Here is a 72,089-nt window from a genome sequence, read left to right as displayed (position 1 = left end):
TTTTGTTTTGTTTCTGTTAGTTAAACAGTAGTTTTGCAACAAGTTTTTATTTTAGTTTTATTTGTTTTCATGCAATCAATTCTAGTTCCTTAGTAACTTGCAATTGGTTTCCGCATTGTTTCAAATCCCGTTTGGAAATCCTTTCAAGTAGTTTTGTGAAAAATACTTTATTTTATCTTAGTTAAACTTATATCTTAGTTCCTTGTTATTTTTCTATTAGACAAAACTATTTAGTGTTTGACGTAGTAGAAGACTCCCTAGTCGTATTTGAAGTTTCTTTCGGATTCTTATTCGCTCTTTCTTTTGTTTTCATTGCTAGAATGATTGCTAGTATAAGTGCTGATGTGAATGATATGTTTGTTATATAGATTTCATCGGAGAGTGATGAATGGTCTATCAAGTTATTTCTCGAGAACGATAATTCTTCTTCATCAACATCACCAGGCAAGTCACTTTGATCATACTATCACCTATGTTTTATGCATAAAGGTTCTACCATCCTATGCCCAATTGCATGCTGCTTAGGTACTTGGAAATTTTAGTATAGATTGTAGTATCATGTGGTAGGCACACAACAACCCCGATACTTGGCTCCGGGACGACAAATTTCATATTGCTATGCTTGAGTAGACGGGATTTCGGTTGAGTGCATAACACGACTGATGCGAGGTTGATTAAATAATCAAGACCGTTTAAGACAAGATTTTCAAGACCTCGGACGCAATGCAACTCTGGGTGAAGGACGGTTGATCGGCTCCCTAGAGAACCCAGTGGATGCCCGGGATGCTGGGGACGGCCATGACATCCTGCGGAAAGCTTCACCCAGGCTCAAAGAGACGGACGGTTATTTTCAAGACCCAAGGCTTACCTGCACAGCCACAAGTCATTATGGGCTCTGGCTTGGTTGGACAACGCGGTGACTCTGGACAGGCGGTTCTAGCAGATGTAGACGAACGGTAGGAATGGATGGGCACCGACAGGGATTCAGAGGGACCCGTTGAAAGACCATGTTTTGATCATCCGGTCTTCAAACACCCTGAAGTGCGAGGACATACTCAGAGGCGATCAAATCTTGTGGGGAACGTGTGCAAAACTCTGCAGAGTACTCAAACCTAATCGATTAGCTGTGTCCACGGTCATGGACAACTTGAGCCAAAGGAACTGAAGTTATCTGGATTTCTCAACACCATTAAATATATTTGATGAGGGTAATTATTGACAACTCGGGTACGAGAATTGGTTGGCGGAACCATGTCGTTAACAACCAACAATGTAGTTACATTTTCTTTTAGCCCTCTCTTGATGTAGGAGAAAACTTGCTTTCCGCTAAAAACTTATAGCCCCATCTGCCATATGTGCATATAGTATAGATGATTACTTTTCACCCCTTATGTTGCAGATATTTTTCTTCGACGAGTAAGAGTACGATTCAGGGTTACGGTCTACACTCAACTGCCGTTGGTGTTTATTGGGACTCCACTCCCTTGACTGCTTCCGCTGAAATATTTAAGGTATGTATCAGTTTTACGCTATTTCCATGTGATTGCACTTTGATATATACATTGACGTACTATGTGTGCCAGCATACTGATCCAGGGATGGCACAAAAACACAGAGGCTTGACTCGTTTGGAGTCGGGTCGCTACAATAATTTTGAAGATACCTAAGGCATTGATTATGCATATAGGCATCACGTCCGTATCAAGTAGACCGCAACGATTCTGCATCAACTAATATTACTCCACACATCGACCGACTCCTGCCTGCATCTAGAGAATTAAGTTCATGAAGAATAGAGTAACACATTAAGTAAGATGCCATGATGTAGAGGGATAAACTAAAGCAATATGATGAAAACCCCATCTTTTTACCCTTGATGGCAACAATACAATACGTGCCTCGCTACCCTTACAGTCACTGGGTGAGGACGTCGTAAGATTGAACCCAAAACTAAGCACTTCTCCCATTGCAAGAACTACCAATCTAGTTGGCCAAACCAAACAAATATTTCGAAGAGACTTGCAAAGATATGAAATAATGCATATAAGAATCCAGAAGAGAATCAAATAATATTCATAGATAATCTGAACATAAACTCACAATTCATCGGATCTCGACAAACACACCGCGAATGAGTATTACATCGGATAGATCTCCCTGAAGATCATGAAGAACATGGTATTAAAGATGAAAGACAGAAAAGAAGCCATCTAACTACTAGCTATGGACCCGTAGATTTGTGGTGAACTACTCACATATCATCGGAGGGGCAATGGAGTTGATGTAGATGCCCTCCATGATCAATTCCCTCTCTGGAAGATTACCGGAAAAGGCTCCGAGATTGGATCTCTCGGGAAAAGAGGCTCCTGACAGCGAAAAATTATTTTTGTGGCTCTTTTTGGTGATACGGGAATATTTGGGAATTTTTAGGCCAAGAAATAGGGTTAGGAGACCTGGAGGGGCCCCACGAGCCAGGGGCACAGACACCCCCCAGGGCGCGCCCTACAGGCTTGTGGCCTCGCGGCAATTGCCTTGCCACCTACTCTATGTCTCCTGCATGTCTTTTGTTCCAAGAAAAATCTTTCCGGAGATTTTGTTCCTTTTGGACTCCGTTTAATATTCCTTATCTGCAATATTCAAAACCTTGGAAGAAACAAAAACTGGCACTAGGCTCTAGATTAATAGGTTAGTCCCAAAATTAATATAAAACAATATATTAATGCATATAAAACATCCAAAACAGATAATACAATAGCATGGAACAATCAAAAATTATAGATAAGTTGGAGACATATCAAGCATCCCCAAGCTTAATTCATGCTTGTCCTCGAGTAGGTAAATTGTAAAAACAGAATTTTTGAGGTGGAATGCTACCTAACATATTTATCCATGTAATATTCTCTAATGTGGCATGAATATTCAGATCTATAAGACTCAAAATAAAAGTCTAATATTGACACAACAACAATAATACTTCAAGCATACTAATAAGGTAATTGCTTCCTTTCAAAATAACATAGTCTTAGAAATTTATCCCTACAAAATCATATGGTCTGGCTATGCTCCATCTTCACCACACAAAGTATCTAAATCATGCACAACCCCGGTGAAAATCAAGCAATTGTTTCACACCTTTTATGTTCTCAAACCTTTTCAACTTTCAAGCAATACATGAGCGTGAACCATGGATATAACACTATAGGTGGAATAGAGTGTGGTGGAGGTTGCAAAAAGAAAGGAAGAAGATAGTCTCACATCAACTAGGCTTATCAATGGGCAATGGAGATGCCCATCAATAGATATTAATGTGAGTGAGTAGGGATTGCCATGAAACAAATGCACTAGATCTATAAGTGTATGAAAACTCAAAAAAGCAAACTAAGTGGTTGTGCAAAAGATGTAATACCACTAGTTATATGAAACGGACAAAATAAGAGACTCTCTATGAAGAACATGGTGCTACTTTGAAGCACAAGCGTGGAAGATATAGTAGCATTGTCCCTTCTCTCTTTCTCTCATTTTTTTCATTTTTTTCTTTTCCCCCTTTTTTGGATGGGCTTCTATGGCCTCTTTTATTTTAGTTATGGGCTTCGCTGGCCTCTTATAATCTTTGTAAAGTCCGGAGACTCATCCCAACTAGTGAGGGAATCATAGCATCCATCATCCTTTTTCTCACACGGGACAATGCTCTAATAATGCAAATCATCACACTTTTATTTACTTACAACTCAAAAGATTACAACTCGTTATCTAGAACAAGTATGACTCTATAAGCAGTATGGAAGTGATGGTGTGTGTCATGAAAAGAAGGCGGTGGTGTTGCATGGCAATATATCTCAGAATGGCAATGAAAATGCCATAATAGGTAGATATGGTGGCTGTTTTGAGGAAAATATATGGTGGTTGTTTTGAGGAAGGTGGATTTAATGTACCGGCGAAAGTTGTGCGGTACTAGGAAGGCTAGCAAAGGTGGAAAGGTGACAGTCCGTATAATCCATGAACTCAACATTAGTCATTAAGAACTCACATACTTATTGCAAAAGCCTATTATTTATCGAAGCAAAGTATTAGAGGCATGCTCCTAGGGGAAGGGTTGGTAGGAGTTAACCATCGCGCGATCCCGACCTCCACACAAAGGTTGACAATCATTAAACAAATCATGCTCCGACTTCATCAGATAACGGTTCACGTACGTGCATGCTATGGGAATCACAAGATTTAACACAATTATTTATTTTGATTCACAATTACTTACTAGAATGACTCTCATATTACCATATTCATATCTCAAAACTATATGCAAGGAATCAAACTTCTCATCATATTCAATGCACTTAATATGAAAGTTTTTATTATATCCCTCTTGGATGCCTATTATATTAAGACTAAATTCATAACCTAAACCAATTATCATGCAGTTTAAAGAACTCTCAAATAATATAAGTGATGTACGAGAGTTTAATAATTTCTATAAAAAAACATTGTCGTGCTCTAAAAGATATAAGTGAAGCACTAGAGCAACATTGCCTAGCTCAAAAGATATAAGTGAAGCACAAAGAGTATTCTAATAAATTCATGATTCAACATGTCTCTCTCTCAAAAGATGTGTGAAGCAAGTATGAATGTGGAAAACTAAAAAGTAAAGACTCATATCATACAGGACGCTCCAAGCAAAACACATATCATGTGGTGAATAAAAATATAGCCTCAAGTAAATTTACCGATGGATTGAAGACAAAAGAGGGGATGCCTTCCGGGGAATCCCCAAGATTAGGCTCTTTGGTATCCTTGAATATGTCTTGGGGTGCCTTGGGCATCACCAAGCTTAGGCTCTTTCCACTCCGTATTCCATAGTCCATAAAATCTTTACACAAAACTTGAAAACTTCACAACACAAAACTCAACAAAAAACTCATGAGTTCCGTTAGTATAAGAAAAATAAATCACCACTTAGGTATTGTTGTGAACTCATTCTTTATTTGTATTGATGTAATATTTACTGTATTCTAACTTCGCCATGGTTCATACCCCCGATACAACCCATATATTCATCAAAATAAGCAAACAACACAAAGAAAACATAATTTGTTAAAAATAGAATAGTTTGTAGCAATCTGTTTACTTCGAATACTTCTGTAAGTCCAAAAATTCTGAAACTTAGGACGACCTGGAAAATTTGTAAACCAATCTTGTGTAAAAGATTCAGATCAAAAGCACGGTCCAGTGAATTTATAAAATTCCTGTACTGAGGGCGAAAGTTTCTCTTTTTCAGTGAAATCAGCTTGCAAACACCATAGACCACCCCAAAGGTCTTACTTGGATCAAACACTAATTAAAACAAGAAAACACAATTATTACAGAGGTAATAATGTGTGCAACACTCAAAAACAGAAAAAAAACAAAATAAAAACAAATAAAATTGGGTTGCCTCCCAACAAGCTCTATTGTTTAATGCCCCTAGTTAGGCATAATGCAAGAGATCTGGGTATTGCCATGTTTGGTATGCAATCCATAGGTAGCTCTCATTATAGATACATCAGTTAATATTATTTTATTTCTAGGAAAGTTCTTCATGCCTTTCCTTAATGGAAATTGGAATCTAATATTACCTTGCTTCATAACAATAATTGCACCAATTGTTCTAAGGAAAGGTCTACCAAGAATAATAGGACATGTAGGATTGCAATATATATCAAGAACAATGAAATCTACGGGCACATAATTCCTATTTACAACAATAAGAACATCATTAATCCTTCCCGCGGGTTTCTTAATTGTAGAATCCGCTAGGTGAAAATTTAAAGAGCAATCATCAAATTCACGAAATCCTAGCACATCACACAAAGGTTTTGGAATCGTTGAAACGCTAGCACCTAAATCACACAAAGCACGGCATGCATAATCTTTAACTTTAACTTTAATAGTAGGTTACCACTCATCATAAAGCTTTCTAGGTACAGAAACTTCCAACTCAAGTTATTATTCAAAAGAATTCATCATGGCATTCACAATATGTTTAGTGAAAGCTTTATTTTGACTATAAGCATGCGGAGAATTCAACATGGATTCTAACAAGGAAACACAATCAATCGAAGAGCAATTATCATAATTAAAGTCCTTGAAATCCGAAAGAGTGGGATCATCACTATTTAAAGTTTTGACCTCTTGCATCCCACTTTTATCAATCTTATCATTAAGATATAAAAACTCAGAATCAATGGGGCACCTTTTAACTAAAGTTGACTCATCTCCAGTACCATATTTTTCAAGATTTATACTAGAAAACAAAGATTCAATAGGTGTCACACCAATCACTTTAAGATCTTCATCATTATTATCACGATAAAACACCTTTTCAAGCTATTCACGCTTAGCACGTATTCTAGCGGTTCTTTCCTTACACTCATCAATAGAAATTCTCATAGCTTTTAAAGACTCATTAATACAATGCTTGGGTTGAATAGATCTAATTTTTAAAGAATAAATCTCAAGATAAATTCTATCAATGTTCCTAGCCAAATCATCAATCTTAAGCATTTTTTCTTCATTCATAGCATTGAAACCTTTTTGAGAGCTAATGAATTCTTTAATATTATTCTAAAGATCAGAGGGAATCTTATTATAATTTCCATAAGAATTGTTGTAGGAATTACCATAACTATTAGAGGAATTACTAGGAAACGACCTAGCATCAAAATTACCTCTATACACGTTATTGCCAAAATTGTTCCTACCAACAAAGAAGACAAAGGCATATCATTGGGATCAATAGGAGCACTTTTACTAGCAAAAAATTTCATTAATTCATCCATCTTTCCACTCAAAGTATTTATTTCTTCCATAGCATGCACTTTTTTATTAGTAGGAGATCTTTTGGTATGCCATTCAGAGTAATTAGCCATAATATTATCTAGGAGTTTAGTAGCTTCTCCTAACATGATTTCCATAAAAGTAGCACCCGCGACGGAATCTAAAAGATTTCTAGAAGGAAAATTCAATCCCGCATAAAAAAATTATATAATCATCCATAAACTCAAACCATGCAAGGGGCAATTCCTAATCACAAGTTTCATCCTCTCCCAAGATTGTGCAACATGCTCATGATCAAGTTGCTTAAAATTCATTATATCGTTCCTAAGGGAGATAATCTTAGCGAGCGGAAAGTACTTGGAAATAAAAGAATCTTTACACTTATTCCATGAATCAATACTATTTTTAGGCAAAGATGAAACCAAGTTTTAGCACGAACTCGTAGTGAGAAAGGAAAAAGCTTCAATTTAACAATATCATTATTAACATCTTTCTTCTTTTGAATATCACACAACTCAATGAAAGTGTTTAGATGGGATGCGGCATATTCACTAGGAAGGCGAGAAAATTGTTCTTTCATAACAAGATTGAGCAAAGCGGCATTAATTTCACAAGATTTCGCACTAGTGGCGGGACCAATCGGAGTACTAATAAAATCATTATTGTTAGTAGTGTAAAATTAACATAACTTGATATTCTCTTGAGCCATTTTGACAAAGCAAGAAATCTAGCACACAAGCAAGCAAACAAAAAGACGAACAAAAAAAGCGAATAAAAAGGCAAATCTTTTTGGTATTTTCTGAAAATCTTTTTAGAAGCGCGGGAGAGAAAAATGGAAAATAAAGTAAATGCAAGAGATGAGTTTGTGATGGGTACTTGGTACGCGTGATCTTGTGATGTATCCTCCCCGACAACGGCGCCAGAAATCCGTCTTGCTACCTCTTGAGCTTGCGTTGGTTTTCCCTTGAAGAGGAAAGGGTGATGCAACGAAGTAGATAAGTATTTCCCTCAGTTTGTTGAGAACTGCTGCTGGCTACGCCTATAGGGATTTCCTTGTCAAGTATGCAAAGGATTCCCCCGCGGCCTTGGAGCCTTGCGTTGGTGTTCCCTTGAAGACGAAAGGGTGATGTAGCACAGCGGCGGTAAGTATTTCCCTCAGTTTGAGCACCAAGGTATCAATCCAGTAAGAGGATCGCGTCAAGTCACAAGTACCTGCACAAACACAAGGAGCTTGCACCAAACGCTATGAAAGGGTTGTCAATCCATTATAGATTGCTTGCAAAGTGAGAACTGAAAGCAAAAAGTAAACAAAGCAAAGTAAAAGTACAAGCGGAGATAATAATTGTGAGTAGACCCGGGGGCCGTAGTGTTCACTAGTGGCTTCTCTCATGAAAGCAAGTAGGCGGTGGGTGAACGAATTACTATCGAGCAATTGATAGAACCGCGCAAAGTCATGACGTTATCTATGGCAATGATCATATATATAGGCATCACGTCGAAAACAAGTAGACCGATACTTTCTACATCTACTACTATTACTCCACACGTCGACCGCTATCCAGCATGCATCTAGTGTATTGAGTTCATAAGAACAGAGTAACGCCTTAAGCAAGATGACATGATGTAGATGGACAATCTCAAATCTATGATGAAAGCCCATCTTGTTACCATTGATGGCAACAACAAGATGCGTGCCTTGCTGTCCCTTCTGTCACTTGGAAAGGTCACCGCACGGTATGAACCCAAAACCAAGCACTTCTCCCATTGCAAGAATCATAGATCTAGTTGGCCAAACAAAACCCAAGACTCGGAGATAGTTACAAGGATATCAAATCATGCATATAAGAAATCAACAAAGACTCAAATATAATTCATAGATAATTTGATCACAAATCCACAATTCATTGGATCTCGACAAACACACCGCCAAAGAGGATTACATCGGATAGATCTCCATGAAGATCATGGAGAACTTTGTATTGAAGATCCAAGAGAGACAAGAAGCCATCTAGCTACTAACTACGGACCCGTAGGTCTGAACTAGACTACTCACGAGTCATTGGAGCGGCAATGATGTTGATGTAGAAGCCCTCCAGCTCCAAAGTCTCCTCCGGTAGTGCACCGGGAAGGGTCTCCAGATGAGATCGCGCGGAAACGGAAGCTTGCGGTGGCTGAAAAGTGGTTTCGAGGACGCCCTTATTTTTTCTGGGATTTTATGGAATATATAGGTGAAAGAGCTAGGGCTGGGGAGCTCCAGGGGGGCCACAAGCCTGGTAGCCGCGCCCCCCTGGCCGCAGCTACAAGGCTTGTGGGCCCCCTGTGGGCCTCCTGCTTTGGCCCTCAAGTCCCCCGATCTTCTTCCTTTCTGGAAAAATTCATTTCGGGGATTTTATTCCGTTTGGACTCCGTTCCAAAATCAGACCTGAAAAGAGTCAAAAACACAGAAAAAACACGAACTGCCACTTGGCACTGAATTAATATGTTAGTCCCAAAAAAGATATAAAAGGTATATAAAACATCCAAAGTAGACAAGATAACATCATGAAACCATCAAAAATTATAGATACGTTTGAGACGTATCAAGAACCAAGGTATCAATCCGGTAGCAGGAACAAGGAAGTCCCCAATAGTAGTACCTACACAAATAATCAAACTCTTGCGCCCAACACTATAAAGGGGTTTTCAATCCCTTCAGAGTTATTTGCAAGGATGAGATCTGATACAGATAGATATAAAATATTGCGGAAATAAAAGTAAATAAATTGCAGCAAAGTATTTTTGGTATTTTTGGTTTACATATTTGAAAATATAATATGGAAAATAGACCCGGGGCCATAGGTTTCACTAGAGGCTTCTCTCATAAAGGAAAATAATACCATGGGTGAACAAATTACTATCGAGCAATTAATAGAAATGCAAATAATTATGAAGATATCTATGACAATGATTATGCATATAGGAATCACGTCCGTATCAAGTTAAGTATTCTTCATCTAATACTAGTACTCCACACATCGACGAACTCCTGCCTGCATCTATAGTATTAAGTTCATGAAGAACTTAAGCAATATGATGACATGATGTAGAGGGATAAACTCAAGCAATATGATGAAAACCCCATCTTTTCACCCTTGATTGCAACAATACAATACGTGCCTCACTACCCCTACTATCACTGGGTGAGCACACTTCAAGATTGAAACCAAAACTAAGCACTTCTCCCATTGCAAGAATTACCAATCTAGTTGGCCAAACCAAACCAATAATTCGAAGAGACTTGTAAAGATATGAAGTCATGCATATAAGAATTCACAAGAGACTCAAATAATATTCATAGATAATATGAATATAAACTCACAATTCATCGGATCTCAACAAACATACCGCAAAACAGTATTACATCGGCTAGATCTCCTTGAAGATCATGAAGAACATGGTATTGAAGATCAAAGAGAGAGAAGAAGCCATCTAGATACTAGCTATGGACCCGTAGGTCTATGGTGAACTACTCACACATCATCAGAGGGGTAATGGAGTTGATATAGATGCCCTCCGTGATCAATTCCCTCTTCGACAGGTTACCGGAAAAGGATCCCAGATTGGATCTCTCGGGATTAGAGGCTCCCGACGGTGTAAAAGTATTTTTGTGGCTCTTTTTGGCGATATGGGAATATTTGGGAATTTATAGGCCAAAAAATAGGGTTAGGAGACCTGCAGGGGGCCCACAAGCCAGGGGTGCGGCCACCCCCAAGGCGCGCATTGCAAGCTTGTGGCCTCCCGACAATTTCTTTGCCCCCTACTCCAAGTCTCTTGGGTGTCTCCTGGTCCAAGAAAAATCTTTTCAGAGATTTTGTTCCGTTTGGACTCCATTTAATATTCGTTATCTGCAATATACAAAAACGTGGAAAAAACAGAAACTAGCACTAGGCTCTAGAGTAATAGGTTAGTCCCAAAAATAATATAAAACAACATATTAATGCATATAAAACATCGAAAACATATTAGATAATAGCATGGCACAATCAAAAATTATAGATACGTTGGAGACATATCAAGCATCAAAGGCCTGCTAGCAGCCTTCAACCCTTGGCTATTCCCAAGGGGAAATGGGACAAGGTCTGTATGGATTTCATCACCGGCTTTTCAAAGACTAAGAAAGGGAATGATGCCATCTTCGTGGTCATCGATCGCCTTTCGAAAGTTGCTCATTTACTTCTAGTTCGAGAAAGTATAAGTGCTAGTCAGTTAGCACATCAATCTATTTCTCGAATAGTTTCTCTTCATGGTGTTCCTCTAGAAATCAATTCAGACCGTGGAAGTCTTTTCACCCCTCGATTTTGGGGAAGTTTCCAGAATGCTATGGGAACCCATCTCTCCTTTAGCACCGCTTATCACCCTCAGTCAAGTGGTCAAGTAGAAAGAGTCAATAAAATTCTCGAACATATGCTCAAATCCTGTGTTATCTCATTTGGAATGAATTGGGAGAAATGCCTTCCATTCGCCAAATTTGCTTATAACAACAGCTTCTAGTCTAGTCTCGGCAACGCTCCTTTCGAAATTCTGTATGGACGAAGATGTCGAACGCCATTAAACTAGTGAGAAAGCGATGAAAGACAATTCTTTGGACCGGACACGATCCAGGAGGCACAAGAGCAAGTTCGCATTATTCATGAAAATTTGAATACCGCCAAATCTCGTCAAAAGAGCCAATATGACCGTCGTCAAAAGGAAGTAAGTTATGAAGTAGACGAGAAGGCCTATATTCGGGTTTAACCTCTGTAGGGTACCCATCGTTTTGGTATCAAAGGAAAATTGGCTCCTCATTACATTGGTCCTTTCCACATTCTCACTAAATGGGGAGAGGTTGCCTACGAAATGGAACTACCGACCATACTTTCCGTAGTTCATGATGTGTTCCACGTTTCTCAACTCACGCGTTGCTTCAAGGACCCTATCTGTGAAGTGGACCACGAAACGCTTGATTTCCAAGATGACCTTTCATATTGAGAATATCATGTTCGTAATCTTGATAAAACCGAGCGCATTACTCGATGTTGGAACATCAAGTTTCTGAAGGTTCAGTGGTCTCATCACTCGATGTACCCAGCCCTCTTCCGACTACGCGTGAATCTCGAGACGACATTCTTCTTTAGTGGGGGTGAGTTGTCACAACCCTAGTTTTGATATTGGTTGTGAATGCATTCATGCATGCATTTTTATTTTCTTTTGAAATTGAAATGAGCAAGTGATCAAGCCTCAAGAACCAAATTTTGTCAAATAAGCAATATAAAAATGGCTTCAAAATGATCCAAAAATGTCTGTTGTTTTCTAGTAAAATATTGGCCTCATGAAAAAATGTCAATCAATATTTTGGAATCACAGAAACATTTATTTTGTACTTTTTAATTAATTAAAAAATTATTTGAAATGGAATTATATTTACTATATATATAATATAGTTCCATATATTCTAAAAATAATTGTGTGGCACAAGATAATTCCATTTACACCGCATATATATTTTCAGGATTTATTAAATAGTTTGATATATATTTTTCAAATCAAAACAAATGTCACAAAAAGAAAAGGAAACTAAAATAAATATAAGGGGCAGAAACTACCTTGCTTACCTGGCCCATGAGAGAATCCATCCCAGCCCACCAGGGGGCAGGGGGTCTTCTTCCTCCTCGTGCCACGAGGACACACAGGTGCGTGGCGAGCGCTGACGCTGCCTGATCAGCTCCTGCTTTTCCTGAGCCAAGTTGCCTCTCGGGATAGACCCCGCGGAGCCTTCCGCATCCTGTTGACCCTCCATTCCTCTCCCCTTCGCTCTGTGTTCTCTCTCTTGCGAGCAGCTGATGACGAGTTGATCTATATACTTCTCGCCCCTCGTTGGATACCCCAAGTGGAAGGTGGAGATGTAGTCAGCACCAAATTTCCCTTACACAGAAACTGTAAGGTTTATCGAACCAGGAGGACTCCTAGGCTCAACAAGTAGGTGTCTCCTGTCCTGGTCAGTAGAAGACGTGGACTTGCACACACAACAAATAACTTTGCTCCCAACGACTAGAGATAGGTTGTCATTCTCTCCGGCCATGTAGTTTGCAAAGGATCAAAACACAAGCGGGAAGGTAATAGTGATTGCAACAGAAAAGTAATTAAAACGGTAAATGATGGAGGTGGAAGAAATGATGGTGATATGGACCAGAGTGATCACATGATGTTCACTAGTGATGTCTCTCTCCCAAAAGATGATAAACAACTATGCTAGGGTAAAGAAATCATGGACAGGCAACTAACAGAATTATGACCACACCACAATGCTAATTATGCTTCTTGATAGTTAGAGGTTCAATAGTAATGAGTAGTACACCAAGACAAGTAGACCGTTTATTCATCAGCATCTACTTACTAATCATCCACCTTGAGATATCTATCCAGAACATCTCTCCGGTATTAAGTTGCGAGCCCCACCCAAAGTGTAAACTCAAAGCAACGGATGAGTGCATTATCGAACTATGCGTAAGGTAAACAATCCTTGTAACCTTGGTCACAAGCACCATTGTTTTCTCCCAGGTGGCAACAAGCACATCCCGTAGTCTCATGTTTCTGTCACTCAAGCTAGACATCGAGGGGTCCGAACCCACAATCATGCATAACTGTCCCGCTTGGAGTTAAGATCTACTACTTGGCCAAAGCAATAAAAAGCAACGGAGAACATGCATGAATCACCAAGGAACGGAATATAAAAGGATAATCAAATATATAACTCATAACAATCTGACCATAATCTCAAGATCCATCATATCCCAACAAACCGTGCATAGCAATAGCAATAGAATTACATAGATGACTTGATCATGTAGGGCAGCTCACAAGGACTAACCATTGAAGCACAAGATTGGAGAGAAGACATCACAAAGCTACTGGTCATGGACTCATGGTCCAAGGAGAAATACTCATGGCACGTCCGGGAAGCGTCCATGGCGGTGGAGAAGCTCCCGGAAGTCAATCCTCCCTCTGATAGGGTGCCAGGAAGAGGTCTCCTGACGCTCCCGATCTCGGAAGCGCTGCGGTGGCGGAACGATGGAGAATATCTCGATTCCAGAAAGTCTACGAGGGTTTCCTCTCGGTACTCTAAATATAGGCCAAAGGAGGGCACTGGAGGAGGTGGGACCAACCCAGGAGACCTCCTAGCGCGGCCTAGGGCCTGGCCGCGCGAGCAGGCTGTGTGGGAGGCCCCTGGCCCCCCTCTGGCCCCCCTTCGGTGATCCGGAAGCTTCTATTTCGCTGATTTTTTATATATTTTTCTGGATTATTTCGGGCTTCGGAAAATTGGGTGAAAGCCCGTGCAAAATAGACATCAATAGACAGAAACATGCACTGGGTGCACTGAGTTAGTAGGTTAGTCCAAATATCTGTAAAATGATATAAAAGTGTAGCAAAACATATAACATTGTCACTCAAAAGATCATGGAACAAGCAGAAATTATAGATACGTTTGGGACGTATCAGCAGCCGAGCACCTCCGAGAGCGGCCGCCATCGTAGTCGCTTCCACCGGCCACCGCACGCCGCCCCAAGCTGACCAGAGGCACCGCCGCAATGAGCTCGTCCTCCATGCCAAGGGAATGAAGGATGGAATCCGTCCAACGTCGCTGCTCCGGTCATCTTCAACCTTCGGATCCTCCGGACTCCATCGCCCGATTCGCCTTCTACCGGAGCTACCCAAGTTGGCTGTTGCCTCCACTGGATCCATGGTGAGCCGTAGCATCAATTTCCTCTCTCCCCATGGTCCTCCTATGCCTCCTAGCCGCATCTGCCACAAGCACCGAGCTCCGGCCGCCGCAAGGTTCGTCTTTGGTGCCAGCTCTGGCCACCCCAGTTCCTCTTGCTTCACCTGCTAGATGCAACACTTCGCCAGCTATCCAAAGCCGCAAACCGCACGCGAAACCATATCCTATGGCGTGATTCCGACGAACTCCGGCGAGCTCCGCCGCGGTTTCGGTCAACGCCAGGCACACTCCAGTGGGAGCTAACGTGGCCGGCCGTTTAGTGCTAATTGCCTCGCCATCGGCCACTCACAACATCGGGTTTTACCGGGTAGCCCGTCGGTCATTGACCAGTGGACCCCGCTGGTCAGGTTTGACCTGGGACTGGTGCCTTTGACCCGCTCATGCAGTGATGACATCAAGCTGACATAGTTATTGATTTTCTGGATTAAATCAATTCAAGAAATTCCAGAACATAACCTAAACTTCAAAAAATCATACGAATTAATCTCTAGCTCCAAATGAAATAATTTATATATGAAAATTATAAAAAAATCCAAGGAATCTGACGGTATCATTTTCATGCATGTTTGAACAACTTATAATCACTGTATAGGTCAATTTCATTAAAGGCATTGAAATGCTTATATATGGAGTTTAGAATTGATCTATATGCATCAAATAACTTCCATTTAATTTGTGTACACTTGCATTAGACAAAATTAGGAACATGTGAACATGCCATGCTCATGCATCGTTGTGAAGCATTTTTCGTGCTTAATCCGTACCTTGTTTGATCTTGTTGATTGATTTGCGAGATGTAGTTATCGACGACATCGAAGAACGGTTGAGTTCTTGTGCTCAACAGGCAATCAACCTCCCCCCCTTGAGCATTCTGATACAATACAACTCTCTCGCTATTGCTCCCATTTTAAAGCATTAGGACAAGATGATTCAACATCTCTCAAACCTGAATATTCAATCCAACATAACGATATCTTAAAGTGAAAGATTCAATTCACCACAATAATGACATGGGACAAACACCATGTGATCCAACTATATTAATAAAGCGCGTGATATATGAAGATCATGACATCTCAAGAACACAATATAGAGAGATTAAACACATAGGTACTGGTACAAATCCTCAGCCCCGAGGGTGGACTACTCCCTCCTTTTCATGGTGGCCGCCGGGACAATGAAGATGGCCACTCGAGATGATTTCCACTCTCCAACAGGGTAATGGAACATCTCCAGATTAGATTTTTTGTGCATACAGAGGCCATTCGGCAGGAGAACTTATCGTCTAGGGTTATTTCAAGAGGTTCCTATATTCATAGGAATTTTGGGTGTTGGAATCATGGCAAGATGGGCAACGAGCTGCCCACTAGATATCAGGCCACACTAGGGGGGTGGCGAGCCCTGGTGTCTAGTGGACACCAGGGCCCCCCCCTCTGGTTGTTCTTTGCTCCAGTATTTTTCTTTTACTCCAAAAAAATCATCAAAAAATTTCGTCCAGTTCCGAGAACTTTTATTTCTGCACACAAAAAACACCATGGTAGTTCTGCTGAAAACAAAATCAGTCCGGATTGGTTCTAAATAAATCATATAAAGTGCAGCAAAATCATATAAAAGTATTTTAAGCATAGGAAAACATGGCATGAATACTTCATAAATTATCGATATGTTGGAGACGTATCAGCATCCGCAAGCTTAATTCCTCCTCGTCCTCGTGTAGGTAAATGATAAAAGAAATAATTTATTAAGTGTGAATGCTAGCATAGTGCATAAGTTTGATCAATGAAAATTTCAATCACTTTTCCTAGCATCATAACAACAACTCTTTCTTATTAAACACATCATGATAAAGTAGAAAACATAATTTTTGATGTGGAATACTACCTATCATGTTCATCATATACTCTTTTCTTTATAGCATGGACATATGGACTTGTAGATGATCCAAAGCAATAGTCTATAATTTGACATGTAAACTTTAATGCTCAAGCATATCAACAACCAACCAAGTTTTTCAAAATATCAACGCTAAATAACGCTATCTCTAGCCCATCGTGCTCCAACATTTATCCATGCATGCAACACACCCAAATATTAGCTACATACAATGCTCAAGTATGATAATAGTGTTCCTTAGTTGGTGCTTTATAAGAGAAGATGGAGACTAAAATAAAAAAAACAAATTGCATAAGAGTAAATAGATAGGCCCTTCGCAGAGGGAAGCACAAATTTGTAGAGGTGCCAGATCTCAAAGCTTAAATTTAGAGATATAATTATTTCGAGTGGCATGTTTTCCCGTCAATGAAAATGATTAAGAGCTTCCAATATCTCCCATGCTAGACAAATCATAGGTGGTTCCCAAACTGAATATAAAGTCCATTCCTATTTACACCATTCTTTCACATTCCACGGTTAGCCGTATCCATGGGTACCGTCCATACCAACACTTCCCAAGGGATTTATTATTTGACAACATAAAATAATTTTTTTACATTTTCGGACTCGGCATCCATATTACCGCCATACTCTCGTGCAATTACAAGTGAATAAACACTCATCTTGGGAATAATCTATTTAACATGGAAGATAGTGGCCACCCCTGGCCGCTTCATGAGCAGTACGGGCACACAAAACAGAAGTTTATTTTGAACATTAGAGTTAGTACATACAAATTTACTTAGAACAACACTAAAATACCGCATATAGGCGGGTATTGTGGACTCTTTTGGAACAACTGTGGGTTTAGTATTTGGATGCACAAGCACCATTCTTGCTTAGTACAAGTGAGGGCTAGCAAATAGATTGAGAAGAACCCAACCAAGGAATGAAAACAATCATAAGCGAACGTTAAACATAACTAACACCGAATAATGCAACACAATTAGGATGTAATTTAATAGCAAAACTATTAACTTCATGTGCATGAATAGGGAATCACAAACCTTAAAACCAATATTCTTACTAAAGCATAATTACTCATCAACATAACCCATATATCACTATTTTCATATCGCAAAACTATTGTAAATAATCAAGTTTAACATCCAACGATATTCGTGAAAGTTTTTATTATATCTCCCCTGGATATCTATCACTTTGGAACTGATTTCCATTTAAAGCAAATTTCCATTACAAACAACAAGCTCTTAAACAAATATAAGTGAATAACGAGAGCACAAGTTTCTTTAAAATTTTCAACTATGAAAATAATGTAAGTGAAGATGAGTGAATACTGAAACAATTAAGTAGCTATGTGAGGACTCTCTATCACTTAATATTTTCGAATCTGATATTTTATTTCAAACAACAAATAAAACAAAATCCACTGCAAGAATAGCAAATATCTTGTGGACAAATAAAAATTTAGGCTCAACATAGGCTAACCGATAGTTGTTGATGAATAAAGGTGGGATGTGTAGCATCCCAAGCTTAGATTGTCACAACCCTAGTTTTAATAATGGCTGTGAATGCATTCATGCATGCATATTTATTTCTTTTGAAATTGAAATGAGGAAGTGATCAAGCCTCAGGAACCAAATTTTGTCAAATAAGCAATATAAAAATTTCTTCAAAATGATCCAAGAAAATGTCCCTCGTTTTCTAATAAAATATTGGCATGATGTAAAAATGTCAACCAATATTTTGGAATCACACAAACATTTATTTTGGAGTTTTGAACTAATTACACAATTATTTGAAATGCAATTATATTTACTATATATAATATAGTTCCATATATTCTGAAAATAAATGTGTGGCACTCGATAATTCCATTTCTACCACATATATATTTTCAGGATTTATGAAATGGTTTGATATATATTTTTCAAATCAAAACAAATGTCAGAAAAAGAAAAGGAAAGAAAAATAAAAAAATGAACAGAAAATACGTGGCTTACCTAGCCCAGGAGAGAAGCCAGCCCAACCCACTAGGGGCAGGGGTCTTCTTCCTCCTCGTGCGAGGTGGACACGCACGTACGTGGCGAGCGCCAACGCTGCCTCGCTACCTTCTGCTTGCTCGGAACCACGTCACCGCTGGGGATAGACCCCGCGAAGCTGTCCGCATCTTGCTGACCCTCCATTCCTCTCCCCTTCGTTCTCTGTTCACTCTCTCTCTCTCTCTCTCTCGTGCAACCGAGCACATCCGAGAGTGGTCGCCATCGTAGTCGTGGCCACCGGCCACCGCACGCCACCCCAAGCTGACTAGAGGCACCACCGCAACGAGCTCTTCCCTCACGCCAAGGGAATCAAGGCCGGAGGCCGTCCAACGTAACCGCTCTGGTCATCTTAAACCTTCGGACCCGTCGGGCTCCATCACCCGATTCGCCGGCTACTGGACCTCCTCGACTCCCTGTTGCCTCCACAGGATCCGTGGTGAGCCGTAGTGTTGATATCCCCTCTCCCCATGGTCCTCGGTGCCCCCTAGCCACATCTACCGCAAGCACCGAGCTCCGGCCGCTTCAACTGTTGTCGTTGAAGCCAACTCTGGCCACCCCAGCTCCTCATGCTGCCCCTGCTAGATGCGACACTTCACTAGCTATCCATAGTCGCAAATCGCACGCGAAACCGTGCCCTATGGCACGATTCTGACCAACTCCGACGAGCTCCATCACGGTTTTGGTCGCCGCGGGCCACACTCCGGTGGGAGCCGACTTGCCGCCCATTCGACGCTAATTCCCCTGCCTTCAGCCACTGACAGCGGGCCCCGTAGGTGGTCAAAGCACAGTCAGCGTCGGGTTTGACCAGGATTAGCCCCTGGGTCTCTCACCAGTGGACCCCATTGGTCAGGTTTGACTTAGGACCGATGCCTTTGACCTGCTGATGTAGTGATGACATCAGACCGATGAAGTTATTGATTTTCTAGATTAAATCAATTCAGGAGATTCCGGAAAATAATCTAAACTTAAAAAATCATAGAAATTAATCTAAAACTCCAAATGAAATAATTTATATATGAAAAATTATCAGAAAAATCCAAGGAATCTGATGGTATCATTTTAATGGATGTATGAACAACCTATAAACACTGTTTAGGTGAATTTCAAGAAAGGAATTTAAATGGTTATATATGGAGTTTAGAATTTATCTATATGGATCAAATAACTTCCATGAAATTTGTGGACACTTGCATTAGACAAAACCAGCAACATGTGAACATGTCATGCTCATGCATCATTGTGAATCATTTGTCGTGCTTAATTTGTACCTTGTTTGATCTTGTCGATACATTTGCGAGACGTCGTTATTGTCACATCCCTAAAACCTAAGCTAGATAGCATTGTGCTCATGTCTTCTTTGCATTTGCATCTAAGAAGTTTCAACAAAAACAACAAAGTGGCAAAGGAAAAACTAAAAACCCTAGCCACCATTTCAATTAAAGGAAATTTCAAACTAGTTCAAAATCAATGAACCCAAAATGGCCTCAAGAAATGTTCAAACTTTCTGATAAATCATGAAAGTAAATAAGCATTGGAGAAAACTATTTCCTTGGCACTTCAAGCATTTTAGATAAATGCAAAAGCCACTGGTTTCAAATTTAAAAATTTGAAAACAGAAGCTATAATTTTCCAAAAATGTTGAAAGTCTTGGAAATGAGTGGGGACATTATAACAAATATTTCAGGAGGTTTAAAATAGTTTTTACTTTTTGTTTTGGAGCTGAAATAATTAGCAAAGCAATAAATAGCAAAACAAAAAAACAAAAGCAGAAGAAAAAGGAAAAGACTTACCTGACGCCCACGCCAGGCCCAGCCCATCTCGCCGCTCGTCCCCTTCCCCGCGCTAGTAGGCAGCAGGAGGTGGCCGCCACCTCCTCCGGCGCAGCCACGCACCTGTGTGCCTGCCTGGCCGCCGGTTCGCGCTGGCGACGGCGGGGATAGGCTCCCCAGAGCCTCCCCTATCCATTCCCCGCCTCGGTTCTTTCCCTCCGCCTGGATCCCCTCCTTCTCCCTGCTGCCGCCATTAGAGCCGAGCTCGAGCTCTAGCTGGCCGTTGCCCTGGCCATAGGAACCCCTCCCCTAGCACGCCATTAGATCCGCCTCGTCACCCTGGTTGTCTCTGCAGAAGCCGAAGTCCCCTCGAGCCCTGCAACGCCCGCAACGCCGTCGTCTTCTTCCTCCGGCCGCCGGACCTCTCCCGTCGATTCGTCGCCCCCAGGCCTTCCCCGAGCCGTCTGAGCTCTTCTCTGCACTCCCTGTGAGCATGCGGTGGTTTTCCCTAAGCTTTCCCCGTCGATCCCCTCCTCTAGCCCTAGTTCCACCGGAGCCCGACGAGCACCGCCGCTGCCGCTCGTCGCCGGTAGCCCTCCGATGTCCAGCTCGTCCTCCCGTGAGCACCAGAAGCTCCAGGACGACGCGTAGATGCCGTAGCAGCTAAGATCTAAGCGTGGAACCCTCTGATTCAAGCCCCTCGACGACGCCCGAGCTTCGGCCGCCGCTCCGGCTCGTCGCCGACGCCTCTTCCGGCGACCCTAGCCTCCCCAGTTGGTCCTGCCAGATCGGCCGCTTCGCGAGCTTGCTGTAGCTGCCATCCGCGTGCGATTTGGTGCTGTGCAGCGCCGTCTAGGTCGCCTCCGGCGAGCCCTCTGTCGCGGGTTTGGTCGCCGGCGACCACCCTCCGGTGGCCGTCGACGTGGCCGGCCATTAGGGCCTAATCGCCCTCCCCTCAGTCGCTGCCAGAGGGCCCCACGCCTGGTCAAACCCCAATTAGGGGCTGGTCAGCGTGGGATTAGCCCAGAGAGGCTGACCAGTGGGGCCCCCGTGTCAGGTTTGACCTGCACAGGTCGGCTGACTTGCTGACGTCAGCCTGATGCAATAAATGGAATTTCCAGTATAGAAATAATTCAGGAAATTGCTAAAAATTGCAAAAATCATAGAAATTAATCTGTAACTCCAATGAAAATAATTTATATATGAAAAAGTATCAGAAAAATTCAAGGATTCTGATTATGCTATTTTCAACTATGTTTGAAAAAGTTACAGAACCCTAAATTGTGAAATAAGGAATAATTTAATTCTTTTAATCACTTTATAAATGGAATTTGCAAAAATATCCAAATTTCATTATAAATGCAATGATCACACACTGCCCTAGATGTAAATCAGTACCATAACATGACATTTCATGCATGTTAACAATAGGTTGATCTAAGCATCAGGTCGAATCAATTAAACCGGTATCCGAGAATACCCGTTTGAATTGCTATTCGAATGTGATTCAAATCAACTCTAAACCTAAAACATCTTGATTATACTAACTTATCACTTTGCATTCTCATGTCATGCTCATGCATCATTTTGATTGCATATGATTGTTATTGAATGTTGCCGTTCATTTCGGTAGGCTCCGCACCCCCGGATTCCACCGAATATCCGTCCAACGGATATCGTTCCTCCTCTGAGCAACAAGGCAAGCAACCTTTTGATCATCCCGATAACACCTATGTTCTTGCTCCTGCACCTATTTAATGCATTAGGATCAAATGCTTCAACTGATTTTGCCACGATAGTTGGACCCACTTCCTTTGCATGACTTAACCTTGTCACAGTAAATAGCCGAACCTTGCAACCTAGCATACCTGGTAGTTGCTTGAGCTATGATGTGCCTTATCTTGCTATGCATGCTATGCTTAGAGTTGTGTATGGTCTGTCATCTGGGAGATGAACAGAAATGTGGAATGTGTTCGGTGAGCAAAGGTCGTGTGTTGAACTTGATTTGGTAAAGGTACCGGTGAAAGGCGGTGTAGGAGTACATGGCGGGTTGTTTCATTGGAACCGTCCTTAGGAACTGAGTTCCGTGTATGTAATCCAAGACTAGATACTACCACATGCTGGGCCCTGAAATATGACCCCGCTCGGCCTATTAATCGCGTAGTACTCGGTCCAGGAGTTGCAAGTAGTTTCTGGTGTTTATAGTAATGCTGGAGGCCGTGCATGGTGCTGACCGGAGAGGTGGGCCGTGATGCGGTAGGCAGTGGCACGGTGTACCAAGTGGCACCCGGATGGTGGGCTTGGGAACCCTGCGCACATCGTTTGAGGCCGTGGCGGAAACCTCGGCCGGACTTCCGTACGGGTTACTCTCAGATAGGCGATAAACCTGGACTAGGTACTAGTGTGGTTAACGGTCGTGGCCGACTCCCTCGCTGGGCTTCCGCTTGAAGGATGCCGAGGTGCATGACGTGCACATGGCGATAAGTGGCGGGAGCGTGTGTGACGAAGTACACCCCTGCAGGGTTATGATCTATTCGAATAGCCGCGTCCGCGGATATGGACTACTTGGAGACATATGTTGTTCATAGATAACTTCAATGGCTACTCATAAAATTGTCAAGATAAGCGTGAGTGTCGTGGACGGCATTTCCGTATGGAGACGGAATGATTCCACGATAGTGTATTGTTGTGGTGTTAGTGGACTCGTGTGCGAGAAATCTAGTTGTCAAAACTAATTTCAAAAGCAAGTTGTCTAGCCACGAGTCAAATGCTGGCTTCCCGCATGAAACCCCACAATACCTTCTTGATACCTTGCATGAGTAGTTAGCCATCCTAAAGTCTTGCTGAGTACCTTCGTACTCATGTTTGCTTAATCATGTTGCAGAGGTTGCTAATGACCCTAATGGAGGGTTCTTCGTAGACATCGACGACGACGAGTAGCTGGTGTCCCAGCTACGATCTGGCCCTACGTCGGCTCTATAGTATAGTCAGGCCATGGGCCTCCTAGTTGCTCTGTCTGTACCCAGACAGCTTATAACTCTTCCGCTGGCTTGTATTGTGTGACTGATATTTTGGGTCGTGAGACCCTTAATGTGTAATAATATGTGTGTGGCTCTTCCGAGCCTCTTCAATAAAGCTTGTATGTTTATGGTTATGTTGTGATGCCATCGATGTATCTATACATATCGGTATGCCATGCGTACGTGTGTCTTACTTGATATGTATGGGGTTCGATTACCTAGTCGTGAACTTTAGTAGCACTCCTTACAAGGAAATGCCCCTTTGTTATCCAACGAGCCTTGGTAGTTCGCTACTGCTCCGGACGCATTGGTTGACCGGCATGTGTCCTTCTTAGCTGCTGTGTCTGTCCCCTTTGGGGAAATGTCACACGACGTAATGGAGTCCTTGTAGCTTGCTACGACTCGTCTACGTTCGTTGATGACCGACACCTGCTTTGTTGGGTCATGTATGCCTGTCCTTGTGCGGAACTGCCACTTTGGTTTATGACTAGACATGTCGATCCGGGTTCTTTGACATTGGAATGCTAGCGACACGATCGCATACGTGAGTCAAAAGACGCAAACGGTCCCGGCTAAGGTAAGGCTGCAGCCGTGGAGTTAACCGTGCGTGAGACCACAAAGAGATGCGATGTGTTACAGGCTGGATTCCAATGGCTTAGGATCGGGGTCCCGACAGCTATCGACGACATCAAAGAACGTTTGAGTTCTTGTGATCAACATGCAAGCAACCCCCCTTGAGCATTCCGATACAATATCACTCTCTCGCTATTGCTCCCATTTTAATGCATCAGGACAAGATGATTCAACTGCTACTTGTGTTACGGTAGATGAACCCGTTCCTTTGCATGGCCTGTCATTGTCAAAGTAAATAGCTAAACCAAGCAACCTAGCATACCTGGTAGATGCTTAAGCCATGTTGTGTCATTACTCTGTCATGCTTGCTATGCTTAGAGTTGAGTTGGTCTGACCATATGGATGACAAGTATAGGGGATCGCAACAGTTTTTGAGCGTAGAGTATTCAACCCAAATTTATTGATTCCACACAAGGGGAGCCAAAGAATATTCTTGAGTATTAGCAACTGAGTTTTCAATTCAACAACACCTGAAAAACATAATATCTGCAGAAAAGTATTTAGTAGCAAAGTAATATGGAAGTAACGGTAACGGTGGCAAACATGACAGTAGTAGTTTTGTAGTGATCATTACAATAGCAACAGAAAAGTAACTTAGCAAAGACCAATATGTGGAAAGATCATAGGCAATGGATTAGTGATGGATAATTATGTCGGATGGCATTCATCATGCAACGGTCATAACATAGGGTGATATAGAACTAGCCCCAATCCATCAATCTAATGTAGGCATGTATTCCATATATAGTCATACATGCTTATGGAAAAGAACTTGCATGACATCTTTTGTCCTACCCTCCTGTGGCAGTGGGGTCCTAATGGAAACCAAGGGATATTAAGGCCTCCTCTTAATAGAGAACCGGACTAAAGCATTAGCACTTAGTGAATACATGAACTCCTCAAACTTCAGTAATCATCGGAAAGAATCCAAGTTATTGTCACCCTGGGGGATGAGGATCATAACTCGTAATAGGTGTCTATAACTTGCAAGAGAGGATCAAGAACACATATATATTCATGAAAACATAATAGGTTCACATATGAAATCTTGGCACTTGGGCCCTAGTGACAAGCATTAACCATAGCAAAGTCATAGCAACATCAATCTCAGAGCATAATGGATACTAGGGATCAAACCCTAACAAAACTAACTCGATTCCATGATAAATCTCATCCAACCCATCACTGTCCAGCAAGCCTACGATGGAATTACTCACGAATGATGGAGAGCATCATGAAATTGGTGATGAAGGATGGTTGGTGATGACGACGGCGTCGATTTCCCCTCTCTGGAGCCCCACAAGCCAAAGGGCGCGGCCTAGGGGGCGCCTTACAGGCTTGTGGCCTGGGGGTGGCCCCACTCTGGTAGATTCTTTCGCCGATAGTTTTTATTAAATCCAAAATTAGTCGCCGTAAATATTTAGGTCAATCCGAGACCTTTCATTTCTGCACAAAAATAAGACCAAGGTAATTCTGCTGAAAACAGTATCAGTCCGGGTTAGTTCCATTCAAATCATGCAAATTAGAGTCCAAAACAAGGGCAAAAGAGTTTGGAAAAGTAGATACGCTGGATACGTATCAACTCCCCCAAGCTTAAACCTTTGCTTGTCCTCAAGAAATTCAGTTGATAAACTGAAAGTGATAATGAAAAACTTCTACAAACTCTGTTTGATCTTGTTGTTATATATATGTCTAAATTATGTTCATATTTTCAGCTCACATTATCGACTAACCACATTAACAATAACATTTAGGTCTCATGTTTACTTATATCAATGGCATAATCAACTAGCGAGCAATAATAATAAGTATTGAAAGGCAAAAAAATTATCAAAACAATCATAATGCAATATGATAAACTGGTATCTCGCTAGCCCTTTCTGAGACCGCAAAACATAAATGCACAGCTCCTCCAAAGAACAAGGATAGACTAGACATTGTAATTCATGGTAAAAGAGATCCAATCATACTCGTACTCAACATAAATTAATAGAAAAACATATAGATGATGGGGGTGCTCTCTAACTGGCGCCTTTTATAAGAAGAGGGTGACTCAGCACTAAAGTAAAATAGATAGGCCCTTCGCAGAGGAAAGCACTGATTTGCAAAGGTGCCAGAGCTCGAGCTTTTAAAACAGGGATGAATCAAAATTTTGGATAGTATGCTTTCATTGTCAATGTAACAACTAAGAGTTCACAATATCTTCCATCCTAAATATATTATAGGCAGTTCCCAAACAGAATAGTAAATTTTTTACTCCCCTCCACCAATCAATCACATTCCACGGCGGGCCGCATCCACGGGTACCGTCCACACAAACAACAATCCCGGGGGAGTCTTGTTTAATTAATTTTGATTTGACTTTTGAGCATGGAACTCGGAATCCCCATTACCAGCAACTTTCTCGTGAATGATAGTGAATCAACACATATCTTGAGAATAACCCACCTAGCATGGAAGATACTGATAGCCCCTAGTCACCACATGAGCGATTCGGGCATACAAAATAGGATATTTATTTGAAGGTTTAGATTATGGTATGATACGTCTCTATCGTATCTACTTTTCGAAACTCTTTTGCCATTGTTTTGGACTCTAATTTGCATGATTTGAATGGAACTAACCCGGACTAACGCTGTTTTCAGCAGAATTGCCATGGCGTTGTTTTTGCGCAGAAAAAAAAGTTCTCGGAATGACCTGGGAAATTTACAGATATTTTTTGTGGAATATATAAAAATACTGGCGCAAGAATCCACCGGAGGGGTCGAGCTGAGAGCCCACAAGCCCACCAGGCGCGGGGCCCCCGGCCACGCCTGGCAGGCTTGTGGGGCCCATGAAGCTCCACCGCCTCCAATCTGAGCTCTATTTAGTCCCTTTCATCCGGAAAAAAAATCAAGGAAAAGAGTTCATCGCGTTTTACGATACGGAGGCGCCGCCAACTTCTGTTCTTCCTCTGAAGGGCAGATCTGTAGTCCGTTCTGGGCTCCGGAGAGGGGAGATCGTCGCCATCGTCATCACCAACCTTCCTTCATCACCAATTCCATGATGCTCTTCACCGTTCGTGAGTAATCTCATCTTAGGATTCCTGGACGGTGATGGGTTGGATGAGATCTATCATGTAATCGAGTTAGTTTTGACGAGGATTGATCCCTAGTATCCACTATGTTCTGAGATTGATGTTGCTACTACTTTGCCATGCTTAATGCTTGTCAATAGGGCCCGAGTGCCATGATTTCAGATCTGAACATGTAAGATCCCAATTTTCCTAATTGTGAATGTTCTACAAATGTAGCTAAGCATCTATGCATTTCGTTTGCAATAAAGTTTTGCACTTGAATTCTTTACAATATTTGCTTTTATCATTCTATATTCCTCCCCGAGAAAATACCCTAAAGAAAATTCTTGCACGCAAGAAATAGCGGAGGAAAATGACCCTCCCAAGCCAGGGGTGTTTTTGAAATTATTTGAGCCAAAAAAACCCAAGTTTATGGGTATATTATTTTCCAAAAAGGAAATAAAGCTTGTAGGCGTTTTTCTAAAAAAACATTTTTTTTAGTTTTTATTTTTGTCTTGGAAAAATGTTAATCGAGCAGAGAATATTTTTCTGATCAATTTGGTATATAATACCCTATATTAATTATTTCATTTTGTTTCCTTTTTATTTTATTCCTTGCTGGTTTTGAAAAAAAACAATCGGGAAGGAAATTTTCTTTTAAAGGAAACCGCCCTGGGGCGTTTTTTTACCTAGGCCAGATACCCACCCACCGGGATCAAGATCCCCACCGCAGGGCTCCCCTTCTTTTTTTTTCTTTCTTCATTCTTTCTTCCTCCATCCTTTCTTCTCCCGTGCCCCCCTTTCCTTCCCAGCGACGTGCCCCTCCATGGCGCGAGCTCCTCCATCGCCGGGATCCGCTCGGATCCACGATCTCCCCCTTCCTTCCCTCGAGCCCCTCCCCCCTATTTAAGCTGCTGCCCCACGCCCCCCACCCTCGGCCCCTCCTCCCCATGCCGCCAGACTTCGCCCCTGCCCACGCTACCTCGCTGGAGCCCAAGCTCCAGAGAGAACCACGCCGCCACCCCCCGCGCCACCACGCCCCTCCCCGCCCCAACCGACGCCGCCACGAGATCCCCCTCGCCCCCCGCAACCCATTTTTGCCCCTAGCCCGAGCCCTCGCCGCCTCATCACCACCCCTCGCCACCTCGCCGGAGTTGGAGCCGGCCAAAGCTACTGGAGCCATCCCCGCCCCCTGCCGCATCACCGAACTACCCCTCCGCCGCCACCAATCGACAGAGGAGTTTCCTCGCAACGCCCCCGACCCCTCAGCCGCCGCCGGAGACCGCCGGAGGACCCTCCCCGTCGACCGCCATCTTCTCTGCCTCGCCGGAGAAGGAGCCCCAGCAGCATCCCACGGTGAGCACCCCTCATCTCTTCTCTAGCCATTAGGTCCTTAATCTACGGTGCAGATTAGAACCCCGGTACCCCTTCGGTTTTAGTTAAAAGACCGAGCCGGTTTTTACCCCACTTACTATTAGCCAGAGAGTTTTTATTAGAACTCGGCCGTGTGCTAGTAACCCTCGCAGCAAACACCCCGGCAACCAACCAGAGACTGCCACATGTACCCCTATCCGATAGAATTCAGATTTTAGTTTTCTGTTTTAATTCCAAAACAGAGAAAGTTTCAATCTTGTTTTGATCATAACTTTTGATCCAGAATTCCAATGGAGTTGAAACTTGTCCGAGTAGATCACAATTGTCCTGTAGTTTTGAAAAACATATAATTTGTCTATGTTTGATATTTTCAAATGTGAATTAGATCAGATTTAGTATAAACTTTGTTTTGCTTATTCCAGGAGTTTAAAAATAGATTTTTATTTGATTTTTTTGCTACTGCTTCCTAGTGATTATACCTTTCTGTAGTACAAGTTTAAAAAAAAAATATTTTTACTTGGGGTTTTAACAGAAACAATTTCTGCCTTAGTTAGGTGAAGTGAATTCCTTCACTATATGCCATAGCTACTTTGTGCTTGTGATGTTATTTTACTTGTTGATGATTGTAGAGCTTATGGTGTGTATTTGTTCGCATCGGTAGATCACCCGGAGTGCGAAGCTTGTGACTTAGAAGCGCTCGATCAAGACAACTATCGGCAAGGCAAGTCATTTTGATCATACTATTCGCCTATGTTTTCTATGCATGGTAGTTTCACCCTTCTTTGCCCAATTGCATGCTGAGTAGGTACTTGGAAATTATAGTTATAGGTTGTAGTATCATGTGGTAGGCACACAACAACCCCCATACCTAGCCCGGGATGACAAATTTCATATTGCTATGCTTGAGTAGACGGGATTCTGGTTGAGTGTATAACACGAGTGATGTGAGGATAATTAAATAACCAAGACCGGTTAAGTCAAGATTTTCAAGACCTCGTGAGGCAATGCAACTCTGGGTGAAGGACGGTTTGACGGGCTCCCTGGAGAAACCAGTGGACGACCCAGGGATGCTTGGAGACGTGCCATGTCATCTTGCGGAAAGTTTCACCCAGGCTCGAAGAGACAGACGGAGGCTTCAAGACCCAAGGCTTACATGCACAGCCAAAAGTCATTATGGACTCTGGCTTGGTTGGACAACGCGGCAACTCTGGACATGCGGTGCTAGCAGATGTAGAAGAACGGTAGGATTGGATGGGCACCGACACGGGATCAGAGGGACCCGTTGAAAGACCATGTTTTGATCATCCGGTCTTCAAACACCCTGAAGTGCGAGGACATAACCGGAGGCGATAAAATCTTGTGGGAACGTGTGCAAAACTCTGCAGAGTACCCAAACCTAATCGATTAGCCGTGTCCACGGTCATGGACAACTTGAGCCGAAGGCATTGAAATTTTCCTAAACTCTCAACACAATTTAATAATGATGTGGGAATTATCAACAACTCGGTTACGAGAATTGGTTGGCGGAACCATCTCGTTAACAACAAGCAATGTAGTAATATTTTTCTTTCAGCCCTCTCTTGTTGTAGGAGAAAATTTTCTTTATGCTAAAACTTATAGCCCCACCTGCCATATATGCATGTAGAAATAGTTGGTTATTATTTTCCCCCTCTCTTTGATGACTTGCCGGCATATTCCATATGCTGACCTACACGGCTGCGACGTATCATGTTGCAGAGTACTTTTCTGACCAGGTTTGAGGCTACGATCTACGCTCAGCGACATGCCCTGGAGTCGGATGGACTCGTCTACCTGATGCTTCCGCTAGTCTTCGTTAGATATCTCATGAGATGGCTTTCAGCCACTTTATTGTAATTCATTATTGTAATAAAGTACTCGATATGAGATTTCGATTAATAAAGTTGTGTGATTGAACTCTTGATATATACAATGATGTACTGAGTGTGTACGAGCATGATCTTGGGATGGTACGGAAACACCAGAGGCTTGACTCGTATTGAGTCGGGTCGCTACAGAAATGGTATTCAGAGCACACGCTGACCGTAGGACGTAACCTCTAGGAATAGAAAAGACTTAGGAAGAAAACTATTTTGTTATGTCTATAAATCCTCTATTTCCTCTTCTGGTCATTTCTGACTTCTCTCCGATTTTTCCAATGTTTTGGATGGCCACCTTCATCCCCGTTAAGTTCACGGAGTTTTGGCAGCCCGACGCCACTATGCCTTTCGGAAAGGAGCTGATACAGATCACCAAAGACTTGAGGATTGCTCTGCCGACTATGACAGGGAAGCCTACTTCGTCTTACCCGGAGGATTCACGCTACAGGATTGAGGTGCACGTTCCCGGAAGGACATTCGAGCCGCGCACTGAGCCTGTGGACTTCAAGTTCATCGCACCCAACTGGATTCTCGGAAGGGACATGGCGGTCCATTGTGCACTCAGACGTATCAAGGAAGTGTACAGAGGCTGCCCTATTTCATCGGACCTATTCACGGTATCACGGAGAGGAGAAGATGGAGAAATCATCTCAAGCAAGCCCAAGGAGGCTCTCCTGTCCAATGCCCAGACCTTGGAGAAGCACAGCGGGACTCTAGAGCATCGTGTGATCAAGGACGCCAGGAAGATCAAGCAACTGTCGCTCCGCGAACTCGAACTCGAAGAAGCAGCCCGGGAAGCCCACTATGAACATGAATTGGAGGTGAAGGACTTCCTGGAGAGGATCGAGAAGCTGAAGACTCGTGTCGCATACCTGGAGGAAGAACTGGACATGGGCGAGAACCTTCATCCCGAAGGAGACGTAGCCCCCTTGATCAGCAATGAGGAGGACTATGAAGAAAGCTCCACCGAAGGACCCACCACCATGCTTTTCTGAGGAGGACACTTAGACTAGTCCACCAAATTTATATTATCATTAAACGCTTAGGCCGATGTTTAGGTTATCGAAATTTGTATCCCCTTGTGTGAACCTTTTGTGATGGTATTGAATAAAATGTGTGGTGTGATACTTGTTTCTTGCATTTCATATGGGTAGTGTAATTACTCTTTAGACCATTGTTCTATGCTAATCTCACCCCTCTACAAACACCAGATGCCTCCGAGACATGACCCTGCTTCCAACTTCCCACTTGAGCTCACTCAGTTGATTCAGCAATAGAATACCCTGATGCAGCTGATCATCCAGAACCAGAACAATAACAACAACCATCATCCACCCCAGGCCGACAATCTCACCCGTTTCCTGAGGTTGAACCCTCCGACTTTCTCCAGCAGCATTGAGCCCATTGTGGCAGATGATTGGCTCCCCAAGATGGAGCGGGAACTAATCACTGCTGGTTGTACTGAAGCTGAGAAGGTGCACTTTGCTGCGCATCAACTTCAAGGCCCTGCAGCTGCATGGTGGGAGAACTACACCACCACATACCCCATTGCTGGAGTCACTTGGGAGCAGTTCAAGCAAGCCTTCCGCACCGCACATGTCTCAGCTGGTGCCATGAGTCTGAAGAAGCGTGAGTTCGCAACTTATGCCAGGGAAATCGCTCTGTGGGTCAGTATGTCGATGAATTCAGCATGCTCGCCCGTTATGCACCTGGAGATGTGGCCGATGATGCGGCCAAGCAGGAAAAGTTCTTGGAGGGACTGAATGATGAGTTGAGCATTCAGCTGACTGTAGCCAACTTCAAAAACTACCAGGAGCTGGTAGATAAGGCCCTCATCTTGGAGGGAAACATCAGCAGATGGAGAACCGCAAGCGGAAGTATGGCAATGGAAAGTTCAACTCTCGCACTCAGCAGAAGCCTCGCTACACCCCCTATTCAGGGAATACCGGGACTGGATCCGGTAAGTTTGGAGGACAAGTCCAGCATAACCACCCAGTGCACAACCATGGAGGCCACAACCATGGAGGAAATGGGAACCACCGCCACAACAGCAACTTCGAGAATGGAGGCACCGGCACTCAGCATCATTCAGCTCCAGCTCAGAAGGACCTGACTCATATCACCTGCTTCAAGTGTCAGAAGATGGGACACTATGCCACTAAATGTCCTCAGAACAAGAAGGAAATGGAAATGGCAACGACAACTCAACAACAAAGAAGGCCAATCCTTTTCCTCGAGCTCAGGTGAATCACATTGATGTTGAAGAGGTCTATGATCACCCCAATACTGTGGTTGGTAAGTTTTTGCTAAATTCACGTCCAGTATTGGTACTTTTTGATTCTGGTGCAACGCATTCATTCATATCAAGGGTAGTTGTGGAAAAGTATAGCTTGCCAACTAGAACCCTCAGCCAGCCTATTAAGGTCAGTTCCCCAGGAGGCATGATGACAGCCGGGATAGGATGCCATGCTTTGAGTTTCAACATCGGGAACCATAAGTTTCGCACCGACCTCATCGTATTAGAGTCTCAGGGATTGGATGTAATCCTAGGCATGGATTGGTTGGCCAAGTACGAAGGGAATACAGATTGTGCCCTTAAGACTATTTTCCTCACCACCCCCGAGCAAAAGCGGATTAAGTACGTATCCCAGCACCCGACACGGAGTAAACAGGTAAAATCCCTCACAGGAGTAGTCCAGGAGGAAGTACCAATTGTGCAAGAATACCCAGATGTATTCCTGGAAGAATTGCGGGGCATGCCACCGGATAGAGAGATTGAATTTCTAATTGAGCTATTACCCGAAACAGCCCCGATATCCAAGAGACCCTATCGGATGCCCGCAAATGACTTGGTAGAAATCAAGAAGCAAATTAAGGAGTTGTTGGACAAAGGGTATATTCGCCCAAGTTCTTCACCTTGGGGAGTCCAAGTGCTCTTGGTTGAAAAGAAGGATCAGTCCTTGAGAATGGTTGTCGATTATCGTGCATTGAACGAGGTGACCATCAAGACCAAGTATGCCTTGCCGATGATCAATGATCTGTTTGACCAGTTAGTTGGAGCCTGAGTGTTCTCCAAGATCGATCTTCGATCCGGGTATCATCAGCTGAGGATTCGTGAACAGGATATACCCAAGACAGCCTTCACCACTCGGTACGGCTTGTATGAGTACACGGTCATGTCATTTGGACTGACTAATGCTCTAGCATATTTTATGAATCTGATGAACAAGGTATTTATGGAATACTTGGACAAGTTTGTCGTGGTGTTCATCGATGACATACTGATATTCTCCAAGAACGAGGAGGAACATAAGGAACATTTGCGTCTAGTTCTGGAGAAACTTCGAGAGCATCAGCTGTATGCAAAGTTCAACAAATGTGAATTTTGGTTGAAGGAAGTTGGATTCCTCGGACACGTCATTTCAGGAGAAGGAATAGCAGTGGACCCTGCCAAGCTCGCAGCAGTCACCGAATGGGTAGCACCCACTTCAGTTAAGGAGATCCGCAGTTTCCTCGGACTTGCCGGATATTACCGGAGGTTCATTGAGAATTTCTCAAAGATCGCCAAGCCCATGACAGAGTTGTTGAAGAAGGAGTCCAAGTACGTTTGGACCGAGGAATGTGAAACCAGTTTTCAAGAGTTGAAGAAACGTCTCGTTACAGCCCCAGTGCTGATATTGCCGAACATTCGGAAGGATTTCCAGGTTTACTGTGACGCTTCTCGTCAAGGACTTGGAGGAGTGCTCATGCAAGAAGGCAAAGTTAAAGCCTATGCATCCAGACAGCTCAGACCCCATGAGTTGAATTACGCCATGCATGACTTGGAGCTAGCAGCAGTAGTGCACGCTCTCAAGACCTGGAGACATTTCCTGATCGGAAATAGTTGTGATGTTTACACTGATCACAAGAGCCTGAATTATATCTTCACGCAGAAGGAGTTGAACCTCAGACAGAGGCGATGGCTAGAGTTGATCAAGGACTATGACATGAGATTGCATTATCACCCAGGCAAGGCAAATGTTGTAGCCGATGCGTTGAGCCGCAAGAGTTATGTGAACACGCTCACAGCGGGAGGATTACCCCAGGAGTTATTCGATGATCTCCGAGAGCTCAAGTTGGAGATAGTTCCAAGAGGATTTGTTGCCACTCTGGAAATTCAGTCTACTTTGACGGAAAAGATCCGTGAAGCACAGAAATTAGACAAGGAGATAGCTGAGATTAAGCAAAAAATGGAAGACGGGAAGGCTAAAGGTTTTCGTGAGGATGAACACGGGACTTTATGGTTTGAGGATCGCATTTATGTGCCCAATGATCCCGAACTCAGGAAGTTGATACTTCAGGAGGCCCATGATTCCCCGTACTCGATACACCCCGGCAACACCAAGATGTATCTAGATCTGAAAGAAAGTTTCTGGTGGACAGGAATGAAGAAAGACATTGCCGAGTTTGTAGCAATATGCGATGTTTGTCAGCGAGTAAAAGTCCAACATCATAAGCCAGCAGGTTTGCTTCAACCTCTGCCGATACCCGAGTGGAAATGGGAAAAGCTTGGTATGGACTTCATCACAGGATTACCCAGGACCCGTTCTGGCTATGATTCTATTTGGGTTGTGGTCGACCGTTTGACCAAGGTAGCTCACTTCATTCCCGTGAAGACTACTTACACGAGTGCCAAGCTGGCCAAGATATATATGACCAGGATCGTATGTCTGCATGGAGTGCCGAAGAGTATTGTGTCAGATAGAGGGACTCAGTTCACATCAAAATTTTGGCACCAACTGCATGAAACCTTGGGAACGAGATTGGAGTTCAGTACAACTTTTCACCCACAGACAGATGGACTAAACGAGAGAGTCAATCAGATTCTAGAGGACATGTTGAGAGCTTGTGCACCAGACTATGGGTCTAGCTGGGATGAAAATTTGCCTTATGCCGAGTTCTCACGTAACAACAGCTATCAGACCAGTCTGAAGATGGCCCCTTTCGAAGCTCTATACGGAAGGAGGTGCAGAACACTGTTGATGTTGGATGGAGTTGGAGACCGACAACTTTTTGGTCCCGACCTTATCCGCGATTCTGAAGAGAAGGTCAAGCTAATTCGTGACCGACTCAAGATAGCTCAGTCCAAGCAGAAAAGTTATGCTGAGAGCAAACTCAAGGAAGTAACATACGAAGTGGGAGACCGAGCATCTCTTCGGGTGTCTCCACTTCGAGGAATAAAGAGATTTGGTGTGAAAGGAAAGTTAGCATCCCGATTCATTGGCCCCTACAAAATTCTTGAACGTAGAGGCAAAGTTGCATATAAACTGGATCTGCCAGAAGGATTGTCCGTAGTTCATGATGTCTTCCATGTTTCCCAGTTCAAGAAATGCCACGCTGAGATGGCTGATGTTCCGTTGAGAGATACAGTGCCCCTAGAGGCCATACAACTTGACAGTGATCTGACGTATGAGGAGAAACCCGTCAGGATTCTCGAGACTGCCAACAGAGTTACCCGCAGCAAGATCATCAAGTTCTGCAAGGTGTTGTGGAGCCACCACACCGAGGAAGAAGCCACCTGGGAACAAGAAGAAAATCTTCGTCGAGATCACCCACACCTATTTTCTAGCCAACCCGAATCTCGAGGGCGAGATTCATCTTAAGGTGGGTAGATTTGTAACATCCCAATTTTCCTAATTGGGAATGTTCTATAAATATAGCTAAGCATCTATGCATTTTGTTTGCAATAAATTTTTGCACTTGAATTCTTTCGAATATTTGCTTTTATCATTCTATTTTCCTCCCCAATAAAATACCCCAAAGAAAATTCTTGCACGCAAGAAAGAGCACAGGAAAATGACCCTCCCAAGCCAGGGGTGTTTTTGAAATTATTTGAGCCAAAAAAACCCAAGATTATGGGGAAATTATTTGCCAAAAAGGAAATAAAGCTTTTAGTGGTTTTTCTGAAAAAACATTTTTTTAGTTTTTATTTTTGTCTTGGAAAAATGTTAATCGAGTAGACAATATTTTTCTAATCAATTTGGTATATAATACCCTATATTAATTATTTTATTTTGTTTCCTTTTTATTTTATTCCTTTCTGTTTTTGAAAAAAAACAATCGGGAAGGAAATTTTCTTTTAAAGGAAACCGCCCTCGCGCGTTTTTTGTACGTGGGCCAGATCCCCACCCACCGGGATACAGATCCCCACCGCAGCGCTCCCCTTCTTTTTTTTCTTTCTTCTTTCTTTCTTCCTCCTTCCTTTCTTCTCCCGTGCCCCCTTTCCTTCACAGCGAGGAGCCCCTCCATGGCGCGAGCTCCTGCATCGCCAGGATCCGCTCGGATCCCCGATCTCCCCCTTCCTTCCCTCGAGCCCCTCCCCCCTATTTAAGCCGCCGCCCCAGCCCCCCCCCCCCTCGGCCCCTCCTCCGCATGCCGCCAGACTTCGCCCCTGCCCTCGCTACCTCGCTGGAGCCCAAGCTCCAGAGAGAACCACGCCACCACCCCCCGCGCCACCACTCGCCTCCCCGCCCCAACCGACGCCGCCACGAGATCCCCCTCGTCCCCCGCAACCCATTTTTGCCCCTAGCCCAAGCCCTCGCCGCCTCACCACCACCCCTCGCCACCTCGCTGGAGTTGGAGCCGGCCAAAGCTACTGGATCCAGCCCCGCCCCCTGCCGCATCACCGAACTACCCCTCCGCCGCCACCAATCGACGGAGGAGTTTCCCCACAACGCCCCCGACCCCTCAGCCGCCGCCGGAGACCGCCGGAGGACCCTCCCCGTCGACCGCCATCTTCTCTGCCTCGCCGGAGAAGGAGCCCCAGCAGCATCCCACGGTGAGAACCCCTCATCTCTTCTCTAGCCATTAGATCCTTAATCTACGGTGCAGATTAGAACCCCGGTACCCCTTCGGTTTTAGTTAAAAGACCGAGCCGGTTTTTACCCCACTTACTATTAGCCAGAGAGTTTTTATTAGAACTCGGCCGTGTGCTAGTAACCCTCGCAGCAAACACCCCCGCAACCAACCAGAGACTACCACATGTACCCCTGTCCGATAGAATTCAGATTTTAGTTTTCTGTTTTAATTCCAAAACAGAGAAAGTTTCAATCTTGTTCTGATCATAACTTTTGATCCAGAAGTCCAATAGAGTTGAAACTTGTTCCAGTAGATCACAATTCTCCTGTAGTTTTCAAAAAAAATATAATTTGTCAATGTTTGAAATTTTAAAATTTGAATTAGATCAGATTTAGTTTAAACCTTGTTTTGCTTATTCCAGGAGTTTAAAAATAGATTTTTATTTGATTCTTTTTGCTACTGCTTCCTAGTGATTATATCTTCTGTAGTATAAGTTTCAAATTGTTTTAAATATTTTCACTTGGGGTTTTAACAGAAACAATTTCTGCCTTAGTTAGGTGAAGTGAATTCCTTCACTATATGCCATAGCTACTTTGTGCTTGTGATGTTATTTTACTTGTTGATGATTGTAGTGCTTATGGTGTGTATTTGTTTGCATCGGTAGATCACCCGGAGTGCGAAGATTGTTACTTAGAAGCGCTCGATCAAGACAACTATCAGCAAGGCAAGTCATTTTGATCATACTATTCGCTTATGTTTTCTATGCATGATAGTTTCACCCTTCTTTGCCCAATTGCATGCTGAGTAGGTACTTGGAAATTATAGTTATAGGTTGTAGTATCATGTGGTAGGCACACAACAACCCCGATACCTGGCCCGGGACGACAAATTTCATATTGCTATGCTTGAGTAGACGGGATTCTGGTTGAGTGCATAACACGAGTGATGCAAGGATAATTAAATAACCAAGACCGGTTAAGTCAAGATTTTCAAGACCTCGTGAGGCAATGCAACTCTGGGTGACGGACGGTTTGACGGGCTGCCTGGAGAAACCAGTGAACGACCCCGGGATGCTTGGAGACGTGCCATGTCATCTTGCGGAAAGCTTCACCCAGGCTCGAAGAGACGGACGGAGGCTTCAAGACCCAAGGCTTACCTGCACAGCCACAAGTCATTATGGGCTCTGGCTTGGTTGGACAACGCGGCGACTCTGGACAGGCGGTGCTAGCAGATGTAGAAGAACGGTAGGATTGGATGGGCACCGACAGGGGATCAGAGGGACCCGTTGAAAGACCATGTTTTGATCATCCGGTCTTCAAACACCCTGAAGTGCGAGGAAATACCCGGAGGCGATCAAATCTTGTGGGGAACGTGTGCAAAACTCTGCAGAGTACCCAAACCTAATTGATTAGCCGTGTCCATGGTCATGGACAACTTGAGCCGAAGGCATTGAAATTTTCCTGAACTCTCAACACAGTTTAATAATGATGTGGGAATTATCAACAACTCGGGTAGGAGAATTGGTTGGCGGAACAATGTAGTAATATTTTGCTTTCAGCCCTCTCTTGTTGTAGGAGAAAATTTGCTTTATGCTAAAACTTATAGCCCCACCTGCCATATATGCATGTAGAAATAGTTGGTTATTATTTTCCCCCTCTCTTTGATGACTTGCCAGCATATTCCATATGCTGACCTACACGGCTGCAACGTATCATGTTGCAGAGTACTTTTCCGACCAGGAGTGAGGCTACGATCTACGCTCAACGACATGCCCTAGAGTCGGATGGACTCGTCTACCTGATGCTTCCGCTAGTCTTCGTTAGATATCTCATGAGATGGCCTTCAGCCACTTTATTGTAATTCATTATTGTAATAAAGTACTCGATATAAGATTTCGATTAATAAAGCTGTGTGATTGAACTCTTGAGATATACATTGATGTACTGAGTGTCTACCAGCATGATCTTGGGATGGTACGGGAACACCAGAGGCTTGACTCGTATTGAGTCGGGTCGCTACAGAACCTATTATGTTGTCGCCAATATATGTGTGTTCTTGATCCTATCTTGCAAGTTGTAGTCACCTACTTTGTGTTATGACCCGGCAACCCCGTAGTGACAATAGCTGGTACCACTCCCAGAGATGACCATAGTATGAGGAGTTCATGTATTCACTAAGTGTTAATGTGTTGGCCCGTTTCTTTATTAAAAGGAGAGCCTTAATATCTCGTAGTTTCCATTAGGACCCCGCTGCCATGGGAGGGATGGACAATAGTTGTCATGCAAGTTCTTTTCCCTAAGCACGTATGACTACATACGGAATACATGCCTACATTACATTGATGAACTGAAGCTAGTTACATATCTCTCCATGTTATAACTGTTGCATGACGAATAGTATCCGGCATAATCATCCAACACCGATCCAATGCCTATGAGTTTTTCCTACTGGTCCTTGTTGTGTTACTTTGTTGCTACTGCTATTACTGTTGCTACTGTTACTGTGTTGCTAATGCTGTCACTTTGCTGCTACTGGTTACTATTTCTACTGTTGCTATCATACTGCCTTGCTAGTGATACTTTTCTGCAGATACTAAGTCTTTCAGGTGTGGTTGAATTGAGAACTCAACTGATAATACTTGAGAATATTCTTTGGCTTCCCCTTGTGTCGAGTCCATAAATTTGGGTTGAATACTCTACCCTCAAAAACTGTTGCGATCCCCTATACTTGTGGGTTATCATGGTACATGCAAATTTACTTAGGATGGCAGGTGAATACCGCATATAGGTAGGTATGGTGGACTCATATGGAACACCTTTGGGTTTATGGGGATGGATGCACAAGCAGTATTTCCGCTTAGTACAAGTGAAAGATAGCAAGAGACTAGGAAGCGACCAACTAGAGAGCGACAACAATCATAATCATGATTTGAGATTAACCAACATGAGTAGGATATAAATCACAATTAACATAAACATCATGGAGTCTATGTTGGTTTTGTTTCAACTACATGCGTGAACATGTGCCATGTCAAACCACTCGAATCATTCGGAAGAGGATACCATTCTATCATACTACATTACAACCATTTTAATATGCATGTTGGCAATCAAGACAAACCATTATTCACTCCTAGCTAATTAAGCATGGAATAAGTAACTATAATCCCTAACTGTCATTGCAAACATGTTCAATCCATAACGAGCTGAACCCAGAACGATGAGCTAATCATATTTACAAAAACAAAATAGGTCGAGTTCATATAAAATTTTCTCCATCTCCGTCACTTCAATATATATCTTCATTATTGCCTTTCACTTGCACGACCGAACGGTGTGAAAAATAATAATAAGAGTGTTCATGCATTGGACTAAGCTGGAATCTGGAAGCAATAACTCAATTGAGAAGACAAGGTAGTATAGACTCTCTCTGATAGATAAATGATAATAAATATGATAGCCACTCAGCATGTCATCGTGGTCTTCTCCTTTTGACCCAAAGAAAAAATAAAAACTATTTACACGGGAAAGCCCGCAACAAGCAAAAGAAGAACGAAAAATATTTTTGGGTTTTCTTTTGATACTACAACTAAACAAACTAGAAGGTAAATCTAGAACTATTTTTTTTGGATTTTCTCAAGGTTAATGAAACATGCAAAAAGAAAACAAAAAGAATAAATAAACTACCATGGATAGTACAATGAAAAAGTATGAACACCGACAACTGGAATGAGTGTGTAAACATGAATATAATGTCGGTGAGAAATACGTACTCCCCCAAGCTTAAGCTTTTGGCCTAAGTTGGTCTAAGGCCATGGCTGGAAATAACACTCTCTGGATACTCCGGAGAATACTGAGGGTTCCACTGGTTTGCGAGCTCCTATGGCTCCCACTGAAAAATTGGAACTTGATACGAATCGAGGGCTCGTGGAGGCTCAGGTGCTGGGGGTTGCGACATGCCCCAATATTTGTAATTTTCCTCAGGCATAATAGTGTACTTTCCTGCATGGATATTGAACAAAGAAGGAGCAGGCAAAGTAATAATCTCACAGGTACCTGGACTAAATACGAAGTTCTAAAGCAACCTCTTATCATTGTCTTTCTTAGTAAAATCATGTGCTACCATCCTATCATAATCTAAATATCTTGTAGGCAGTCGGATTTCCTCTTCCTTGTTAAGCCTAATAGGTATCTCAAAATGTTTAGCTAAACAAGATGCATAGATGCCTCCGAATATAGGTGCCCTTCGAATGGTTTAAATTCAACCATGGAGCTACTATAGCACCGAGACTAAAAGTACTATCAGCAAGTAAAGCGTGGCGTAGAATAGTGAGGTCGGGAGCAGTGAGGCTTCCACTCTCACCGCGACCAACTAAACATCTCCTCGCAAATAATTAATAATAACGTCGTACATGAAAATGTACGCTGGTCGCTCTTGCCTTTGACACCCCTCTTTCTTCCCCTACAGTGATTGCCGGAATAAAATCCTCCATGTCTCTAGGACGTGGTTCACTGATGCTGCCCTCAAAAGGTAATTTGTAAGCATTGCAAAAATCATAAAGTGACATTTCCTTAGGCACATCATATAAATGAAATTCTACCATGGGATAATTCTTCCTAGGATCAAAGTGAGAATTGTGCACGAAAGTATTAGTAAGTAGGAGATACTGGTCACACTTATCGTTCAGGAAGTCGGTGATGCATGCATTTTCTACTAGATAGTAAAAATCTTCATAAATTCCGGCCACCCTCAAGAATGCCTCACTTGGCCATTCACATGGTCGAACTTCCGCGGTGCGAGGAATATTGTATCTAGGCTTCTCATTTTCATTTTCTTTAGAACCCCAGCTTGAAGAACCTCTTAACAATATCCTCATATTTTCTTTTTCTAAAAGATAAATCTGAAATTTATAGTGACTCCAAATAAAAATAAACAGACTTAATTATAACTTATAGCAACTGCTCCCACAAGTGCCTAGAAGCCATATCATGCATCAAAACTACTTGGGACCCTACAAATTTGACATGCAGGCTCAAGAACAAGGGCACACAGCAGCAAGATTTTGCGATATATAAAGCACTAGAACAAAAACTAATTGGACCATTGGAGGAGTTACATATCGATGATCAATCCTCTAAAATAGTTTTGCAAATGGAGCTTTGAGCAAAGAGAATGAAAATGGCAGCAAGATGAGCTAAAACACGGGTTTGAGCAATGGTGGGATTTTTTCTGGATGAAAAAAGAGTGGTTGGGTACTGGAATAAGAGAAGGGGCACCACGTGGGACCCACAAGCCAGGATTGCCCAGGGGGGTGGCCGTGCCCTGCAGGCTTGTGGCCCACTGGTGCAGCCCCATGATATGTTCTTAGTAGTAGAAATTCTTAAATATTCCACAAAAAATCATACTAATTTTTCAGGGAGTTCTGAGAAGTTTTATTTTTCAGGATATTTTTCTGTTGCACAGATAAAATGGAAAACAGGGAAATAATAACCTTATTTCTGAAATAAAACTAAGGAACAGAAAAGAAATTTGGGTATAGAAGGTTGTGCTTTCTAAATTCATCCATCTCATGCCCGTCAAAAAGAATCCATCAATAAGATTGATCTAGTCTTATTGACAAACCTTTTTCGAATGACATGGAACCGGAGAACTTGAAAATAACACTAGGCTACCACAATGGGGATATGCATGTCCCTAACAATAAGTATATCATATTTCTTCTTGGCAGTAGGAAGAGGGAATTCAAAGTCTCCAACAATGAACGTTGGAACTTTTTCAATGGAATTGATGCTATGAACTTGAGATTGCTTCTTCGGAAAGTGTACCATATGATCATTACCATTTACATGAAAAGTGACATTGCTTTTGTTGCAATCAATAACAACCCCTGCAGTATTCAGAAAGGGTTTACCAAGGATGATCAACAAACTGTGGTCCTCGGGAATATCCAGAATAACAAAGTACGTTAAGATAGTAACGTTTGCAACCACAACAGACACATCCTCACAAATACCGATAGGTAAAGAAGATGATTTATCAGACATTTGCAGAGATATTTTAGTAGGTGTCAATTTATTCAACTCAAGTCTATGATATAAAGAGAATGTCATAACACTAACACCAGCTCCAAGGTCACATAAAGCAGTTTTAACATAATTTCCTTTAATGGAGCATGGTATAGTAGGTACTCCGGGGTCTCCTAATTTCTTTGGTATTCCACCCTTAAAAGTACAATTTGCAAGCATGGTGGAAATCTCAACTTCAGGTATCTTCCTTTTATTTGTAACAATATCTTTCATGTTCTTATCATAAGGAGACATTTTCAGAATATCACTTAAGGGCATACGTAAGAAAACATGTCTCAACATTTCAGCAAAGCGCTCAAAATCCTCATCATCCTTTTTATTGGATGGTTTAGCAGGAAAGGGCATGGGTTTCTGAACCCATGGTTCTCTTTCTCTACCATGCTTCCTACCAACAAAATCTCTTTTATCATATCTCTTATTCTTAGGTTGTGGGTTATCAAGATCAACAACAGGTTCAATCTCCACATCATTGTCAATACTAGGTTGAGCATCGACATGAACATCATCATTATTATTATCACTACGTTCATGTTCATTACCATATTTTGTCTCAGCATCAGAAATAGAGGAATCATTTGGGTTTTCATGTGACTCTATAACAGGTTCACTAGCAGCATGCAAAGTCCTATCATCATTCATTTTGTTTTTATTAGAAGGACCAGGTACATTAATATTATCTCTCGGAGAATCTTGCTCAACTCTCTTAAGATGGCCATCATGATACAAAGGTTCCTGAGTCATTCTACCACCTCTAGTCAAAACTCTAACAGAATGATCATTGTTCTTTGTAGTCATCTCACTGAGAAAATCATTTTGTGCCTTAAGTACCTGTTCTACTTGAGTAGTTACCATGGAAGCATGTTTACTAATAAGCCTAAGGTCGTTAACAGTTCTATTCATATATTCACCCATGTGATCAAGCATGTAAGCATTATGTTTCAATTGTCTACTAACATGAGCATTGAAATTTTATTGTTTAAAAACAAAATTATCAAATTCAGCCAAGCATTGTCTAGCAGACTTATTATAAGGAATATCACTTTCATCAAATCTATGAAGAGAATTTAACTCTACTACCTATGTTGGGTTATCAAGACCATGTATTTCTTCAATAGGTGGTAGATTCTTAACATCTTCGGCTTTAATACCTTTTTCATATCTTCAGGATTGAGGAATAGAATACCTTTTTTCGTCGGACTTGGTTTTGGAGGTGGTTCGGGAATAGTCCAATCATTATAATTGCTCAATATATTATTCAATAGTAGTTCAGCTTGTTGAACAGTTCATTCCCTAAAAACACAACCAGCACAACTATCTAGGTGGTCCCTAGAAGCATCGGTTAGTCCATTATAAAAGATATCAAGTATTTCATTTTTCTTGAGAGGGTGATTGGGCAAAGCATTAAGTAACTCGAGAAGCCTCCCCCAAACTTGTGGAAGACTCTCTTTTTTAATTTACACAAAGTTAATTATTTCCTACAAGGCACCTTGTTTCTTATGGGCAGGAAAATACTTTTCGGAGAAGTAGTAAATCATATCCTGGGGACTACGCACACCACCAGGAGCAAGATAATTAAACCATATCTTAGCATCACCCTTCAATGAGAACGGCAACAACTTAAGAATATAATAGTAACGAGTTTTTTCCTCATGAGCACTTAGGGTGGCTATATCATTCAATTTACTAAGGTGTGCCACAATAGTTTAAGATTCATAACCATGAAAAGGATCATATTCTACCAAAGTAATTAACTCAGGATCAACACAGAATTCATAATCCTTATCAGTAATATAGATAAGTGAAGTAGCAAACTTGGGATCATATTGCATTCTAGCATTCAAAGATTTTTCTTCCACTTGCATAGCAATTTCTTAAGATCATCTCTATCCTTACAAGCAAGAATGTCCCTAGCCACTTGTCCTTCAATAACATAACCGTCAGGTACATTAGGCAATTCATATCTAGGAGAGCTAGGTCTAGTAGGCGAATCATAGTGTTTAGTTTCATCAGATTCAACAATATTATCAGTTTTAGCATTCACTCTAGCAATTTGTTCATCAAGAAATTCACCAAGTGGCATAGTAGTATCAAGCAAAATATCATCATAAGCATCTTGCATAGTAGAAGTAGCATCATCAATTACTTGCGACATATCAGATTCAGTAGTAGGTGGTGGCGTCACAAATTTACTCATAACAGACGATGAATAAAGTGTTGAGCTAGATGGTAGTTCCTTACCTGCCCTCGTAGTTGAGGGGTTGATCTTGGTTTTAGCGTCTTTATCATTCTTAATAGTGATCAACAAATATAAATTCCAAATGACTCAGAGAATATAGCTATGCTCCTCGGCAACGGTGCCCGAAAAAGGTCTTGATAATCCACAAGTATCGGGGAACGCAACAGTTTTCGAGGGTAGAGTATTCAACCCAAATTTATTGATTCGACACAAGGGAGCCAAAGAATATTCTCGAATATTAGCAGTTTAGTTGTCAATTCAATCACACCTGAAAAACTTAATATCTGCAGCAAAGTATTTAGTAGCAAATTAATATGTAAGTAACGGTAACATTGGAAAATATGACAATAGTAGTTTTGTAGTGATCCTAACAATATCAACGGAAAAGTAACTTAGCAAAGACCAATATGAGGAAAGATCGTAGGTAATGGATCAGTGATGGATAATTATGTCAGATGGCATTCATCATACATCGGTCATAACATATGGTGATACAGAATAGCTCCAATTCATCAATGTAATGTAGGCGTGTATTCCATATATAGTCATACGTGCTTATGCAAAAGAAATTGCATGGAATCTTTTGTCCTACCCTCCCGTGGTAGCGGGGTCCTAATGGAAACTAAGGGATATTAAGGCCTCCTTTTAATAGAGCACCGGACCAAAGCATTAGCACTTAGTGAATACATGAACTCCTCAAGCTACGGTAATCACCGAAAATAATCCCAGTTATTGTCACCCTGGGGGCTGCGGATCATAACTAGGACTAGGTATATATAACTTGCAAGATAGGATCAAGAACACATATATATTAATGAAAAAATAATTGGTTCAGATCTGAAATAATGGCACTCGGGCCCTAATGACAAGCATTAAGCATAGCGAAGTCATAGCAACATCAATCTCAGAACATACTGGATACTAGGGATCAAACCCTAACAAAACTAACTCGATTACATGATAGATCTCATCCAACCCATCACCGTCCAGCAATCCTATGATGGAATTACTCATGAACGATGGAGAGCATCATGAAATTGGTGATGAAGGATGGTTGGTGATGACGACGGCGTCGATTTCCCCTCTCCGGAGCCCAAATCAGACTCCAGATCTGCTGTCCCAAGGAAGAATAGGAGGTGGAGGCGGCTCCTTATCATAAAACGCGACGAACTCTTCTCTTTGATTCTTTTCTCTGCAGATGAGAATACATAGGAGTGGAAACGAGGTCGGTGGAGCTCCATGGGCCCCACAAGCCAGGGGAGAATCTACCAGAGAGGGGCCACCCCCATGCCACAAGCTTACAGGGCGCCCTCCATGTCACACATGCCCCAAGACGGTTCCAATTGGCGAGGTGCTTATGTTATGTGCACATGGCGATAAGTGGTCGGAGCATGTGTGACGAAATACACCACTGTAGGGTAATTATCTTTTTAAATAGTCGCATCCTCGAATATGGACTACTTGGATACTTGCATGATTCACAGACCACTTTAACGGATACTCTAAAATGGTTCACATAAGTGTGAGTGCTATGGATGGCCTTCTCATATGATGACAAGAGAGGATCCATGGTGGTGTATTGATGTGGTGGACACGTGGACTCGTGTACGCTCTCTCATAGGGAGACGAGAGAGGTATGATACATTGTCGTAGTCTAGGTTAGCCAAAGGTCAAAGCTCGCATTTCTGTAGTAAACCCCACAATCCTATTCATTGACATATGATGCATAAGTAGTTAGTACTGATGTAAGTCTTGCCGAGTAACTTCATGCCCACTGTTGTTAATTTACATTCTTGCAGAGATAGACGTTACTCACTTTACGTTTGCCTCTTGACGTTCACATCGATGGAATAATTTGGGAACCCAAATAGTGGTCTAGCTCCTATGGTAGGGTCATTGTAGCTTCTCAGGCTCTTCCGGCCACTTTTAGTATATGTGTGTACCCAGACATGTAACCTCCACTTGTTGTTTGTATGCTCTGAATGTTGCGTCATTTGATCCCTCTGCTTATAACATTATATTATGTTGGCTCTTTGGAGTCTTCTAAATAAATTATGTGTTTTAGAGTTATGTTGTGATGTCATGTTGTATCTACACATATAATGCATATTGTGTGTATGTTTGAAATGCATTAGTATGTGTGGGATTCTACACCTAGTTGTGTGCCTATGGTAGCCTCCTCTACAAGAAAATGCATCTTTGTGCTTCCACTCATCCTTGGAAGCTTGCTACTGCTCCACACACATTGATTGACCGGCATGTTTCCTTATTTTCTACTGTGTGTGTCCCCATGGGGAAATGTCACGCGGTGTAATGGAGTCCATGTAGCTTGTTACGACTCATCTACACATGCTGATGACCGAGGTGTGCATTGCTGGGTTATAGATGTGTGTTCCTGTATGGTTGTGCCACTTGGGTCTATAACTAGTCATGTCGACCCGGGTTCTCTGACATATGATTGCTGGAGACATAGTCATATACATGAGCTAAAAGGTGCAAACCATCCCAGCCAAGGTAAGGTGGCAGCCATGGTGATTACCGTGCGTGAGGCCAGAAAGTGATATGATGTGTTACAAGCTAGAATTGTATGCCTTAGGTTCAGGATCCCGACAAACATGCTTGAGGCTTCTTAAAACTATTTACTTGTGGTTCCTTGGGCATCCCAAAGCTTTTTTATCTCGTTCAATGCACTCATATCCCGGTTTCACCTAATCCTCAAAAACTTCATCCATACAAAACTTGAAAAGAACTCGTGAGATAGGTTAGTACACATAAAAGTAAATCAACATTTGATGTGTGACATCCTCGACTTTTGCTACAGTAGTAATTGTAATTAAGCTACAGTGATCAACCGTTAATGATGCCACGTCATCGGATTTCCATCTCAGACCCGCGTTGATTCGAGTTTGTCCGGATTTCAAATTTGAAAACAAAAGTAGATTACGTTATGAGTTCATTGCAAATATTAAAAGAATATATATGTAAAAAAGAGGAAAGTATTAAAGAAATAATAATGATAAAAGAAAGAAAGAAAACTGAAAGAAAGAAATAATAAAAAGAAAAGGGAAAAGAGAAAACAAAATAAAAAAAAATCAAAAAAAAAGAGAAAGCCCCCCCCCCAGCCGGCCCAGCTGGGCCAAAAAGGGCCCAACCGGCCAAACCCTAACCCCCCTGGCGACCAGTCCCCCTCCCCTCGCTACTCCCTCCCATTCCCACGCCGCCGCCGCCAGCCCCCCCCTCGTGGGGGGCCCCACCCCACCCACCGACGCTCTCCCCCCCCCCCACGCCCACGAGGGGACCCCCATCTCCCCCGTGACTCTCGCCCCCTCCCCATCCCACGACCGAGCCCCTCCACACCCCGTCGCCTCCCTCCTCTCCACCTCGCCCCTCCCTGGCCGCCTCCTCCCTCTCCCGCCGGCAGCCCCCCCCCCCCCCGGCGGCCCCTCTCCTTCAGCCGGCGGCCTTCCCCCTCACCCCCCCGGCGGCCCCTCCCCTGCCTCCCGCCGGCAAGCTCCCCCACGGCCACCTCCTGCCCCCACGGCCACCTCCTCCCCCCACGGCCTCCTTCCCCCACGGCCTCCTCCCTCCCCCGGCGGCCCCTCCCCTCGCCCCGCCGGCCGAGCCCCTCCTTCCCGCCGGCGAGCCACCCCCTCCACCAGGCCGGCAGGGGGCCCCGGCTCCCTCGGCCTCCACCTCGCCGGCCTACCGCCCCGGCCCCCCGTTGGCCTTTCTCCCGCTCGGTCCGGGAGGGACCGGGCAGGGAGACACCTCCACCACGCCGGATCCGGCCGGTTCCTCCTCGCCGGCACGTCACCACCACCGTCACCGTCACCGCCTCCACGTCCGTCTCCACCGTCAACTACGTGCGAACTCCGGCTTCACCGGGCCGTCACGTCACCGTCGGTGAGCCCCTCCTCGGGCTCCTCCCACCTTGTCGTTCCCCTCGACGTCACGGTTCCGTTCCGACAAACGGGGCCTCGATCCGTCGACGGTGGACTCCGGTAGAAGGATTCGAAGTTTGTGTTCTTCTAGGTGGAGTAGCAAAAGAACTTCTCTGTCTCTGTTAACACAGAGATGAGAGATGAGAGTTTTTGAGAAAAAAGAAATAAAAACAAAGGTTGTATTCCGTATGTATGTATGAGATGTGATGTATGTATTTGTGTATTTGGATATTTAGAGAAATACGGTATTTGCACGGTTAGGTATCTAATAAAAATAAATGAGGAAATAACCTTAGGCCACTTACCGGTGGGGCCAATGCACCGCTGTCAATGACACGGAGGCCCCACGCGATAATTAGAAATAATGTTTTTCTTAAATAAATAAATAAATAGATATATTAGTTAAAATAATTAATTAACATAATTAGAGTATGACACGTGGGTCCCTCGTTGAATTAATCTGATTAATAAATAATTAGTCTTAAATAAAACTTGTGCCTATGACGTCCGGGACCCGCTGGTCAGTTGACCGGTCAAACGTTGATGTCAGCCTGACATCGCGATGATGTCATAATAGGATTTTATTAAATCATTTAAATCCGTTTTTAATTCCTAAATAATTAATAAACCTTTGAAAATTAATATTAAATAATCCGTAAGTCAGATCAAAATAATTTCAACATGAAAGTTGATCAGCAAAGCGAGACGAACCCGGATACACGGTCCGTTCGTCTGTCACGCGTCCCTAGCATAGCAAACATGGAACTTTTCCATCGTATCCAGTGTAACCGGTAGTAGCCCGAGACCCGGAAAATATCGTCAGATATTCTTCCGACCCGTCTATGACGGATGTTGCTGCGTTAGCTCATGTCTAGCCTGCATATTTCTATGTCATGCTTTGTGTTGCGTCGGTGCTATTATTTATTGTTTCTTCCCCCTCTTCTTACCGGTAGACCCCGAGACTGACGCTGCTGCCGGGTACATCTACGACCCTGCCGATCAGTCCTTTGCCGCAGAGCAGCAAGGCAAGCAAACTCCCCTTGATCATTCCTATATCGTCTATGTCTTTCTTCCTACTGCTTGCATTAGTATTTTGCTACTGTTGTAGTTAGCTCCTATATCTGATGCATAGCCTGTTTTTGATGAACTGCTACTTTCAGTCCTGTACCTTTAATATGCTTAGTATAGGTGGAGCAGTCATCCCCTCTGACCCCGTAGATCAGTTGCCCCGCTTGTTTTCAAATCTCGATCTCTGATCGACGAGCCAGACCCGACACAGCACGTTCACCCCCCTTCGTTGTACGACGCTACAGGGATACTATCGGGTACCGAGGGTGACACCTCTCTAAGTACTCCTGATGATATCTCTGTAGTATAGCTAGTCGGTCGTGGTTATCGAGGGTGATCCCTCTTTCACCATTCCCGATGACGTCTCTGTCGTGCCACCCCGCGAGTGTGGGACCCCCGAGGGTGATTCCTCTAAGCCCACCTTGACGGGTACATCGTTCGGAATCCAACGAGGGTGATACCTCGGATTCCCCCGATGTTACAACCACACAGTTACTCGACCATGTTACTGGGATCTTCGGTGTTTAGTTGTAAGACGGGTGGATTCCCGCTAGACTGTGTTGTTGGCCTAATTAAAATGCTAATGGATTTGGGTATTTGATCTGGGTTGGTCGGAGACCTTTTCGCACTAACCGGCTACGCGGGAAGAATTATGGGTACTCGACGTCGCGGTATCAGCCGAAGCTTTTCAGATGCCAGCAGTGTAGCGGCGCGCGCCCGAGTGGTCCCGAGATGCATCGCGCTTGTGATTAAGGGATGCTAGGACTGACGTCGGCCGCCCACGTCACGTGCAGGAGCGTGAAGGGGAACTGGGCCCATGAACCCTTTGTGCTTAGGATTTAGACCGGCGGGCTGGCCTCTCTGATTAGTCTTAGGTGGGGCTGCGACGTGTCGATATTCCGAGGCCGGGCAGGACCCAGAAAAGTATGTCCGGCCAGAGTGTTATCGAGCGTGACGGGACATGTGGTGCACCCCTGCAGGGATGAAAATTAACTATTCGGATAGCCGTGTCCACGGTTACAGGACGACTTGGAGTTGTGCCCCGATCTCAACTACAATTGTTACTTAACTGGAATTAGTTTGCCTCGGGATTGCTTCCTCGCAGGGAGTCGAGGGAGGATCCTTAGGCGTGACCTCACTTTAATATTGCTGCAACAATATGACTATTAATGTTTTACCCGTGTTCTACTCTCGTCTATTGCTGCAAGACCCTGAAGATGCTAGTCTTCGATAGGACTAGGCCTTCTCTCTCTATTCTCGCATTGCTGCAGTCAGTCCACATATAACCCCCTTCCTTGATACTGATGCATAATTAGACTAGTGCTGATGTAAGACTTGCGAGTACCTTGGATGAGTACTCACCGCTGCTTTGCTCCCCCCTTGTTCCCTTGATCCGCTTGCTGCGACCAGATGATGAAGCCCAGGAGATGGAGGTCCCCGCCACCGACGACTGCTACCCCGACGGTGCCTACTACTACGTGGAGGCCGCTGATGATCAGGAGTAGTTAGGAGGTTCCCAGGCAGGAGGCCTCGCCTCGTTCGATCGTTGTATCTTTTGAGCTAGCCTTCTCTAAGGCACCCCATGTTTTATGTCTGTACTCAGATATTTGTTGCTTCCGCTGACTCGTGTGTTTATCGAGCTTTCGTATTCTAGCCCTCGAGGCCCCTGGCTTGTAATATGAAGCTGATGTTATTTTATTTGTGTCTAGAGTTGTGTTATGATATCTCCCCGTGAGTCCTTGGGTTTGATCGTACGCATTTGCGTGTATGATTAGCGTACGATTAAGCCGAGGGCGTCACAAGTTGGTATCAGAGCCAACTGCCTGTAGGTAGCCCCCTTTCCAACTCCTTGGCCGAAGTTGAGTCTAGTGTTTGAAAAACTTTACTAACACTGATGTTGTGGCTTACGGGCCCACATCTCAACTGGGTGGTATTAGTATCTTTTACTCCTTTTCTATACTCTGGGCTCTACTTTCTCTTCTCTTTCGGGTCAAAGATTTTACTAACTCTAACATTAGGTTCTCGAATCACATCAATCCGGAGCGCTGGACTATCTACTCTTTTTCTCCTGAATATGTATTACACACACTGTCATTGACATTCGTCAATCTTATTTTCAGATGCGTCCCGCAAGACAGCACGTGCGCCTGACACAGGCCACCGAGACGACTGGGTTCCCGGCCATTTTGGTCGATCTCCTGACCAGGCTGGGATATCGCTGGTACCCCGAGTACACTGTGTTCGAGGATTTCCGCGAGTACAACCAGTACCAGTACCAGGCTGAGGTTCGCATCTTCGACCAGAGGGGCGGCGAGACCCTCGAGCGCCACGTGTTCTGTGGTATTGGAGTGTCGGTCGAGATGGCCGTCCATGATGCGGCCTACATCGCCATCACCCGTCTCCGTGGAGCGTACCCTCACCTGGAGGAGAGCCCTTTCAGATACATCCTTCATGCTCCTGCTGGGGATGAGACTGGGTCTGATCTCACTGCCTACGCTTCTGACGTTCGGGAGCGCAACGACCGTTCCTACGTCGCTGTCTGCGCCCCCTACGTGACGCGTCGCTACGACGCGCGGATTCTGGTGCAGTACACTGAGGCAATGGATCATGCTTTCCGAGCTCTGACTGTGGAGCTGTATGCTACGCGCACTCGTCTTTACGACGCATTGACAGAGCTGCAGCCATCACACTGTCCGAGGGTTCCCCCTTTGCGCATCCGCGAGCCGAGCAGGACAGAGCTACCATCAGCTCTCGAGTGGACAGATGTTGGGGGTAGAACCCCTGCACTTGGACCTCAGCTCCTCGACTGGATGCGGTACCGTCACCAGAGTCACAACGGGACACAGGGTCCTGTCCCTACCTTCTATCACCGCCAGCTACCAGGATTCGTTCGTCCTCTCCGACGTTGATGTAGCCTTATCGCTACATCTCGTTGTGGTACTCTTCCACCGCGTGCCTGCGCGCCGCCTAGTGAGTCCAGGGTATTGTCAAATGCGTCCGGGCTATCGCCAAATTTCGAGTTTTTAATCGTTAGTCTATAATCGAACTTATGTATGGGTCTGTATGTCGAACTCAACTACTATGGAGTATCTATCGCATTTCCCTTTCATTATGCTTGATTACTTCATGAATGCGTGCGATGCCTTTCGATTACTTTAAGCTAAACTACCCCTGCTAAATATTTAATAGGATGGTTAGACCAGCTGGCCGCCCGCGTGGCCGTGCCAACGATGCACCACCCCCGCCTCCTGAGTATATGGCGGGGATGATCCAACAGTTTGAGCTGAACCGCCAGTTTATGCAAGGGCTCATGGATCAGTTCCAAAGGCCGAACATGAACCAACCACAAGGCGTGACACTGCAAGACTTCTGCCATCTCAACCCTGCGATCTACCGCAGCTCAACTCAGCCTCTTGATGCTGATGACTGGCTCCGTGACATTTCTTATGAGCTAGAGTCTGCCAATGTGCCCCTGGCGAGCTATGTCAACTTTGCCGCCTACTTTCTGAAGGGTCCCGCTGCTCAATGGTGGGACAGCCACAGGCGCTCTCAGCCCGATGGAACTATCATCACTTGGGCAGAGTTCAAGGCTGCTTTCCGTGCTCGATACATTCCCCAGGGAATCATGGACCGGAAGAAGCGTGAGTTCCGCAACTTGGTCCAGGGCAACAAGGCTGTGGATGCTTATCAGCGGGAATTTCTGGAATTATCTCGCTATGCTGAAGAAGACATTGCGACTGATGCACGCAGGCAGGAGAAGTTCCGTGAAGGCCTCCACCCTGATATCAAGCTGACACTCCTCGTTCAGGACTATGCTGATTTCGCCACCCTCGTGAACAAGGCTATTCAGGTTGAGACTGGTCTGCAGGAATACAAAGATAGCAGCAAGCGCAACCGTGACATGGGCTCATCTTCGGGCTCATCTGCACAGAAGCGGAAAATCTGGATTCCCAACAACATGTACCATGCACCTGCTCCTACTCCGAGGCCGTCCTATGCTGGACCTCGCCTGCCTCCTCCACCACCTAGGCAGCCGAGGCTTCCATCTCCACCGCCTCGAGTTCCTCCTTCCCGTCCCGAGGATGGGCTGTGCTTCAAGTGTGGCCGTCCAGGTCACCGTGCTAGAGACTGCAGGCAGAATCAGAATCAGCTGGCACTTCCCGCAACTGGCCGTGGCAACAACCAGAACCGCAACTTCAACACTAAGCCTGCTTATGTTCGTGGTCAGGCCAACAACATTGATATGGGTCAAGCTCAAGACCAGCCTGCTACCGTGATGGGTACACTTCTCGTTAACTCAGTACCTGCTTCTGTATTGTTTGATACAGGAGCATCGCATTCCTTTATGTCGGAAAATTTTGCATACATGCATGACATTAGGAGCGAAGAGATGAACATCCCGATAGTGGTAAACACCCCTGGGGGCGAATGCCGAACCTCTGTGGTTTGCCCCCATGTTCCAGTTGAAATTGAAGGATTAGAATTCCTTGCCAACCCCATCCTACTAAAGTCATCCAACATTGATCTCATATTGGGGATGGACTGGTTGAAAGCTCATACGGCATCGATCGTTTGTGCCACCAAAACCGTCCACCTCCTACACCCTTCAGATGAACTAGTAAGCTACCATGCTCATCTCGTCCGTAATGCTGAGGCACGGCTGTATGCCTTGAATGCATTAAATGCGTCGCCTCTTGAAGGGATTGAAAACATTCCAGTGGTCCGAGAATTCCAAGATGTCTTTCCAGAAGAACTTCCGGGGATTCCCCCTGCTCGAGCTGTCGAGTTTGTCATTGACTTGGTACCCGGTACCACTCCTATTGCCAAGCGTCCTTATAAAATGCCACCACATGAACTCCTTGAACTTAAGCAAGAAATTGACAACTCGCTCCGTCTGGGTTTCATCCGTCCGAGTTCCTCTGCTTGGGGAGCACCTTCTCTCTTTGTTAAGAAGAAGGATGGGACAAATCGATTGGTTCAAGACTATCGTCCTATCAACCAGGCCACCATTCAAAACAAATATCCTCTCCTGCGGATAAATGATTTGTATGATCAACTTGCTGGTTCCACCGTTTTCTCTAAGCTCGACTTGAGATTGGGATACCACCAGATCCGTGTTCGCAAAGAGGATATTCCAAAGACCGCCTTTGTTACTCGATATGGATCATACGAGTACACCGTCATGTCCTTCGGCTTAACCAATGCACCGGCAACTTTCTCTCGATTGATGAATTATATATTCATGGACTACCTCGACAAATTTGTCATGGTATATCTGGATGATATTCTGGTGTTTTCGAAGAACAAAGAAGAGCATGCTGAACATCTTCGTCTTGTACTAGATAAGCTTCGGGAGCATAAACTCTATGCGAAGTATTCCAAATGTGAGTTCTGGCTAGACGAAGTGACTTACCTTGGTCATGTGATTTCCAAGGATGGTATTGCGGTCAACCCCGAACGAATTCAAGCTATTCTTTACTGGACTCCCCCGAAGAATGTCAAGCAAGTCAGAAGTTTTCTCGGACTCGCCAGCTATTGCCATCGATTCGTCGAGAACTTCTCCAAGATTGCGAAGCCCTTAACCAACCTGCTTCACAAAGGTGTTAAGTATGAATGGACTGATAAATGTCAGGAATGTTTCCAGGCACTCAAGGACAAACTAACGTCCGCTCCAGTACTTGCTCCTCCAGATACGAAAAGGGATTTTGTCATATACTGTGATGCTTCTCGTCAAGGAATAGGTTGTGTCCTAATGCAGGATCGCAAGGTGATCGCTTATGCTTCACGTCAACTGCGTGCTCATGAAGAGAACTACCCAGTTCATGATCTCGAGCTTGCCGCAGTCATTCATGCATTGAAGGAATGGCGACAATACCTTGTCGGTAATCGCTGTGAAATCTACACCGACCATCAAAGTCTGAAGTACTTGTTCACTCAACCGGAGCTGAACCTGCGTCAACAAAGATGGATGGAGCGTATAGCAGATTTTGACTGTAGTATATCATATACCCCTGGCAAGGCTAACGTAATGGCTGATGCCTTAAGTCGCAAGTCATACTGCAACCACCTCCAGGTTCATCAGGTTCACGATCGTCTGCAAGAGGAATTCCGTAAGCTGAACCTCCACATTGTTCCTCAGGGTTACCTTGTTCCGCCTCCTGAAGAGTATCAAAAGATGAACCTTCGTGTTGTTAATCAGGGTTCCCTCAGTAACCTAGTGGTTGAACCAGATCTTGTGAGCTCCATAAAGAATATACAGAACTTTGACGATGATGTCGACAGGATTAAGAGCTATATTGCAAAGGGTAAACCCTCCTTTTTCGCTGTTGATGAAGGTGGCGCCTTGTATTTCAAGGGTCGCCTATTCGTCCCAAATAAGAAGGAAAATCTCAGGATGACTGGGAAGGTGATGGAAGAAGCTCATGACACACCATTGTCTATTCACCCGGGTAGTACCAAGATGTACCAAGACATCCGGCAAAGATTCTGGTGGCCCAATATGAAACAAGACATTGCACGCTATGTGGCAGAATGTGATATATGCCGGCGTATCAAAGCAGAACACCAAAAGCCTGCTGGAACTCTGCAACCTATCTCTATTCCCGAGTGGAAATGGGATCACGTTGAAATGGACTTTGTCACTGGTTTTCCCAGATCTCAGAAAGGTAATGATGCTATCCTTGTCGTCATTGATCGACTGTCCAAAGTTGCACATTTCCTAGCCGTCAAAGAAACGATTAATGCTAGTCAGCTGGCAGATCTTTATATGTCAAGAGTTGTTTCACTTCACGGTATTCCGTTGGTAATCAGTTCGGACCGTGGCAGCTTGTTTACTTCAAAATTCTGGGAAAGTTTTCAGAAGGCTATGGGGACTCATCTGTCCTTCAGCACTGCATTTCATCCTCAATCCCAGGGACAAGTTGAACGAGTCAACCAAATTCTTGAGGACATGCTTCGAGCTTGTGTCATTTCTTTCGGTAAGAAATGGGAGGAATCTCTCCCGTATGCCGAGTTCTCTTACAACAATAGCTATCAAGCTAGCCTGAAGATGGCCCCTTTCGAAGTATTGTATGGGCGAAGGTGTCGGACTCCTCTGAATTGGTCAGAAACTGGGGAACGATCACTCTTCGGTCCGGATATTATTCAACATGCCGAAGATCAAGTCCGCATTATTCATGAGAATCTGAAGGCTGCTCAGTCTCGTCAGAAAAGTCAGTATGACCGTCATCATGAAGATATGGTCTATCAACCTGGCGAAAAGGCTTATCTTCGTGTCACACCAATGAGAGGTGCACACCGTTTCGGAATCAAGGGCAAGTTAGCTCCTCGTTATATTGGTCCTTTCACTGTTCTCGAAAGGCGTGGAAGAGTGGCTTATCAATTGGAACTGCCGGCGAACCTTTCTCAGGTTCACGATGTCTTCCATGTTTCTCAACTCCGCCGCTGCTTCAAGGATCCTATTCGAGCAGTGGATCACGATATGCTTGAGCTACAACAAGACCTCTCTTATAAAGAGCATCCGGTCCGCATTCTCGACCAAGCTGAACGTAAAACTCGTCGCAAGGTCACCAAGTTCCTTAAGGTGCAGTGGTCAAATCACTCTGAAGATGAAGCCACTTGGGAACGCGAGGATCATCTTCGTGATGAATACCCCGGGCTCTTCCCATCTACCTCTTAATTCTCGGGACGAGAATTCTTGTTAGTAGGGGAGAATTGTGACATCCTCGACTTTTGCTACAGTAGTAATTGTAATTAAGCTACAATGATCAACCGTTAATGATGCCACGTCATCGGATTTCCATCTCAGACCCGCGTTGATTCGAGTTTGTCCGGATTTCAAATTTGAAAACAAAAGTAGAGTACGTTATGAGTTCATTGCAAATATTAAAAGAATATATATGTAAAAAATAGGAAAGTATTAAAGAAATAATAATGATAAAAGAAAGAAAGAAAACTGAAAGAAAGAAATAATAAAAAGAAAAGGGAAAAGAGAAAACAAAATAAAACAAATCAAAAAAAAAAAGAGAAAGCCCCCCCCAGCCGGCCCAGCTGGGCCAAAAAGGGCCCAACCGGCCAAACCCTAACCCCCCTCGCGACCAGTCCCCCTCCCCTCGCTACTCCCTCCCATTCCCACGCCGCCGCCGCCAGCCCCACCCCCTCGTGGGGGGCCCCACCCCACCCACCGACGCTCTCCCCCCCCCCCACGCTCGGTCCTCTCCCCCCCACGCCAACGAGGGGACCCCCATCTCCCCCGTGACTCTCGCCCCCTCCCCATCCCACGACCGAGCCCCTCCACACCCCATCGCCTCCCTCCTCTCCACCTCGCCCCTCCCTGGCCGGCTCCTCCCTCTCCCGCCGGCAGCCCCCCCCCGGCGGCCCCTCTCCTTTAGCCGGCGGCCTTCCCCCTCACCCCCCCGGCGGCCCCTCCCCTGCCTCCCGCCGGCAAGCTCCCCCACGGCCACCTCCTCCCCCCACGGCCACCTCCTCCCCCCACGGCCTCCTTCCCCCACGGCCTCCTCCCTCCCCCGGCGGCCCCTCCCCTCGCCCCGCCGGCCGAGCCCCTCCTTCCCGCCGGCGAGCCACCCCCTCCACCCCGTCGGCAGGGGGCCCCGGCTCCCTCGGCCTCCACCTCGCCGGCCTACCGCCCCGGCCCCCCGTTGGCCTTTCTCCCGCTCGGTCCGGGAGGGACCGGGCAGGGAGACACCTCCACCACGCCGGATCCGGCCGGTTCCTCCTCGCTGGCACGTCACCACCACCGTCACCGTCACCGCCTCCACGTCCGTCTCCATCGTCAACTACGTGCGAACTCCGGCTTCACCGGGCCGTCACGTCACCGTCGGTGAGCCCCTCCTCGGGCTCCTCCCACCTTGTCGTTCCCCTCGACGTCACGGTTCCGTTCCGACAAACGGGGCCTCGATCCGTCGACGGTGGACTCCGGTAGAAGGATTCGAAGTTTGTGTTCTTCTAGGTGGAGTAGCAAAAGAACTTCTCTGTCTCTTGTAACAGAGAGATGAGAGATGAGAGTTTTTGAGAAAAAAGAAATAAAAACAAAGGTTGTATTCCGTATGTATGTATGAGATGTGATGTATGTATTTGTGTATTTGGATATTTAGAGAAATACGGTATTTGCACGGTTAGGTATCTAATAAAAATAAATGAGGAAATAACCTTAGGCCACTTACCGGTGGGGCCAATGCACCGCTGTCAATGACAGGGAGGCCCCACGCGATAATTAGAAATAATGTTTTTCTTAAATAAATAAATAAATAGATATATTAGTTAAAATAATTAATTAACATAATTAGAGTATGACACGTGGGTCCCTCGTTGAATTAATCTGATTAATAAATAATTAATCTTAAATAAAACTTGTGCCTATGACGTCCGGGACCCGCTGGTCAGTTGACCGGTCAAACGTTGATGTCAGCCTGACATCGCGATGATGTCATAATAGGATTTTATTAAATCATTTAAATCTGTTTTTAATTCCTAAATAATTAATAAACCTTTGAAAATTAATATTAAATAATCCGTAAGTCAAATCAAAATAATTTCAACATGAAAGTTGATCAGCAAAGCGAGACGAACCCGGATACACGGTCCGTTCGTCTGTCACGCGTCCCTAGCATAGCAAACATGGAACTTTTCCATTGTATCCAGTGTAACCGGTAGTAGCCCGAGACCCGGAAAATATCGTCAGATATTCTTCCGACCCGTCTATGACGGATGTTGCTGCGTTAGCTCATGTCTAGCCTGCATATTTCCATGTCATGCTTTGTGTTGCGTCGGTGCTATTATTTATTGTTTCTTCCCCCTCTTCTTACCGGTAGACCCCGAGACTGACGCTGCTGCCGGGTACATCTACGACCCTGCCGATCAGTCCTTTGCCGCACAGCAGCAAGGCAAGCAAACTCCCCTTGATCATTCCTATATCGTCTATGTCTTTCTTCCTACTGCTTGCATTAGTATTTTGCTACTGTTGTAGTTAGCTCCTATATCTGATGCATAGCCTATTTTTGATAAACTGCTACTTTCAGTCCCGTACCTTTAATATGCTTAGTATAGGTGGAGCAGTCATCCCCTCTGACCCCGTAGATCAGTTGCCCCGCTTGTTTTCAAATCTCGATCTCTGATCGACGAGCCAGACCCGACACAGCACGTTCACCCCCCTTCGTTGTACGACGCTACAGGGATACTATCGGGTACCGAGGGTGACACCTCGCTAAGTACTCCTGATGATATCTCTGTAGTATAGCTAGTCGGTCGTGGTTATCGAGGGTGATCCCTCTTTCACCATTCCCGATGACGTCTCTGTCGTGCCACCCCGCGAGTGTGGGACCCCCGAGGGTGATTCCTCTAAGCCCACCTTGACGGGTACATCGTTCGGAATCCAACGAGGGTGATACCTCGGATTCCCCCGATGTTACAACCACACAGTTACTCGACCATGTTACTGGGATCTTCGGTGTTTAGTTGTAAGACGGGTGGATTCCCGCGAGACTGTGTTGTTGGCCTAATTAAAATGCTAATGGATTTGGGTATTTGATCTGGGTTGGTCGGAGACCTTTTCGCACTAACCGGCTACGCGGGAAGAATTATGGGTACTCGACGTCGCGGTATCAGCCGAAGCTTTTCAGATGCCAGCAGTGTAGCGGCGCGCGCCCGAGTGGTCCCGAGATGCATCGCGCTTGTGATTAAGGGATGCTAGGACTGACGTCGGCCGCCCACGCCACGTGCAGGAGCGTGAAGGGGAACTGGGCCCATGAACCCTTTGTGCTTAGGATTTAGACCGGCGGGCTGGCCTCTCTGATTAGTCTTAGGTGGGGCTGCGACGTGTTGATATTCCGAGGCCGGGCAGGACCCAGAAAAGTATGTCCGGCCAGAGTGTTATCGAGCGTGACGGGACATGTGGTGCACCCCTGCAGGGATGAAAATTAACTATTCGGATAGCCGTGTCCACGGTTACAGGACGACTTGGAGTTGTGCCCCGATCTCTTACAACTACAATTGTTACTTAACTGGAATTAGTTTGCCTCGGGATTGCTTCCTCGCAGGGAGTCGAGGGAGGATCCTTAGGCGTGACCTCACTTTAATATTGCTGCAACAATATGACTATTAATGTTTTACCCGTGTTCTACTCTCGTCTATTGCTGCAAGACCCTGAAGATGCTAGTCTTCGATAGGACTAGGCCTTCTCTCTCTATTCTCGCATTGCTGCAGTCAGTCCACATATAACCCCCTTCCTTGATACTGATGCATAATTAGACTAGTGCTGATGTAAGACTTGCGAGTACCTTGGATGAGTACTCACCGCTGCTTTGCTCCCCCCTTGTTCCCTTGATCCGCTTGCTGCGACCAGATGATGAAGCCCAGGAGATGGAGGTCCCCGCCACCGACGACTGCTACCCCGACGGTGCCTACTACTACGTGGAGGCCGCTGATGATCAGGAGTAGTTAGGAGGTTCCCAGGCAGGAGGCCTCGCCTCGTTCGATCGTTGTATCTTTTGAGCTAGCCTTCTCTAAGGCACCCCATGTTTTATGTCTGTACTCAGATATTTGTTGCTTCCGCTGACTCGTGTGTTTATCGAGCTTTCGTATTCTAGCCCTCGAGGCCCCTGGCTTGTAATATGAAGCTGATGTTATTTTATTTGTGTCTAGAGTTGTGTTGTGATATCTCCCCGTGAGTCCTTGGGTTTGATCGTACGCATTTGCGTGTATGATTAGCGTATGATTAAGCCGAGGGCGTCACATGATGTAAAGGCAAGACAAGTTGCATAATTATTTTCAAACATTAGGTACTGTATACTATCATTTCTAAAATTTATATCTACCAATATAAGCTATGGAAACTATAGGATAAGTAGATAACAAAACTATGACAACAATCTGTCCAAACAGAACAGTCTGTAGAAATTTATTTAAAATATGTACTTATGTTTCTCTGAAAATTCTGAAAATTTAGGACTTGATAAATAATTTTTATTACAGTATTTTGTAAAAATTTCAGAACCTTTCCACGTTCCAGTAATATATGATAATTCAGATACTACAACAAAAGTTTCCGTTTTAGTACAGCACACATCACACATGCAATTCAATCATTCTAAAGGCCATTCTTGGAACTTTTTATTGAAAAACAAAATTATAAATGACATATAACAGAGAACAACAAAATAAAACTATGCCTCAAGCAAAATACATATCATATGATGAATAAAAATATAGCTCCAAGTAAGATATACCGATAATGTCGAAGATGAAAGAGGGGATGCCTTCCGGGTCATCCCCAAACTTAGACGCTTGAGTAATCCTTGTATATTACATTGGGGGTGCCTTGGTCATCCCTAATCTTAGGTTCTTACTGCTTCTTATTCTCCTCATATTGGTATCTAAGCCAAAACTTCCGTCATACAAAACATAACGGAACTATGTGAGATGGGTTAGTATGACAAATATAGATCATTCACTTAGGTACTGTCAAGAAAAGATTCATAGTTTTTCTCACATAATACCTACTATATTATATCATTTCCATAATTTATATCACTTAATATAAGTTATGGAAACACTAAAACAAGCTAACTATGCACGCAAAACAAGATCTCTCAAAAAACAGAACAGTGTGTGAAGATTTGTATTAAAACCGTACTTCCGTGACTCTTACAATTTTGAAAAATTAAGACAACGCACATAAGTTGCATACAAAGACTATGTAAAATTTTGAGAATTTTGTGCCGCTCAAGTAAAATCAGAGAAATATGCATTGGACATAAAAGTTTCTATTTTTGCACAGAATCAAACAACCAAGTATCCACACTATCCCAAAGGCTTTAGTTGGCACATCATTGAAATAAAAGCTATAAAACATGATTAATACAGTAGCATAATCATATTAACACTCAAAAACATAAAATAAAAATATTGGGTTGCCTCCCAACAAGTGCTTTTCTTTAATGCCTTTATCTAGGCATGATGATTTCAATGATGCTCGTACACGAATAATAGTTGAAACATGCAAGAGAGCATATGAATCACATGGAAAGCACATTTAAGTCTAATCCATTTCCTATGCATAGAGATTTTGCAAGCAAAAAATTTATGGGAGCAATAATCAACTATCATAGGAAGGCAAAACAAGCACGACTTTGAAACTTTGAACACACCGGGAGGAAACTTGATTTTATTACAATTCCTACAAGCATATGTTCCTCCCTAATAATAATTTTCAGTAGAATCATTAAGCAATTCAATAATATAACTATCACATACAACATTCCTTTCATGATGCACATGCTTATAATTTTTACTACTCCTCACATAAGTATTTTTTTCTCATTGATAATAGTGGGAGAAAACTCAACAAAATAACTACAATGAGATACTTGATTGGCATAATCTAATTGAAAATTAAAACCATGATGAAAAGTTTCATGGTTTTTATTAGTCTTTATAAAATACATGTTATCACCATAATCATCATAGCTAGAAGCTTTGTTATCATAGTCTATTTAAGCCTCTTCAAAAATAGTGGACTCATCACTAAATAAAGTCATGACCACTCCATATCCACTTTTATCATTATGAAAAGATTCAACACCCTCCAAAATAGTGGGATCATTAGTACCTAGAGTTGACACTCTTCCAAACCAACTTTTATCAATATAATCATCATAAATAGGAGGCATGCTTTCATCATAATAAATTTTCTCATCAAAACTTGGGGGCTAGAAATATCATCTTCATCAAACATAGCATCCCCAAGCTTGTGGCTTTGCATATCATTAGACTAATGGATATTCACAGAATTCATACCAAGAATATTGGTGTCATGCTCATCATTCAAGGAATTCACATTAAGCATTTTCATACATTCCTCCTTTAGCAATTGAGCACAATTGTTCTTTCCATCCTTTTCAAGAAAGAAATGACAAAGATGAACAATATGAGACCACCTCAATTCCAGTTTTTGTAATTTTATTTTATGAAACCAAACTAGTGAAAACAAGAAACTAAAATACTTAGTTCCAAGATTTAAAGATATACCTTCAAGCACTCACCTCCCCGCCAACGGCGCGAGAAAGGAGATTGATGTCAACTACACAACTTGTTATTGTAGACTCATGTTGGGCCTCTAGCAAATTTCCCTCAAGTGGATGACCTTAGGTTTATCAATCCGTGGGAGAGGTAGGATGAAGATGGTCTCTCTCAAACAACCCTGCAACGAAATAATAAAAAGACTCTTGTGTCTCCAGCACACCAAATACAATGGTAAATTATATAGGTGCACTAGTTCGACGAAGGGCTGGTGATAAAAGTATAGTAATGATGGCAGATATATTTTTTGTAATATTAAAATATAAAATCAGCAAGGTAGAAAGTAACAAAAGTTATCATAAATGGTATTGCATTGCTTGAAAATGAGGCCTAGGGTCCGTACTTTTGCTAGTGCAATCTCTCAACAATGCTAACATAGTTAGATCATATAAAAACCCCTCAAAGTGCGATGAAGAATCACTCCGAAGTTCCTATCTAGCGGAGAATATAAGTAGAAATTGTTTGTAGGGTACGAAACCAACTCAAAGTTATTTTTTTGATTAATCTTTCCAAGAGATCGTACTAAGATAACAAGCTATCCTTTCTGATCGATATATCAAGAGTTCGTACTAAAATAACACCATAACAAATTCAGATTCATTATAATCAATCCAACACAAAGAACTTCAAGGAGTACACCAACATTTCTACCGGAGAATATAGTATGAAACCGTGCAATCAACCCCTATGCCTAGGTTACCCCATTGTCACCTCGGTAATCCGTGAGTTGATGCCACAACATATATCAAGTGAAGCACTTGAATACCCCAATGTCACTACGAGTATTCGCATGCAAGGCATATATTACCTGAATATTCAATCCAACATAACGTGATCTTAAAGTGAAAGATTCAATTCAACACAATAATAACATGGGACAAACACCATATGATCCAACTATATTAACAAAGTCCGTGATATATCAAGATCATGACATATCAAGAACACGAGACAGAGAGATTAAAAACATAGCTACTGGTAAAAACCCTCAACCCCGAGGGTGGGCTACTCCCTCGTCGTCATTGTCGCCACCGAGATGATGAAGATGGCCATCGGAGATGATTTCCCCTCTCTGGAAGGGTACTGGAACATCTCCAGATTGGTTTTTCGTGGACATAGAGGCCATGCAGTGGAGAAACTTCTCATCTAGGGTTATTTATGGAGGTTTCTATATTTATAGGATTTTTGGGCGTTGGAATCATGCCAATATGGGATACCAGGTGCCCACTAGATACCACGCCGCGCCAGGGGGGCTGGAACGCCCTGGTGTCTAGTGGGTACCACGGGGCCCCCTTTGGTGGTTCTTCGCTCCCATATTTATCTTTTCCACCAAAAACAATTGTCAAAAAGTTTTGTCCAATTCCGAGAACTTTTATTTCTGCAGAAAAAAGAACACCACAGTAGTTCTGCTGAAAACAACGTTAGTCCGGGTTAGTTCTAAATAAATCATATAAAGTGCAGAAAAACCATATAAAAGTATTGTAAACATAGGCAAACATGGCATGAATACTTCATAAATTATCAGTACGTTGCGAACGTCTCAATCATCGAGTGAGGGCTCGATACCACAAGCTTACATTGAGCATCACGCCAATCAGATAGTCATGGATAATACCAAATCATGTCGACGGCCAAGCGGCGAGTTCATGAAGAATGTAGATAAGTTTGCGAGAGATACTACATTCTTGAGAACGAAGTGCGGGAGTAGAATGCTGGTAGTGGAGGCTTCTTGCTTGACACAAGAGGCGGCCAGGAATGCCTCCACAAGCCATCAGTGTAGATTACCAAGATAGGCAAAAGCCTAAGCTTGGAGGTGTCTGTATTTCTTACTGACATTTCATTCATGTTCACACACTTCATAAAAATTGTCATCGTTCATCCTCTTTCATTGTATATCCATGTTAGCTTTAAGTTTTCGCTTTCCTCTTGTCTGTTTGAAAAACTTTAGAAAATCCAAAAATATTTCTCGCTTCTTTTCAGTTTTTATTTCCCGTTTAATTAGTTGTAGTATTAAAAGAAAACCCAAAAATATTTCCTCATTCATGTTGGGAGCTTTCCCGTGTAAATAGTTTTTCTCGTTCTTGTTTTCCCTTAGTTTATTTTGCTTGCTGAAGGAAAAACAAAAAATACAAAAACATTTCAGTGTGTTTTTATGAATTTCTCTTCCTTTTTGTTGAGTTATGAAAGGAGAAGACCACGATTAAAATATTGAGTGGCTCCCCTATGCCTTATTGTCAATATAATAATGAGCCAATACTACTATTTCTTCTCCTTCGTTTAGCACTGCCCTGCAGATTTCAGCTTAGTCCGCAACATCCTTGCATTTTTATTATAATTATCACACCATTCGGTCATGCAAGTGAAAGGCAACAGTGATGATATTTTGCGAAGTGATCGTTGCAAAGGAAACATGTATGAACTCTTCTTGTTTTTTGTTTTTGTAAATAAGTTGGCTCGTTCGATCTTGATTCAGTATATCATGAGTGAACATGTTTATGATGAAAAATAGAGATCATAGTTTTTCATGGCATGCTTCAATAGCTAGGAGTTGATAATAATTTACCTTGTGTGTCAACATGCATTAAAATGGTTATGATGTGATATGGTAGTATGGTATTTCCCTATTAGTAATTTGAGTGGTTTGACTTGGCCCATGTCCAAACATGTAGTTGATTCAAAACCTATGCAACCATCATGATATTTAAATTCATAGTGTTTATATCCTACCCATGCCTTGTCCAAAGTTGATTATCCTCAATGAATGCTCATGACCGTTGTTGCCCTCTGGCTGGTCGCTTCACAATTGTTTGCTAGCCTTGACATGTATTATGCGGGAATGCTGCTTGTGCATCCAATATCGATAAAATCAAGTTATTCCATATGAGTCCACCGTACCTACCTATATGCAGTGTTATCCTATTGTTCCAAGTAAATTGTTATGTGCCACCTCTAAATATTCAAACAAACATCTGTTTTGTGCACTCGTACCGCTCATGGAGCAACAGGGCAATCGATATCTTCCATGCTAAGTAAGTTATTCTTGGGATGGGTGTTTATTCACCATCATTGCAGGAGAGAGGTTTGTAAAAGGATGCCCAGTCCTGCATGACCAAAATTGAATTAAAACAAAACTCCTTGGGAAAGATGATATGTTGGAGGGCAACCGTGAATTCAGGTAGCCATGGTTCTGTATGGATGGTGGATAGGAGTAAAACTTTACAATTCTATTTGGGAACCACCAATAATGAGTTTAGCATGAAAGATACAAAAAACCTTTGTCGTAACATTGACAGTAAAGAACACCACTCAAAAACTATATTTTCAATCCTACCTTAGAACTTTAGCTCTAGCACCTCTGGAAATCAACGCTTCCCTCTACGAAGGGCCTATCCATTTACTTTTATGTTGAGTCATCACCCTCTTACTTACAACACCATACTTGAGAACACTATTGTCATTTTTATGCATTGAGTCTAGTAAATGTTGGATATGAGTATGACTAGGATCTTTACTATTCTGAATTATAATATTTAGTCACTGCTTGAATCTCGCACGTGCTCTACATTTATGTTTTGCGGTCTCGGAAAGGGCTAGCGAGATACCATGTCACCATATTATATCCTCATTGTGTTGAAAAATTGTTTGCATGTGAGATAACTTATTATTTCTTGCTAGTTGGTTATGTATTGCCACGATTGAATATGATGCTTAACTTTTATCTTGGATGTGGTTATTTAGGATTTAGGTTGAAAGCTTGAACAACTAGCTAAGCATGTGTATAACGACAAGAACAAAAGAGTTTGTAAAAGTTTTCTTTATCACTTTTAGTTTACCAACTCAATTGCTTGAGGACAAGCAAGGAGTTAAGCTTGGGGAGTTGATATGTCTCCAACGTCCGTACTTTTGCAAATACTTTTGCTCTTGTTTTGACCTCTAATTTGCAGAATTTGAATAAAACTAACCTAGACTGTCACTATTTTCAGTAGAACTACCTTGGTATTATTTTTGTACAAAAATAAAACTTCTCGGAATTGGATGAAACTTTTTATGAATTATTTTGGGATTTAGCATGAATTATGGAGCAAATACCTGCCGCAGAAATGCTCCCACGCGGCCACAAGCCAACAGGGCGCCCCCTAGATCGCGCCCTGATGGCTTGTGGGGCCCATGTGGCTTCTCCAACCCTAATTCTAGTCATATAAAATCATATCTTCAGAGAAAAAATCAGAGATAATTTATCATCGTGTTTCACGAGATGGGCCCGCCCACCTCCTATTCTTCCTTTGGAGGGATGATCTAGAGTCTCTTTGGGGCTCCGGAGAGGGGGATCCGTCGTTGTCGTCATCACCAACCCTTCTCCATCAACAACCCCATGATGCTCACCACTTGGAGTGAGTAATTCCTTTGTAGGCTTGTTGGAAGGAGGTGGGATTGGATGATATTGACCACCTCACTACTGGAATTCAGAATTTTGCCGTCTGCCAGGCCTTTGTCGTCTGCTCACGCATGGCAAAGGTACTCTTTGCCGTTAGCTCTCATAGTGCTGACGGCAAAGAGGTGGCTGATGTCAATGGTTTATTTTGTAGTCGGCCACCTCTTTGCCGTCCGCTGGCGGATGGCAAATAAGCCCTATGAGGAAGGCAAAGGGTGAGCAGACGACAAAGCCCCCCCCCCAAACGGCCGAAACCGCACCCCCACCCACCCCTCCCCTTTGTCGTCTGCCTGGGACCCCTTTGTCGTCTGCCTGGGAGCACAGCGGACGGCAAAGGGGACGTCGTCCCACAAACCACACTAACGGCTGCCCCCACCCGATGCCTCCCCCACCCCGCCCCTTTGCCGTCTGCCTGGGAGTCCTTTGCCGTTTGCCTGGGAGCACGGCGGACGGCAAAGGGGGGGCCCACCAACCACACTCATGCCCGGCCCCTCCAACCGCCGCTTCCCGCGTAGCCACCAGTGCATCTGCTTGAATCCCCCACCCCGCCCCGCACCGCCTGCCGATGTCCAGTTGCTCGAATCCCGCCATCCGGCACCCCGCGCCGACGTCCCTCTGCTCCCGCGCAAGGAGGCCGCGCCGCGTCGCCCTGTCGTCCCGCTACTCGGGCCCTAGGAGGCCGCGTCGCGCCGCCCCCTCATCCACCACCGCGCCCTCCTCCACCACCGCGCCCTCCTCCTCCCCACGACCCCCTCCTTTACCACCGCGCTGCCCCTCCTCCACTACTACCCCTTCCAACCAGCGCACCGCCTCCTCCCCGCGCCCCCTCCTCCTCTACGGTTGTCCTCCCTGCGCCGTCCTCATCGCCCGGCCGCCCCCCTCCCGTGAGTCCCTATTTTTTTCCTTTTTCGTATAATTTGTTAATTAGGTTAGTTAGGTTAGTTATTAATTACCTACTATTAATTAGGTTAGTTAGGTTAGTTGTTAGTGGTAATGCCCATTCAAATTCTGGATCTTGTTTGTGATACTTGTTAGTTTGTAGGTTAGTTAATTAGTAGATTTAGTGGTAGTTTAGTTAGTTGGTACATCCTGTTTAGTTAGTTGGTAGTTTAGTTAGTTGTTATATTTATTTAGTTAATTAGTAGATTTTTTGTACCCAAGGCCCGACAGCAGACAAGTTTCACTACGAAGCTCCCCTACACTTACCCTAGCTGGCTTATGCGCGGCCATATTACCCGAACGACAAATCCAACTGACCTTGAACTCATCGAAAGAATTAAGCATTGTCTTGATATCTTGTACCCAAGGCCCGACTGTAGACAAGTTCCTATCTGGATGATTAATCTTCACCACCAGTGCCCTGCTATCCAGTTCCAAATGTGCTTGTTGGATGTTAGAACCAACAGCCACCAATAGTGCCCTTCTGCACGCAAACGCTTCTACCACTTCGGGATCAGCAATGCCTGGGAAGAAATGGCTAACTACGGACAAGAACATCGCATTATGATCCCGGAATACTGCCCCACCACCACCGTTTGTTCCTTGCTTCGAGACTGCACCATCGGAGTTTATTTTTACCCATCCATTGATAGGAGGCTCCCATTTCTGGATGGTTTTCGCCTCCGGCTGTGACACCCTTGTCTTGTTCGCTGCTTTCCAATCTGACAGTTGCACCTTCAGAGAGTCTATTATTTCATGTGGCTACTGCAGCTTCCGCCCCTCCCTTGTGTTGTTTCTGGCGAGCCATAGCCCGTAAGTAGCCTGTAGCATGAGCTCCTTCTCCTGGTCAGTAGCGGCAGAGACCATTCAAGCAACCAAGATGAGAGAGCATTCTGGGAGGTCAAATTAATCGGTGGACTAGCCACCATCACGCCCAGCTCCTCTTTCATCAGTTGCGAGAATGTGACCGAGTGTTGACTAGTGGTAGATTCTATTAATTAGTAGATTTAGTCGGTAGTTTAGTGGTAGATTCTGTTTTGTTAATTACTGGTAGGTAGATTCTTTTTTAGTTACTTAGTGGTAGATTGTGTAGGTTAGTTAATTAATGGGAGGTAAAATTAACTGGTGCACTATGTTGTGGTGTGTGTGCTTCCACCAGACAAAACAATGAAATTTTGAAACATCCCCGTCAACCATAATATCCTCAACAACCCCTGACACTACTCACCCTCGACCCCCGACCCCCTACCCCGACCACCGACGCCACTGACCCCCAACTCCCGAGCCCCGACACCTCTTCGGCCTCTTGTTGACCGAAAAGACCCCAACCCCCGACGCCTATGACCCTCGACCCCTGACGACACTGACCCACATAGTTATGAGTTAGGTCACATAGTTATGTTAATTATAAAAACATCGTATTTGTGTTGATCGTGTGAATTTCAATGTGCAGCTGTTCGATGACCTCCACATGCGTTGGACGAGCTCCGCCCTTGCATTTGTTGGTGAGCACAAATGACTTCTCCTCCTACCCCCTTAATTTGCTTTGTCCCGGTCTTCATGCCGATGAAACTTGCTAGCTATAGGTTTCTTCAATCATGAGTATGCGTGACCAGTATGCGTCTCCCGTTCGAAATGGCGACATCTATAAATATGCATTTCTTGGCATATTTATAACCGCCATCCTTTCGAATTGTCAACCATTATCCATGGACAGCCTGAGTATCTGTAGATTGGGTTCGTTTTCCCATATGTTGTGCTCTGGATCCGATGCAGAATTTCGTCAGTGCCTCCCTGTTGTTCTCCGGGTACACATCATCTCTGCTTATTGCTGAGACATGTATCAGGAGAACAACGGGGAGGTGCTGCCAAAATTCCGCGTCGCATCTAGAGCAGAGCATGGGAAAACGAACCCAATCTACACATACTCGGGTGGGATTAGGACCTATCTTTACCTATTAGCATGTAGGTTGCATGGATGTAATAAAACTGACAAACTTGATTAGCGTATGAATATAGATGATGAATTATATATTTATTTCTTGTGCCCCCATAGGTAGCTAGGCAACATGAGTGATCGTGCTTGGATGTACACTGGTCACCCTAGTCAGAAATACATGACCCATGAATGGTTAACAAAAACCAGGGGGTTTGTGAGAGCCGCATT

This window comes from Hordeum vulgare, chromosome 4H (genome assembly GCF_904849725.1).
Source record: "Hordeum vulgare subsp. vulgare chromosome 4H, MorexV3_pseudomolecules_assembly, whole genome shotgun sequence".
In the NCBI taxonomy this organism is placed as follows: domain Eukaryota; kingdom Viridiplantae; phylum Streptophyta; class Magnoliopsida; order Poales; family Poaceae; genus Hordeum; species Hordeum vulgare.
This window is presented reverse-complemented; position numbering follows the sequence as displayed.